A 71,074-nucleotide genomic window follows, 5' to 3' on the forward strand; every position below is an offset into this window, starting at 1 on the left:
TTTACAGAGTTTAAGATTTCAGCTGAAAACCCCCTAAGACAAATAATAGTCACAGTGACAGTTTGCTATCATATGGTACATATTGTCCATTAGAAGAGCAGGCATGGCATCAAGGATCCTAATAGCTTTGTTTCAGAACATAAGCTTGTGTGAACAAAAGGAAATAACCAGCCTTGCCTTTCCATGCCTGATTAGCTTTGGCAAATACTGCACATTGAAGATGATGATGAATTGATGCCATCAGCAGCCCTAAACCATCAGATAACTAGAGACAACCTTCTGGATAACTTGTTCTGTAGGTACAGAATTTGTTTTCTAAAACAATCATCTCCTTTACTTTTAGAAAGCACTTGTGTAGGATTCACATCTTGAAAATTAACTGTGCAAAGTATTTTTTCTTTGTGAATTGTTAAAAACCCAGCAATGCCACTTGGGCTCTGAACTCTTCAAGAACATGGGGAAAATATGTCTTTGTTTAAGTGAATCTTACTAAAACCCAGCCAGGCACACCAAGGACATTATAAACCAAATTAGTTTTGCACGGCTTGAACAAGGTTTTTCCATAAACAGAAAGGCTGAAAAGGTGATAACTGTGAAAGAGCTCCAAGTACAGGTACAAGTTCTCTAAGCATATCACTGAGACTTCTAGGTGAGGGCATACAAGTGTCCCCTGGCCTTGCCTCCTGCTTTCCTGGATCTCCTCTGCTGAGCAGGAGCTTGGACTGGGTGTCACCTCTCCCAGGACACTGCAGAAGGGTTGTCAGTGCTTCCCCACCGAGGATGTTTGCTGGAACTGGTGTTTGTCAGCACTCATTTCTTTTCAGAGATGAGACACAAAAGCTGGCAGCAACCACAGCTTTTGGGTGGCCTTTGGCACTTCCAGGTATGTTCAGGGAGATGTTGTGAGCCCCTCAGTTTTACCCAGGCACAGCTGCACTGTTGGTGCCTCAGCACTCCTGGCGTGCCTGAGAGCACCCTAATTTTCTCTGGAGGGATCAGAACACCATTTGCTTGTTATACAATTCACCAGGTCATCTCCAGCTAACCTAAGAGAGGTTAATTTTTGGATCCTTATCACCAAAGTAGAATCTGGGGTGCAGAATCAGTGAAGAAAGGGGGGAGTAGTGATTTCCACAGACCGACTATGTAATGGTCTGAAAAAACATGTGCTATTCACACATGTTCCATTACAACTTTGCAGTGGCATTCTTTCTCAGGGCAAAATTGTCCTGAAGATGGAAAAATTTCTATACCAGATGTGGGAAAACTGTCACTTGAAGACCACTTTGATTAAAAAGTTTTTTCAGAATTTCCAAACAATTATGGTCAGATGTTAACATTTCTTAAGGACATAAGACAGCACTAATAAGTTCCTGATCCAGAGAAGTGCACAGATCCTTGAACAGATAGGAATGACTCAGAAAAAATTATTGTACTATCACATATTTAAGCTTAACAGTAAATGAGAAGTGTTTGAAGAAATGTTTAATCATCATTAATGATATATTATCAAACTCAAAACTAACAGGTAAATGTAATGTAATTATAAGTAAATAAAAAAACATTCCAAAAACCATTGTCTACCCACCATCTGTTTCTACATTAGGAAAATGTAGGAATATTGAAAAATTGAGAGATACTAGAAAAATAGCAAACATCAGAGATTTCTGACACATATGTATGTTGACATCATAAGATGGAACATGTGTGACCACAGCCTTGCTAAGGGTGTGCTCACTGACAGTCTCAGCTCAGATTTCAGTAACAGACATGTACTCAAGGAAAATTGTCTGCCTCTCTATTCTTTTCATCACAGTGAGAAATGAAATGGTGAGAACAATGCCTGCTTAAAAACCCTTAAGAGTATCAATCAAAAATGCACATTTTCAGGTGAAGTTAAAGTCAAGCTTTCTCTGCAAAGATGTTTTCCTACAAAAATATTCCTTTGCAGTTTTTACCCTCTGTAGTTAAACTGCATGATTTAAAGACTAACCTAGCCAGGAGCTATGTAAAAGAGTCAAGAGGGTTCCATTATCATTTGCTTAACCTTTTTCTGTAGACCCCTTCTGTCAGGCTGCTGGTTTTCTGTAAGCCCCACACAACAGCTTTAAGAGACAAGGGATGTTCACCTTGCATTTCTGATTACTGACAGTAACTACTCCTGCTGTGGCTCCAGCTGCACCATTTGATTTAGCAATTTCTGGCAGCTTTGACAAATTAAAGAGCCACTGTGGCAAAGTGATTGTTGTGGGAGGCAAGCATGGCCCTTCCTTTCCCAGTGACTGCTTGGTACAGGAGCAGCTAGCAAACATTGTGCTGCTCTACAGCCCTTCATTTCCCTATATTTTTCATGTTTCAGCTCTTAGTATTTTGACTTTTTGTGTAAATTAGAGTCTTCTAAACTCTTGCCCTTCTTTTGTGTCACCCCACTCACCTATGTCCCTCTCTGGCACCTCCGTTCTCTACCAGCTGCTTAACATCCCTTTGCTTTCCAGACTGCTTTTCCTGTTCAATCTGTCTCCAGCAACCACCTCCCTCAAATGCATTAACTGAAGTAAACAAAGAACATTTGCTGTTCAGCATAGTGATAGGAGTTAATAAGCTGGGCTGTTACACATTTCATCTTCTTTATCTGGATATATTTTGGATGGAGGGAAAGTTTTATCAGATGTTTGTATGATGCCCAGCCCTGTGACATTGCTTTATGATTAGAAGCCCCGAAGTACTACTGCAAAAAAATTGATTATTAATGTTGCTTTTATTTGGTATTATAGAGAAATCCTTCCTTATAAGTATAAAGTTACACATAATCAAAATAAAACATCCAGATTTATTGAGGAATAATATGGATAAAAAACTGGAAAAAGTATGAACACTTACTACAATCTGTCTTAATGCGCTTCTTATTTTAGTATTATGGCAACAATTAAAAGGCAGGTTGAATTCTGGTTTTGTTTTGGGATTTTTTTAGATATTTGTTTGTTTACTTTGATTCTGGTACAATTCCCTAAATGAACTTTCAGGTAAGCAGTTCTTTTTTTAACCATTTGTAACAATGCTGGAGAGATACTGATTTTATGGAGGTCACAGAAGCAGAATGTGTGCCCTGTTCGTAAAGACGTGCATAATCTGCAAGATTACTTGCTCACCCAAGGAATATTTGCATGGATTCATTGGCCATTCTTTTCAGAAAAACATAAACTTTGTTTTTGTCTAGAGACTGGACAGACACATATTTAAACAGAAAAAAGCTGACAATATAGAGTAACAACCTTAAGATGCTCAATAGAGTTATTTGTATTTAGGAACATAGGGTTGCGGAAAACCTCTTGGGTTGTTTTTAAACAAGCCAAAGTCATAATCATATAATTCTTGATAAATAGACTCTGCTGAAATCAAAACATGCTGTTCTTTTTGAGTTAAATAGCTAACTCGGGGTGCAGAATGGGACAGCTGTTGACTGGAGAAAATAGATTAGATTAGAAATCGTGTTTGCATCCCAAGAGCTGCACAGAATTTAAGTCTTTATTTTCCATGTATTTAAGAACAATTTAGAATTTAGCTGCCTGCCAGAATGCTAGCTGTAGTGCCTACCATGATATGCAATTGCTAGTGGGGAAATATGGGGAAGCAAAAGAGGCTCAAAAAGTGTCTTGTTTTTTCCAAGCAGGAAAAAACCCAAAAAAGAGTACCTCCTTTTCTCCTAACTAGACCAGTCGATAGAGGGTTTGCAGCTGTCTGCATCTTCTGTGCTCATATCAAATACCATGTCCCATTTAAATGTGCTCTAGTGTAAAAGTTAAGGTAAAAGCCAACTTCTGGGAAGGACTATGGTCAGTGGCCAGATATGGTAATCCTTGATCCTTCAAGACATGTAAAATAAATGAACTCTTTCAAAACCTGTAAAATATTTAATCTTATGCTCCACTGTCCCACAGAACATACATATTTTTGTTAGCTAGCTTTTTCCTTCTTCTCTCTTCTATCTTTGATACTCATACCACACCCTTTTTGTTTTTTTCTTTTATTTATAGTTCTTTAGTTTGCTCATTTTTCATTTCATTGAAGATGCAGCAGACAAAGGGAAAAGAAAGCAAGAGAGTATTAAAACAAGAGGTCAACATGAATGTAGCAAGTGCCTAGAAATAATATTTGATGCAATCTGAAGAACAAGAAAGATAGATCTGTCCTAGAGCTATGTGAATAGGGTAAATACAAAAAGATATTAAACTGCCCTAGAGCTAGGTGCATAAGTTAAATGTAGTTATATGCAATTCTGTTACCTTTCACGCATTAATGAATTTTCTCCAGCTGTGCTTAAACTGCTTTATGCTTGTTCATAAAATTCATCTGCACGAATGTTCTTAAAGTGACTTTGAAAGCTGTGTGTGTTGTTGTTCACCAGAGAAGTACAGTTTAAATTCATTGGTGTGTATGAACCTGTTCTGGAAGCGTGTCCTGGCATTCTGGGCACAGAGACTGTCACAGGTTTCTCAGGCCTCTCCCACCCCATTTTCATTATAAAGGCAGCAAATGGTACATACAGTTTATCTATTTGGATGTATATCACATCCAAATAGATAAACTGTATGTCCACAAAGAAAATTCTAGATAAGTCTCCTTCTCATTTTTCTGACATATACCTCTCTGCATTATGGAACAGGTAAAAGTGTAGGATTCTGTGCTTATTTATGCTGGTAATAAATATTTGGGCCAGCTCCGTTGGGATAAACTGCACTGAATCCTTCCATGCAGTTCTGAAAGAAATTGCAAAGACATCTAAACACACAGAGCCATTTTGATTTTGTGTTATCAGGATAGGGTGAAGAATAAGAAAGTAGTGGAGTGGGATGCCCACTATGGTCTGTCTGTTCCTGCTGTGGGACAGCTGTGATACAAACATCACCCTATGCCTGTTTCTCTGGCTGAAGCTGTATCCCTCTGCAAATGGGGCATTTTCAAAAAGCACCCAAACTGTCAGGCACCGTAGGGGGTATTTCTTGAGACAAGGGAGTTGCCAGCACTGTAAATGGAGCAGGTGAACAAGGTAGGAAAAACGCCACCTCTGGTCCCCAGGCAGGCCACAGTGACTGTACCTGCTGTCCTTTGTCATACGAATACTTTGCATCTTCACATTGTTGTGATATCATTATTGAACGAACTACTTCAAAGAAGGAAACCTTTAGGGTGGCAGGAGAGGTGGGCAGAGGGAGCAGTGAGCACTTTGCTGGCCGTGAGCTGTTTAAAAGGTCAGTGGCTCCTGTCGCTGTGCTGGCTGGTTGCTAAGCTGCCGTGGATTTTTGTGCTCCTTTTCCTGGCAAAAGGGACCTTGTGATGAGGTACAAGGTTATGGTAGTGCCTTTTTAGTAACCTCACCCCCTCCTTTCTGCTTGCTGAGTGACTAAGGGAGGTGCTCTTAGGAGCACTTGCTTTCTTTCTAGGCTTCTCAAAAACAGCTGCTGAAATAACTGATAGGTTTTTTATCCTGCCAAATTAAACCTAATGTTTTAACTTGGGGGAACAGAGTCACTGTTTAGTGAGCTGCCAGGGCACATTGGGTAATTAAGGCTTTCTAAGGGATCAGCAGAATTTGTACCATCTTCACCTCACTTACATCTCCTTTGAACTCACAGCAAAACACATTTACTTAGTGCTTGGGTGAAAATTATCTAGCAAAGTATAGAGCTGTTTCATGAGATTATATTTTAACCCTGCTTTCCTTCAGCTGTCTCAAGCAGCAGGAACTTTCATGTACATCTGAGATATGTTATAATAACAGCCAATGCTGCCAGGCCTTACAGTGGAGCAAATATTCAAAAGTAGTCTTATCCTATACCAGAAAGGTTAAGAAAACAATGCAACATTGAGAGCAAACTGGCATTTAGGAAGGGGGAGGACATAATTGCTCAGATAAAGTATGCTTTCTTGCTGTTCAACTTCATTTGCAGAGTCCACAATCTGTACTATCCACCATACAGATAATTAGAAAACAGCACCAGGGTGTAAGCAAATGAAGTTTCCTACCCTCCGAATGAAATTGTCAGGTTGACATAAGTGCTTTTAGACATGTGCAGCAACAAGAAAGGTAATTATTTAACTTGCCTATTAGTTCAGTGGCTGTGAAAGGCACAGCACTCCTTGAAGCAAGTGGGGAGTCAAGGAGATGAAGTTTGCACTAATCTGCTATAGGGAGGCTGGGTGGCCTTTTCCTGTTGGCCAAATATATTTCCAAATAATATGGTTGTTTTCAGTTGCTTGTAACCTCATTAAATGTTTGCTGGCAGGGTTCTGGGAAAATAACAGCAAGTAACCATGTAACCAAACACCTAATCTATGTTTACTTAGCCTGACATGTCATCAAATTTTTCCCAAGTACGTTAATGTACAGCTAAAAATGTGAACTCAACCCTGAGCTGAAGCTTGCCTGGGAAGTTGGGCCAGAGATCTAGGCTGAGGCCATGGCACCCAGCTACCACTGTCAGTGCATTAAAATTAATTAGGGCTCTGGATGTGGAGATTGTTGATTCCTCTGAAAATTTTTGTATATATTTCTGCTTATTGAAGGGTTATTGTTACCCATTCTGGCATTCCTGGAAGTTCCTCCTCCACCCTAAATAATCAAAACTTGAAAAAGAAAACCAAACCAACCAAAAACCAAACAAAACCCACCAAAAAAAACCGCCAAACCCACAAAACCAAAAACAAAACAACCCCCCTTCTTTTCTGTAGAATGGGCAATGAAAGATACTGCTCAGACCCAAAATAAGAAGCTTCTCCTTGCCAAGACTCTGCAGAAGTGCTCAGTATCCCTCTGTGACGGATCATGTGCTTATGCAAACTCCACCTAACTATATTACTTGTGATTGCCAGGAAACTCTTGAGCTAAATGCCTTGAACTTTGTGAGTGCCCTGATAATTCATGGATTCTTATGGGCTATTCAATCTTCCAGGCATTTGAACATAACTTACTGAATGCAGTATATCTACCCCAAGGCCCTTAGTGTTAAATTCAAAATGTGGTGGCCACGTGGTACAAAGCAGTGGTACTGGCTCTGCTTGTTCAAGTGAATTTGGCAGGATAATTTGATGGTAGATTTCACTGACAAATCAGGATATAATCTATTTGTGCCAACGCTACCAAAGATTTTGTTTTGCAAGAGAGTCTTTTGATCCTCTTGTACAGTGCTGTTACAAGATATTATTTCCAGTCTAGTAGGAATTCAACTAAGCTTTCATCGTGTTGTGTTTTTTGTTTGTCATAACTGTTTTCTTCTATTTTGCTCACCTTTGAGTTTGGCAGTGTGTATATGTTTTCTTAAAATAATTCTGGTTTTGGTTTTTGAGCTGCAACTCTGGATATCTCAAGGAGGTCACTGATGAACACTTCTCAAAGGTTCAGATGTGGTGTTTAGGGCTAGTTCTAGAGTGTCTTGCTGTTTTGGGTCAGGAAGCTCTGGGCTTTGCAGAGTCAAGCCTTGAGCATCACCTGTCTGAGCAGCTTCAAGGACCGAGGATGCACACTGTTAACCATGTAACTGCTTTCTTGAATTGCCATTTTAAGTGGCTCTGTAGCCCTCTGACCTGCCATAAAAGGCTTCCTGGGAAGCCTGTGGTTCTTGTCAGTGGGAATCTTGCATACTTAGCATCTGTTGTAGCTAGGTGAGATAGAAGGTATTTGAGCTTTCTCTTCAAGCAAAACTGAAAGACATCCCTGACATTCTGCTTATGTCTTATAAGCCTTTGATCCATCCAGAGGCTAAGGGCTTGCTGGTGATGGCAAAAGCATGGACTGAAATTCAGCACTGACAACCAGCACTGCGTGTTCCTGCACTGAGAAAATCGAGGCACTCATCCCTCGGTCGAGCCCTGCCATTCAGTCACTGATGCAAAAGGACTGAGGGCTGTTGGTCCCCTTAGCAAAGCACATGACTCAGTTCCTCACCTAGGGTCCATCCAGTGGGTGTCATTGGGTCTCCTGCAGTGTCCTGCAGCACCCAGTGTGCATTTAGAGACCATTTTATGGCCTGGATGCAGGCACAGTTTTGATTTAAGTGGTTAGGAGAGGGGGACAGGCTAGCTCTGACCTTCTGTGAACTATTCATGCTCACAAAATTAAGTTGCTGTGTCCTGCTGATTACAGCTTTCATCTGGGGTTTAGCTTCTGAGAATACAGAGGTCATTTTATCATCAGATCTGCTCTGGTTGTGGAGTAAACATTTCCTTCTCGTACAAAGGTGAAAACTGTATTCTCTCAAACAAAACTTGCACTAAATTGTGTACATGGAAGAGTAGCTAGTTTGAGTAGAGATTGCAATTGAAAATACAGTTCAGGCCAGGGATGGCATGGGTAGGGGAGCCTGCTGGAGGTGAATGAGTGACGGGCAGCAGAAAAGTGACTTGCACACGTATGCAGTGACAGGCAGCGGGGAAGAGAGTATTGTGTGCTAGGATACAACTGCTGGACAAATCACCCAAATTATCATGAAAAACATGATACCAGACACTAGCTCAAATTCTGATGGCCCTCTTGGTTCCAACAAATTTTCATGAACTGCATGCGAAAGAAAGCGCTCCCTTTTCTGTGGCAGGGAGAGCTGTGGCAGGATGTCGTGCCCAGCCGTTCAGGTTACAGCGTGTGCAGTGCAGTGTGTCCTGACTGTGGCTGTTTCTCTCCCCAGATGGCCGCAGCCCCATGTGCCGAGCAGCCCCATGTGCCGAGCAGCCCCAGCCCGCGCCGGGCATGAGGGCCGGAGGCAGGCGCTGCCGCTGAGGCGAGGAGCGGAGCGACCGCCATGGCCTCGCGCCGCCGGGCCCGGCGCGCCGGCCCTCCCGACGGCGGCTGGGGATGGATGATTGTTGCTGGCTGCTTCCTCGTCACTATCTGCACCAGGGCCGTGACAAGGTAAAAGCACTGCTGCTTGTCTTGCTGGCCTCTTTGTGGCATTAGCTTTTTTTTTTTTTTTTTTCCCGCCTTGGGAAGAGGGTTTGTTATCTCCCCTATGTCCTGCAGCTGACAGGGTTATTCTGGTTAGGTACAGACTCTCTCCTGCTACATTTTCCAAGGCTTCCTGAAACCCCTAAGGCTGCGGGGGCAACCAAGGGATTATGAGCCCTCTGGCTTTAGTCTTGCCTCCTCTGACAGCTGCTCTAGCTTTCAGCACCCGCTCCTTGATTTCTTACAGAACCAAGGCCTGGGGCAGGTAGGGCTATTTCAGGCTGTGGTGGTTTCGCTGGGGAGGGTGGAATCATGTAGGGTCTCTTTGGGTTCACTGTGTCCCTCTGACCCCACAGCCGTGCTCATTTTTGTCAGTCCCAGTGAATTTGCGTGCCTCCTGAGTCAACGTGAAAATCGTGTAAATACCCCCTTCTCCTACTGCAAGCATTTCAGGTACTGTCCTGCCTCTGAGAAGGTCCAAGCCCTAGAGAAGACACCCCTCTCTGCACCCTTCTGGTATCCAAAATATGCAGAAAATATTTTCTCGAAATAGAAAGAACAGGACTAGACTGCTGCCTCGTATAAGCATAACGCAATCTGGGATGAGATTGCTTTCACAGTGACTTTGCACAGTGGCTTTCACAGTTGACTGGAGATAGAGGAGCCTGGTGTGTGTGAACATGGACAATTTAGCTATATTAAGCAGAGAGATATGCACCCTGGTAAGTGAGGAAAACTGAAAGAGTATCTTGTTGGACAGTCAGTATAATGTAAATACAGTGTTTCCTACCTAAAGTTCTTGTTTCTTTTAAAATAAAGCTCACAGATTTAAGGTCTTGGAGTCAACAGCACAGAAGGGGATAGAAACACTTATACAGTGTTAGTTAATACATACAAATGTACCAATTCCATAAGAATAGCAGAGATTTCCTAGTGGATTTAATTCCTTGTTTGTGTGTGCAATGTGTTACATGCAGAAAATCATCTAATGGCTGGCACACATCAGACTATATAGAAGAGTGAAGTATGTGCAAGAAAAAAAGCTGAAGAAAGTGGTCATTCATTCATTTGGGAAAGAGAGAGGGGGAAAACGCATCTCTTGTTGATACAGAAAAGAAAATAAATTATGCAGCCTTTTAATCTGTTCCTCTGCAGGGACATGTTGAACAGTAACACTTGTTCAACTCAAGTTGAGCAAAGTAACCTCTCCTGGAAGCACATTATTAAACTGCTGTAAGGTCTACAGGCTCCTGCTGTGTTTTGATTCTCTATTTGAGAGGAGTTCCTTTGCACTTTTCCATTCATGAACACGTAGCTGCAGGTGGGGTTTGCTCTGTAGGTATTACATTGATCTACCCTCACAGCTTGTGTGGGTGTGGGATAGCCAGCAACAAGGTCAGTGAAGAACTGTGAAGCCAGGGAAGCAACATCATCATATAGGCTATAAGTTGTTGGGCAGAATTAGCATTTCAATTTCCTTTTAGTTCAAAATACTATGAGTCATAAAAACTCTAGCAGCAGATACCCCAGCAAGAAGCATGTGATATTATAGTGTTCACAACCACAATTTTGATTTACCCGGGAGCTGGTGAGGGCCTTCAAGTGGATACTTTTTATACCTGAAGAGTGAGAACAGTGTTTTCTGTGAAACAAATATTCCATGTTTAACAGACTGGTGTTTATTTTTTCTGTCCTAGGTGCATCTCCATTTTTTTTGTGGAGTTCCAGGCATACTTTGGGCAGGATTATGCCAGAACTGCTTGGATCCACTCCATTGTCGACTGTGCTACGATGCTTTGTGGTGTGTATTACCCTTTTAAGAGTAATGCTGCTACTTTTGCATCAGCTCCATCTGTTTTTAGCATGCTTACAAGTTGGTGGATTTGGCTGGGAAAGAGTGATACTGTGGGATCTCTGGGGTATGGTATATCCAAGCTGCTTTCCCCAACACATGTCTTCATACTAAAGAAAAGAAGCAGAACTTTGTTTTGTGAAGTGATCTAGTTTTTCAGAAATGTACTTTTATTGAGGTCTATTGGGACACCTCATGTTTGAGAGCTATTAACTGAGCAATTGTTTCTTTTGCCTTTTGATTGGAGTTGTATTTGAGATGTAGCACAGGATGTACATCTTGCCTCCAGATCAAGTCACAACCATCCTCCTTTTATCAAAAGTGTATATTTACAAATAGTCTTCTCTCTTAAAAGAAAATTGGCTATTATTAAAAATCATGTGCATCAACGTAGCAGTTGTACTGAATTTCTCATGGGTTTGCTTTAAAGCTGTACAGCTTGGTGAAAATCCATGCCCTAGTCCTGTAGAAGAGGTTAATCCATAAGAATTGCTAGAAAGGCAGAGGGGCACAGCTAGAATGAGATGCAACAACTCACCTGTGACTGCCCAGTTATATGCTGGGGAAAAGAGAGAAATAAGGGTAACCTTGCCCTGGCATTGCAGGTAGTAGAAGGGGAGGGGGTTGGTGATGACTTCCCATGGTAGAAGCAGGGTGATCTGGAAGACATTGGTGTTGGGAGAAGTGCAGGAGAAGGGTAGCAGCCCTAGAGATTGTCCAAAAGTTGTGAGACCTCTCCTGTTTGGGTCTAACCCATAGCCCACAAGGCCAGGGAGTTGTGAGGAAGGACACCTAAAGTTACTGAGGGCTGAAGTGCAAATTCCAGCACTTTTAGCCTGTGGGGAAAAGTCTGAGTTTTGTTAGCATGGAGTAATGAACAGTGTGGGCTGTTCCTGTGGCCTGTCTTGACCCCTTGACACTGCAGATTAGCTGTGTTCCATAATGACTTTGAGCTACAGAAATAGCTGCTGAGAAAGCTACTATAAGTGTCAGGTTTATCCTGACTTTCAGGAGAATTACTTTTAGAAGTTTTTTTCTTTATATTTGGTGCTCATGCCATTGTGACAGGGTTATGTTGGAACACCACCCTTTAGCTGCACTACTATTTTCTCCTGCTTCCTCCTGCTTCCTTTTCTTTTATAACTGTTGCAGTGAACTGTGTGTGAGGACCTGCCATTAACTACCAGCTGTATTTGTTTCTTTGAAGCCCCGCTTGGGAGTTTAATCAGTAATCATGTATCCTGCCAAGTTGGTATCATGCTAGGAGGTCTGCTTGCATCTACTGGACTAATTCTGAGTTCATTTGCCACCAGTCTGGAACATCTCTACTTATCATTAGGAGTCCTCACAGGTACGATGCATTCAGCCCCTTTGTTGCTGCCAGAACACAAGACAGGAACACTAAAAATGATGGGTGATCTCTCCTCCCTGTCATATTGATACTGCACTGGTCAAATAGAGATACTCAGACCTGTTCCCATGATTGTAGACAAGAGGCTGTGCCAGTGAGAGCTTCAGCAGTGACTGATGTCATATCACACAAATACAGCACCCTGCAGAAGCAATTCTTACCTTCTATTAGAGAGAGGGCTGTTGATAAAGTTCTGGAATTATGGGAGGTCAGGAAGGACTGCTGTTGCTGTTGGTATACATGAAAAGGTTTCCCTGTTTTGTCTGGGATTTGGGAGGAGTTTGTTATAGCAGAAGTTCTAAATTGCCCTAATATATTTGCATATCTGGGAAAAAAGTTTAAATCAAAACATAAATGTAAGTAAGAGATAGAGGAGCTCTTGGTGCATACCAGGCACCTCAGCTGTATGCCTTTTGTCTGCATTACATTCCAGTTGAACAGCAAAAAAATTGCTGGTTGGTAGTCTTACTGTAGCAGCTCCTCCATTTTTGCTCAGGTATGGTGAAAACAAATCTTTGCTCAGTCCTATCTGCCTGTGTTTGTTGTGCACAGAGGAACTTGAGAGGGGCCTGTGGTCACACTGACATTCCTTCCTCATTAATACTGACCTGGTAGCCACGGTGATATAAGACCTTGTACTTGGTCCCCTGGAGTTTAGTAACGAGTTGGTGGAATTACTGCAGTTCACATGCTGCCAACAGCTTATTTGTTCAAAAAAAAAAAACAAAAAACAACAAAAAAAAAACCAAAAACCAAAAAAACCAAAAAAAACCTACCTTATTTTAGTGCATGCTGCTCCTGTATTGCAATGTTAATCTTTGACAAAATGTGTTCATAACAAATAAAAAGGCTTCTTGTAACTCGAGGGACTGTGCTACAAACCATGCTAATACCTCTGAGGCTTCCTTAGTGGGAGCTGCTGTGAATACCAAGGTGGAAAGGCAGTTATAACCTGTACATGGAGTAGTAAAGAACCAAGTTCATTACAAGCAGTGAACTTTTAGCCTGTGGGGACTGATTAACAGAGAGGTGAACTGTTGGTAGAGGCTAGATGTGGTGCCCCCAACCCAGAGAGCAGATGGGACCACAACAAGTGAATGTCTAAATCCATAGAAGCAGCAGGACTTGAAACCAAAGAGTGAAGCAGAGGTGAGATTGGGGAGTGTCAATAAGTAGCAGAGTTCCTTCTAAGAGGCATGAAAATGTTTTCAGCCCTAAGCTATCCACTTTTCACAGGACATTTGTTGGTTTTTTTGAGACCTATTTCCCCCTGCCAACTCACTGAAAAATAAATGGTGTGTATGCCTAATAAAGCATTATTTTCATAGTTCTTGAGTGATGATGTCTAGCTCAGGGCTGCTCTGCTGGCTCTGCTGCCTGTACAGGTCCAACCCCAGCTCTGTGCCCTGCTTGTCCCCTCACCTCCTGAGGAGTGCCAGACTGGGCACCCGCTGCCCAGAGTCCCTCTAATCCTCTTATTCCATCCTGGCAGGTTTAGTGCCTGCCCCACACAGTGTGGCCTTTGAGGAGGATGTGGCAAGCCGGTTATGGCACTGGGGACTGTTTTATCCTCTAGCAGCAAGTTCTGCCAAAGGCACTGGGGATTGTTTACCCTCAATGTAGGACATGCTCCAAAACCTTAGTCAGGAACTAATTTCTATTACTGATTCAGAAATACGTATTTTAGTGTTAGGGCAACCACTTGATGATTAAAACCTGCTCTCTGGTTCTGCAGCAGAGACCACAATCTTTTTCTCCATCCAAGAGATGAATCTTATTTGTTTACTCAACTGGATCTGGCTTTCTGAGGCTTTCCTCCCCTCTTTACTTGTAGACAGGGATTTAAAATGGTCAGGACTCCAAGCAGCTGTTGCAAGGAGTTTGTTTAGTGGACCAAGAGAGGTTTTTTGTAGAATGTTAGTAACAGAGACAGGCTCTTTTTACTGTGTTTCAGAGACCTGAAAATTAATGTTCAGGGTTGCAACAGACCCAAAAACAAAGTGGTGCCTCATCAGGACAGCATGTCCAGTGCCAGCATTGGTGCAGACCCTAGGGCAAGACCTCATCTTGTATGCAGGAGAGGCTGGCACACCAGTTCTCTCATGTTTATTGATCATCAATGTTCTTGTTATGAAGTGAACCCCATCACTTCTGTCTGAGTCTTATTATTGTGGATTAATGGTCATCAGGTTTGTCAAGTCAGTGACCCTGCCAGTGGAAGAAATACATCATCCTAGTTTCTCATCACACTCAGACTGGGCTGCGTGATACAGAATCAGAAAAAGCTTTCTATTCATTTGTACTAATGAAAATACATTATGTGGTTTGATTTAATATGTTCCATATGTCATGCTTAGTATTAAGCCATCTGTACTTTGCTTTCTCTTCTAGGACTTGGGTTTGCACTTTGTTATTCTCCAGCCATTGCAATGGTGGGCAAATACTTCAACAAAAGGAAAGCACTGGCATATGGAATAGCCATGTCAGGAAGTGGAATTGGTACCTTCATCCTGGCCCCTGTGGTCCAGCTCTTAATTGAGCAGTTTTCCTGGCGAGGAGCTTTGCTCATCCTGGGAGGTTTTGTTTTAAACCTCTGTGTCTGTGGTGCCTTGATGCGGCCTATTTCTCTTAAGGAGGATTGTAAAACTGCTTCCGAGTTGCCTGAACAGAATTATGTCCCTGAAACAGAGAAACAAGACTTAAAGCGAATGTCCATCTGTTCACCTTTAATCAAATTATGGCCTCATGAATGTTTATGCTACTGTTCATGGAAGGAATATGACTTCTTGCTGATGCCAGGCTTCATGGTGCTGGCGCTGTCAATTTTATTTATGGCATATGGCTGCAGCCCTCTTTTTGTCTACCTAGTGCCTTATGCTTTGAGTGTTGGAGTGAGTCATCACCAGGCTGCCTTCCTCATGTCCATACTTGGTGTCATAGACATCGTTGGTAATATCACCTTTGGATGGCTCACAGACAGAAGGTAAGGGCTTCTGGCTGATCAAGTGTAAGCTTTAGCTGGTGGGAGGCTGGATACAAGCAAGGTATAACACATATAAAAGTTAACATTATGTACTCTTTCTGTAGCATGTGTAACTTAAAAAACCCAATAACACACTCTAACTTTCAGGAATGCTTACTGTTTAATCTTTTTATCTCTTGAATTTGTTCAATTCTGCTGGTTTAATACATTTTTCCTGAAAAAATGAAGTGTTTGTATGTTTGATAGTGGAAATGTAACCCCCTGCCTGAGATATGTTGAGCATGATTCTCCGTATCTATTTCCAAGGGGATTTCAGCCTTCTTCCTCTGCCTTTCCATCTCTTTTGTGCTGCTGGGGAGGCACAGAAGTTATGAAAGAGGGTCCAGGGTCTGGCCCAATATTGTTAGGCACATGCTAGGAAGGACTAACTGAAAATTCTTATACATTTTCCAGTATATAAGAACTCACCTTGCTTTGTGAACTCAGCTCACGCCAAACATCAGTGTACAGCATCTGTAGCATCAGTAGATACTGGCCAAATTAGCAAGGATTTGGACTCTAAAAGGATGCATTCTTTGCACTTACTCAGTTTGTGGGAAAAATCAATTACTGTCTTTGTGGAGCAGGAAGGAAGGGAATTGCCATCTCACTTAGCTCACAATAACTCACATTTAAGGGTTGACAGGAAAGTTGACTGCTAAGAGAGGTACACTGCCATATTTTATGCATAATACTGGGAGCACCTTGCTGAGCTGGGATGTAAAGCCCAATGAAATACTGCTTTGAGCACTGAAACTTCAAGGGACAGCAAAATCCTGGCAGCAGCATTCTGTCACTAGGATCATCCTGAAGAGCACTGCAGGCAGCAGAGTTGCTGCTGGCCTGATGTTTCTGCAGCTGTAGGTGGGCAACTTTCCCGACCTCGGCTCATCTGTTGAGTGAAGACTTGTGTAAGGCAATTGACTTAAATTTGACCTATAGAAAAGAGAGAGAGACTGAAGCACTGCATGCCAGGGCATAGAAGCTGAAATGCTGGTTTCAGTGATAATATTATTCTTTTCTGTTTTGAAATTTGCAGGTGCCTGAAGAAATATCGGTACTTTTGCTACCTCTTTGCTGTGGGAATGGATGGCCTCTCTTGTCTTTTCCTGCCAGTTCTCCAAAGCTTCCCCTTGCTTGTGCCTTTCTCATTTACCTTTGGCTACTTTGATGGAGCCTATGTAACGCTGATCCCTGTTGTGACAGCAGATGTAGTGGGAACTCCTTTGTTATCATCAGCACTGGGTGTTGTGTATTTTCTTCATGCCATACCATATCTAGTGAGCCCACCTGTGGCAGGTCAGTTTTGGCAAATGACTTTCTTATAACCTTATCAGTACTTCAGACTTACCTATTTCTGTGATGTAAAAGGGGAGGAAGGATAGCAAACGCATAGTAAATGTGAAGGCAGCCTCTGGGTAAAGGAATAACACACCTGGACATTCATAAGTCTTTAGATCTCCCATCCTGGTCTTGGTGGGAAAATTTCTACATATAGAGTGAGATGAAATTTAAAAAACAAACCAGTATGAAATGGGCTTCTAAGAGCTGTTACATCACCATTTCACGTAGTTTAGAAACTGTGCAAGTAGAAGGAGTACAAGATTTCACTGTGAAATGACATGATTTTGTAAAATCTAAATCTCGCTAAAGAGAGTTCCATTCCAAGGTGTTTTTTGTGGGTTTTTTTTTTTTTTGTTTGTTTTTTTTTTTTTTTTTGTTTAGTCTCTACATTTCTTTGAACAGGTGGGTGAGTGTTTGGTCATAAACTCATACCTGTAATATCTAACCATCATTTTTCCCATCTGTACCATTACAGTGAAACAAGGATGAGAGCTGTACCCTTATTATTCTTGAGAAAGCACTTGACACAGTTTTTAATACTGTGGAAGGACTGAGATCTTTTTCAAACAACCAAGTATATATATCTTGCATATTTTGTCTGATGTTTACATCAATTCCCAATTAATCACTGCTCATGAAGCTTTTAATTTAATTTTCCATAGCAAAAATTATTGCCAAATAGAATTGTTTTGAGTGAAGCATGAGCCTGGCCACAGTTTAATAAATGTTTCTGCATTAAGATCTTAGAGCTCTCTAAACCTTCTAAAGACTGCCAGTTAAATCCAGGCAGTTGGATGATGTTTATTTAGTAGTGTGGTGATGACTGCTCTGCCTTTTCTTGTGGATTTGACCTCCAAACAAAAGTATATAAAGGTATTATTTGCCTGCTGAGAATAAATCCCTCTCTGCCCCAGGATGTAAAAGTACAGTGATGGTGATGTAAATCTGTATTTTCTGATTGTATTTATATATGATAACTCCAGAAGTTTATAACTGGGTAACAGGATTTGTAAATTATCCATGAGAATACTGGTGGACCTCTAAATTTTTTTTTCCCCTACAGGTTGGCTTGTGGACACAACTGGCAGCTATACTGCATCATTTCTCCTGTGTGGATTTTCTATGATATTTAGTTCAGCACTATTGTGCTTTGCAAGACTAGCAAAGAAAATCAAAAGAACACATTTGCCATCCCTCACTGGTAACACAGCCTTGAAACAGCACATCTGGACAAATGGAGCAATAGCTTATTCTGTCACAGCAGAATTAGACCAAAGGGATGTTGAATTTTTGGCTGTGGATACAAACAGCTTCAGCAACAGGTGACAGGGGCTGTTGAGATTCAGTAGGGCACAGCCTGAGACAGACGTGGCTCAGTGGTGTTACACTGTTGGAGATACTTCCCCTGAGAAACAAGACCTCTCTCTATTAGATTGTTCTGTCGTGTTTTAGTTGGCTTAAATCTACATACAGCAACAGTAATGCCAAGTTAATGCAGTAATAGAAGAAAGCTAGACTGAAAATAGAGTTTGTAGATACAAGTGTTCACAGATTTTTTGAAATGCAATGTTGTCTCCACAGGGATCAGTCACCAAAATTGAACAATAACATTTACATTTAAAAATATTATTAATAACACAAGCTTTTTCATTTTGTGGTTTAGTATGTTTCAATGGACTAATTACACACACCATGAAAAAAACTCTGCATTTATCAGTCTGCATGAAACTCTTTGCAAATGAGTGTTTCAAATCCCAAAGTCATCTGTTTGTTTTGCTTTTTTGTTTTTGTTTGTTTGGTTGGTTGGTTTTTGTTTTATTTTGGGTTTTTTTGGTTTTGGTTTTTTTTTTTTTTTAGAAAATTTGGCAGGAAACTGATTTATTGAAGTTACCTCTGGAGCAGCTTTAATTTTTACAACGTGCCTGAATTTTGTACATACATTGCAATTTAATTTCAAATATGGTTTTAGACCTGCTTTCCTACACAATCTATATCAAATTTTACTTTTTGTCTTTTTTCTTCTGGATACCTTTAAAACTTGAACTTCTAAACACTGACATTCTGGGTATGATCTTTCAGCTGATCCTTGTCTTAGAGGGTGGAATATGTGCTGTGGTGGCTCTACTTATCTGAAGAGGAGTAAATTTGTGCCATGGGACCAGGCATGCTGATAGACAAATGTGCTTTAACTGCATTCGTTGGAAGAAGCCCAAAGGCAGTCCAAGAGACCTGAGAGGCTCCTGTGTAAAATCAGCACCTATTAGAGAACTTTAGAGTTCGTGCAACCAGATGGCTGAGAAATTGCTCACCCCACAGGCTGATTGTGGAGAGGATGTTGGCAGAATTGTTTCTGTGTATTGCAGTGGCAAGTCTGTCTCTTTTCAGACCCAGAAGCTGCGTCTTCAGGTGGTGCAAATTGCTCATTTGTACCATGTGAAGAGCTGTCAGGTCACTTCTCCTTGATGGCCAGAACACAAGAGCTGTGACTTGCTGACACTTTCCTGCTGCTTGTGTGAGGAATATACTCCAGTTGGCTGCTTCACAGGTGCTAGGGAGTGAATGTAGCTCGGAGTAACTTACTGATGTGATGGTCTAATAAATACTGTGATTTTCTACATTTCCAGAGTGAAAACACTGTCAGCAATGGAAAACTTCACATTCCACAATACAAACAGTTTCGGTGTTTTAATGCTGTATCAAGCTGTATTCTGTTCATTAACAAATTGATCAGAGTCCAAGTAATTTTCACTTACACTGAACTAGCAGTTCCGTTAGTCTGCAGTGTGTTCAGTGGCTGCTCATGGTGTCCTTTTCCACCCTGTGCCTTGGAAGTGAAAGCAACATAGACTGATCTTCATCAATTTGATTTAGACCAAGGGTACAGCCATAGGAGTATAATGTATTTATATATATACATACACACATATATATATATGAATAGCATGTGTATCAAGTAGTTTTATTATCCAAGTGTATTTCAAATATAACATATTAAAATTGTTTGTGTTTAAATGAAGCCTTTCTTGCTGTCCTGCTTCAGGAATGTAGTCAGAGCCAGTAGCATGCTCTATGTGCACAGACCATAGAATAAGCAAGAGCAGTGCAAAATCTTCTTAAAGCCAATGATATAACTTTTCCTCAGCTCAGCATGAAAATTGAGTCTTGGTTCCCAATTTAGTTTTTAACATATATTCGTAAAAAAAGCCAAAAATTATCCATGGGTGTTTCTTAATGAGTTAGGAAAGATATACATATTTGGAAAAAAATTTAATTAGTTTTATTAATTAGTACTGATGAAGACAATGGTTTAGATCTTAATACAATATTTTAATATTTTAAAAAGTAGAGAATAGTGTGGTCAACCAAAAATATAATTTTTTAAACAAGTTATAAATTACCACTGTAAATAAATTTACAAAAATTTAATTACTTTGTTTGCCACATCACAACATGTTACCTGTTGTTCATGTCAGAACTGCATATTGTAAAAGCCTGTTGGAATAATGCTATATGCATTTTTATCATAGCAAATTATACTGTGTAATACATGATTAGTATTTTTTTATTATTTCAACTTTTTTTTTCATAGGCTTTTCCCTTTATGGTTTTTAAGCAGTACTTATTGTTTTAAATATCTTATTTAGCAGCAAACATTCAACTGGTTTTATCCACAGACCTTTTGTAGAAAATGGTAAAATTCTTTCAGGACTTTCCAATACTGTTTCTGCTCTGACTTAAGTCAATGGAGAAAAGCTTATATACTGCAATAAAGACTTCTGTGTATAGAGCACACTGTGAAATATCAGCCCTGTCATGAATGCTCCCACTAAGAAACAGAAGGAAAGAAGCAAAGCAGGAGATGACCTGCAAGTGGAAGAAATGGGAATACAATCCAGGCTGGTGAAGCCTCAGGCCAAACTTCTAGCTCCTGCTCCACAGAACCCAGGCTGAACAGATCACCTTCATCCTGCCATGTGAAATATTTCAGGCAGCACATTATAGAAATCTCTGGCTCATAATAGTTTTAAAGAATGATTTATGGTATCAGCAATATTTTTTTTTCTGAGATCATAATATTCAGGCTGTCCTCCATGGAGGACATTTCCTGGCATGGCTTAGTATGAGAATAAGTCAAGATACCGAGCTAGCTGTGAATGATTTGCCAGATGAACACTGCATGTTTGAGGATTTAAGGGTCTTTTCCACCCTTAATGATCCTGTAATTCGATGTTCCCACCAGCCCTGATGGACACAGGCATTGATGGATATGAACTCAGCTGGAGCACTGCATGCTGAGCCTGTCCAGCTTCCCAGGACAGCGTGGTGGGATAACAGGGTTTGGGGTAACATCTGTCCAACACAGATTCTACCTCAGATGGATCCTACCTGGGATTATGCTCTGTTCTGTGCAGTGGATAGAAGTTCAGTGTAAGTAAGTGAAATTGCTTATAGCTGCTGAAGTTATCCCATGTGTCTCCATTCCATGAGGTTTGAAATGGTGAAATAATAATTATTTTGAAATTATTTATATTCTAGTGATAATCTGGAACATTTAATAAATTATACCTTGGAAAGTTGTGTGAAAACAGCATTGGAAAAGTCAAGTACCTTCTGCTGAAAAATAACCCTTTTTTCAGAGGAAGTATTCCTGAAACATTCCTGTCAGCTTGGATAATAATTTATCTCCTGAAAGATAAAGCCTGTGTTACTATATGGTGAATGTATTTTACATTGTCATACATTATTGCTTTGTAAAGTGTTACAAATTTATGTGAGAAGGAAGAGCTTGTTTAACTTAAACTGTAACATGACTTCATGGCCAGCATAGCAAAGTGCTTAGTTTGCCTCAATAAATAATATCTTCTTAGTGATTATTCTGGTATATTTCAGTAAAATTTTCTATATACTTTAGAGAAGGTTCTTGTGAGTCATAAATTTATACTTCCTGAAGGGTTGTTTTCACTCATTTTTTCCCTACACTGCTAGCATCAGCTTCAGTGATGTATTCATACTTGGGTGTGAATTAATTAACAGGTATGTTCATCCTCTGTGCAGTTCTAGTTTTGCCCAAACAACCCACATATTTCTCCAAAATGTGTGTGCTATTTTCTCTACCTCCCAAAGCTCCAACGCACCCTGCTCCCCATGTTAGCATGCCAGGCAATGCAGCAGCACCACCCTGTGGGAAATAACGTTTTTCCTCATTTATAAGACAGGCAAAGCCCAGAAGGCTGGATATCTGGGAGCATCCCCAGGCACCTGTGGTCCAGAGCAGTCCTGCAGAGTGCAAAGAAGGTGAGGCACAACAAATACACTTTTTGCATTACTGTGTCTCACAGTTTCTTCACTGTGCAGATCGAGCTGCTATGACTCTTCATAAAAATGCAGGCTCACATATTTTTCCAAAATAATTTGCAGCTTATCTTTATTTCTTCAAGGTTCTTTTTTCAGGAGATGTGCTGGTGGCAGTGTAGAGGGGAGAATGGATGTGTCACCACCAAGAGGTGGCTTGCACCACCTCTTCCTCAAATTCTTCCCTGCTGTCCTCCACTCTCTATGTGCTCAGTGGAGTTTAGATAGCACTGATGCTGAGCTTAGAAGCCCTCAAGATTTACAAAGGCAGTGAGGTCATCTAACACACCTTTTTGTCCCCATAGCTGAGCACACCAACATCCTGTCACCAGTTCCTGACTTTGCCCCCACTGTTGTTCCAGCCAGCTTTCAGTAGTGGTCTGTCAGAACTGTTCCCAGTCCTGCCTGTTCTCCCTCTCCACCGCTCCTTCCCTACGTAGGGTTGCCTTTGTATGTAAGAGAGAAGCTGGCAGGTGGCTGGGAAAACTAGGGTGGATTTTACTCCAGCTGTTTCTTAGGAAGAGGTTGTTTGCAATTATGTACACCTGATTGCTTTTGCTCATGTTATGAAAAAATAGTTGTCTCAGAGTTCTCTCTGAAGGAGAGCTGAGAAGAAAGAGGTTTATTGTTTTTTTTTTTTTTTTTTTTGATCTGGCATTGGTGTTTTGCACTCCTTCATGGCTTGTCATCCTGTCTGTAGAGGGGTGCTGTTGTGGGTGCGGGAATGCTCCAGGATGGCTAGAAACTAAAGTGCACATCCTTCTTGATGGGCTCTGTTGCCAGTTTGCTGTTGCTATTTAGAATAGAATACTACAAAAGATACTGAAATTTAGTTGGACAGCTGCAGACTTTTGGCATTTCAGCACTTTCTTCCAACCATGTAGACCCTGTGGGCACCTGTGGAGGCCCAAAACCCTACCACTAAAGCAATAGCATGTGAACTTAGGAGGAGCAGAAACAAGCTAGGAGAAACACCCCTCTAAAGTTAGGGTGAGAAAAGCTTCCCCCCGCCCCGGGCCTCTGCAGGCACATGTTAATGTTCTGAGTTTCATTGGTTCTCCCAGTTCCGCCCCATTCAGCCCCTGGTCACCATATGTGTACATCCCCTAGAATCTTCTCCCCTTTCTCAATCCCTATTGGCCCCGGTTTGCTGCAGTGTTCTGCCCCTGTTATCCCATTGGACCTTCTTGGGAGCAAAAAACAGCCTTTGGATCTCCAAAGAAAGACCTGTCCTTTGCCTTTCTTCGTTAGCTTTTTTGCAAGTGTGCTCCAGGCCCCAAAAGCACAGGTTGCTCTCTGGGACTTGTTGAAGTGCTGCTTCAGGCAGCCACCCCTTTTTCCACATGCCCGTTATTTCCCCTGCCCTGCTCTGTGGCACTCACCCAACTGTGCTCTGGTTGTGCTCTCCCCTCCATGTCCAGTTCAGGTAATTTCTTGTGTGTATTTGCTGTCCCTGGCTTTTTTGACTAGCATGGCCACAACCATCTCTTGGGCATCTCAAAGAGTGTCCTTCCTTCCTCTCCAGATGTTTGCTGTTGTGTAATCTACTAACATGAAGGCTGGTCATCAGAGAGATACCCAGAAGCAACAGTTCACAGATTCAACAGACTTTAATAGCTCACAACAATAATACACGTTTTGTAAGCTTTCCAGTGGACTAGCTAAACAGAGTTTATTTTTCATAATTAAACAGCATACAAAGTAGTAAACTGAACAAGCCTTCAACAGAAGTTTCTTCTACAAAAGATACTTTTGAAATACTTAAAAAAGCTTCCAAAATTCTATTTGTGTGTAAACATGCCCTTCAAGTATACAGACAAAATACAACAATATGATTCTCTTATCTTTTTCTAAGCAGAAGGTAATAACTGATTTCAGCATAGAAGTTCTACAGACCATCGCTTAAATACAACATTTATACCAAGTTAGATTACCTATAAATATATATTATATAGCTATCCAAGCATGCGCTCTGTTAGTGAATGAACAAATCAACGATCGTTGTCTGCAGTTTCTATAGTATGAGTGTAAAGTGATGCCATCTGTATTCCATTTGGTCATAATGTCTACCTTCAAAAGAAAAACAAAAAACAAAAAAAGTTTTGAGAGTGTTGAAACCTCCTCGGTTTGGGGTACACAATTTTTTGGTACACAGGATTTTTGTGAGCTTTAGCTTGAGATGGAAAGTTGTAGCTCAGCTAATGCATTGAGATATTCTTCATTGTTGGGATCCAAAGCAATGGCTTTCTCATAGCATTCAATTGCTTCTTGTTTCTTACCATTTAGGTTATGAACGAGTCCAAGTGTACCAATATTGGTGGCATCTCCTAAACCGCTCTCAATTTTCTGTTTCAATAATGTCTCCACAGCTTCACTGCACTTTTTTCTTGAATAGGAATTTGTTTCAATTTTCAGACATTCTATGTAATATTTAATGGCTTTTGATTCTGACTTCATGTGAAACTGCTGAAAATGGGCATAATTGAAGTAGATATCTTGTTTTTCATCACAGTCTACATCATTTCTCTGAAGCACTTTCTGAAATATCTCTTCTGCTTCTTCATACCTCTTGCCTATTGCATATGTGATTGCTAGGTCTCTATAGGCATTAAAAAATACTGGCTTTTTGTCAATCGCTGTTTTAAAATGAAAAATGGCAAGCTGCACAAGATTCGCCATTTCCTCTTGAGGTGAGTGTCTTGTCCTTTTCAATTGAAGTGCCTTGAATTTGTAGCAGAGTCCTAGTTGGTGATGCAGAACGACAGACTTTGGCGTCAGTGCTAGGGCCTTCTTCAAAATCTCCACTGCCTTGTTCACTTCTCCTTTCTTTCTGTAAAAATTAGCAGCATGTCGCAGGAAAACAGGAAAGTCAGGGGTTTTCTGCAGTCCTTCTTCAATGTACCTCTCCCCTTCATTACCTCGACATAATCGCTGAAGTTCTAATGCAAATAATGCTGCTATAGTAGTGTCTTTTGGATTCAGTTCCACTGCCTGCTTCAGGGCGTCGAGGCATGGCCTTACCTCTCCACCATACCTCTGAGCGTCACCTTCCAAGCGATACATTGCTGTTGCATAGCCAGTGTTAAAATCTGGGTTATCAGGCTCACTCTTCATAGCTTTCTCAAAGCAATTCTTTGCCCTCTCAAAGTAATTCCTCCCAAAACGCAGTAATGCCCATCCTTGCTCAGCGTAGATCTCTGGAAGCTGAATCTTCCCATCAGCAGTACTTGAAAGCTTTTTGCAGCTGTTTTCCACTTTGCTTACATAAGTTTGAGCTTCTTCATATCTCTGCATGTGGTAATAGATCCAGGCATAGTTCCCCCAGGTAGTAAGACTTCTCCTGGCAATTTCATCTGGATGACGTTTTTGAATAGCTTCTTCAGCTTTTTTGAGGTTTTCCAGGGCTTCCTCATTTGAATTCTTTAGGTGATTTACATAGGAGAGCATATTATAATCTCTAATCTCATATCCTACCAAAAATTTGATATGATCAAGTATGGTTTCCTCTAGGGCCTCAAGACTTACATGCTTCTTCAGCAAAGCCCATGTAAAATGACATTCTAACTGCAACAGGGAAGTCTTCAAGGAATCCTTGGAAACGGTACTAGAAGAAATCAGAGAAAAAGTTGTTTATACCCCATTTACTTTTTGCTAATCTTGTTTTTAAACCAGGCATGATGTACTTTAAAGGCAGGCAATACCTCACTTGGTGCCAAAGCTGTAGGGAGCCCTAGGTCCAAAGTGCTGAATAGTGATTTTAGTAATTCTTCTTGCCAGTGTATGATGGCACCTCTTACACAGAAACAGATGCTGCTGTGGATGTTAAAATGGAAGGCTGGTCTCTGTAGTAAAGGTGGCACACCCTTGGGCTTCAGGAACATATTTCCTGTGCTGGGAACAATTGCTGAAGCCTACCCAAAAGATGTAATCACGTAAGATTCCCTTAAACTATAAATAATGTGATTTAGTCCGTTTCCTAAACCTTTGTACATGTAATGGTTTGTATTATGAATTTAATTTTGAATTTCCTGCATTTTTAAATCCTTGTACAATCATAGCACTATTCTTATGTAATGGTTATACTGATTATATGGTTAATATATCCAGGAATTGGGTCCCATATCTCACCAGCCTCTCCAGTTGCTGGCACTTGGATGTACAGCCCATGAGGATGCAACCCCATTCCACTTGCTGGTGCAAAGCACACACTCACTCACTAACCCAGTGGCTCCTCAGATGCTGGTTCTGAATGTCTAGTGGCTGATTAGGGAGCTTCTCTCTCTCCCCAGGTGCCTCATCCCTAGACACACACATTCACACACCCTTATTAACCAGACCCTATGACATTCTACTGGTCCTTAATACTCCTGTATCCCTGGTGTGGTTTAAGCCCAGCTGGCAGCCAAGCATGATGCTGCTGCTCACTCATCTCCTCCTGTCCCCCACTAGTGGAACAGGGAGGTGAATCAAAAGTAAAAATTGTAGCTTAAGATCAGAATTTAATAATTTTTAATAACTGAAACAAAATAAAATATAGTGATCGTAAATATTAATAATTATGATAAAAGGAAAAAATACAACTCAAAGAAAAATAAGTGGTGCACAGTACAATCACTCACTACCTGCTGCTTGATGCCAGACTCTGTCCCTGCACCCCAATCAGCCCCCTTCCAAGTGACTCCCTCAGTTTATATACTGGGCATGATGTTCTCTGGTGTGGAATACCCCTTTGGCCAGTTCAGATCACATGCCCCAGGTGTGCCCTCTCCAGCTTTTTTGTGCACCTCCTCACTGGCAAAGTATGAGACACAATAAAGTCCTTGAGTAGGATAAACACAACTACAAACAAATTGTGAGCGTGTTATACACATAATTGGCATAATGAAATCAAAACACTGTACCAACTATTGAGAAGAAATTAACTGTATACCAGATGAAATCAGGACAATCCCTCTCCATCATTCAACAGCTTTTTGTTCCCAAATGGGGCCTGGGAGCCACCAGGGCAGGGTGTTATTTGGGTTTCACCTGCTGCCATTCCTACCTGTGTACCTGTGTGGGTGCACAGACTGGCCTTTGTCACACAATCAAGGGGACATTTTTACAACACAGAGATTACATTTTAGTCCACACTGTGCTTTCCCTTAATTAAAGAAGGATTGACACACAATTCTATTACTGAGGCTTCTCACTCAAATCTTCCTTTCTGAGAAACACTTCCTTGCTGTCCCTCCTGTAACTCCTAATAGGTCTAACAGCCTGTGGCACACAGCATGTGATGCTGCTCAACTGCACAATCTAATCTTTTGGGTAAAAAAAGGACTGAGTGGAAAGACTGCAAAATTATGAGGAAGCAAATCAAAGAGGAATCACAAACACAGGTTTGAGAGACAGATTATACCTCTTTGGCTGCACCTGCTGCAGTCTGATTTCTTCCCCACACTGCATGCACAAAATTTTTCTGACTTTCTGTTCTACTCACAGAGACTGAACCTCATTAGAGAAGCAATAACATGACAACATTCAAGAGCATCCTTATTTTATTTTGATTCTTCTCTAAATATTCTGTAAAATATTTTCTGTTGTTTAGATGCTCAGAGTCCCTCACTGCTTACATTTATGTAAATAATAAGCATTCTTTTCCTGTGGCATTGAGGAAAAAAAACATCTTTCAGCGACTGAATTGCTTTCTTACCTCATGGTTTTTCTGCTCTGCTCACTTGTCTTCAGGCAGCCCCAAAGCCAAAGGAGTGCTGCCCACTGCTGTTATGCCTCCCGTTATATTTGGTCCCGCCCTCATGTGACCTGTGATGAAATCACTGGGAAAATGAAAGTGAAACTTCCCGTTTCTTTGGGTTTGCCAGAATAGTCAGTCTGCAGCTGAGGAATCGAAACTGAGTCACTAAGCTGCTATGCTTCAGTCTGGCTCTGTGCCATGTATTACTTTGTGTTGTGGAGAATGTGGCAACAGCTCCTTATGCTCCCAGCGTTTACTATATTCAAAAGCAGAGACATCCATGATAAAGAGAATATTTCAGGCTAGCGGGGGCTGTCCTGGTTATCATGCACAGGCTAGGGAAGGGTCATTTGCCCCTCGTGCCTCTGCTGATGCATCTTTGCACAATTCTGTGCCATGCTGTAGGCTCCTGTTCTATTGGTGTTATGTCACCCACGTAACACACAGACACACACACACACAGACACACACAAACAACCCTCGTCTCCCCTCTCTGCACCCCTTCATCCTGTGCCACCACAGCACGAGGTCTCTGCTGCTGTACCAGGCCTGTGTTTTTCTGTCCTACGCCATTGTCTAAGAGTACGAGGTATCCCATCTACAGGAAATGTTTGCTGCTGCTCTCTACATAAACCCATGACTATCCTTACACAAATCACATTAGATAGAGGCAGTCAGTTTGAGAAACTGCTGTCACAGGTGTGCCAAGCAAAACAAAGCTGAAGACAGGTCAGCACAAGGTCAAACTGAGCAGACCTGGCAAGCCTTGGTCCCCAGGCCATGCAAAGCCAGTGCAAAGCTTACAGCCTGTGCTGACAAGAGCAATGTCTGCTACAGGCTACACACATGGCAGCAGACCTGGGAATGGCCTGGGGACTGGAGCAACTATGGACGACTCATTGATGCTTAGTTTAAAAAAATTAAAAATGCAGACCTGGCTCTGTAAACTTGACTTTGGGAGTAACAAAGTGAACCAAGAAATAGATTGTAACATAAATAAATGGCACTATATATAGTAAATTCAGATGTAACCTGAAGCTGCAGACCAGGGAAGAAAAAGGTCTACACATAAGTGTCTTACCAAACTTATAAAAATGACTCAACCTAGATCTGGTGAGAGAAAGGAGAAACCACAAGCCTCAGCATGATGGCAAAGATGTAAGTACCTGGTAACTGTTCTTTTCCCTTCTTTTCTTCTTCCCTTCTTTTCTCTCCTTTCACTCTTCTACCCTTTCCCTCCTTAAAAAAAAAAAAAACAAACCAAAAAACAAACAAACAAACAAAAACCCCCAAAAAACCCAAACAAAACAAAACAAAGAGAACCCAACAACAAACCAGTCTTACATATTAGAACTTCTGGTTTCTACAAGAATTTGAAGAGCCTTAGTAACACACAAACACACACACCCTCCCCCCTGCCCCCCTTGTGTCTTATTTAAGTGTCTTTTTGTGTGCTTGTGTGTGTGTGTGGAGGAACTGTTGGAGCTGATGTTTCAGAGCTCAAGATAAAGGTTAGTACAGCTACTACTCTGAGTAGCATTCAAGATTCTAGCAACCAGATATTTGATAGGTGATGAAAAGATGCAGTAGATTGAGAAGGAAAAGGATTAGGGTATCTACACAAATCCATGAATTTTATGGAAAATAAAGGTTGTAGGTAATTACAGAAAAAAAATAAAGTATTTGAAAGGTTACTGCAATGCCAAAACCAAATGTGGAGACAAATTATTTACTATGCTACTAAATATCTATGCGTTTCTTATCTCTGCTTCTGTCCCAGGCATGTTTTCCTTGAAACTAATTTTCAAGTTACATTTCAATTTCCTTCAAATGTACACAGCTTGGTACATGTGGGAAAATGCAGGCATCTTCCTTCTGAAATGCAGAAATTTGCCCTAGTTTCTTTATTTTTTACTAATTTAGTTGCATCTACATGGTATGGTTTGACACAAAAGCCTATTAAATAAAGTACATGCAGGAAAGTGCTTAAACTAGAACAAGTAAGAGAACAGTTATGCAAAGCCTTTCTGCAGCCATCTCTGTAACTTGCTGGGCACTGCACAGGAAAATTCAGAAATCTTTCTACAGCTCTGCTGCTTTCACTTCAGAGCAAGCTGTAGCTGGGCTGACTGCTCTCAGGAAGAGCTGCACTGCATAGCAGCAAATGCAGAACCTCCTTGGAAAACATGTCCGGAAATGGGCTGGGAACAACAAATGCATTCATATTTAATAAAAAGTCTTTGGTTACTAGCGTGATCTGTACACACAGAAGAATAAGAAATGTCTTCAAACATATCTACACATTTTATGAGAGAAAATTCAAATCTGGATATCTCCTTGGAGGTGAAATGGATACATGCTGACAAAGAATTCCCCCTGGAAGCATTAGGTCAGCCAAACAATTGCCTGAAATGCAGTTTCCCTTTTTAAAAATAATGTAAATTAACTATACAGTAGTAAATTACAGGGTCCTGTCGGAACCCAGAATGTCCCTCGGACACTGTTGGATGTTCTGGGCCCAGGTCAGAAACATTTGAGACCCCAGCATGCAGCTGGAAACCCCTGTGGCTTTGAATCTGATCCATGGAACAATTTACCAACCTTGCAGGAAGAACAAGAAATCACAAAAGTTTAGATATTATAGTAGAGGTAGTCACAAAGTGAAGGGAAGGATTTTTGAGTGCTGTACGGGGGGGATTTAGGCCTTGTACAGAGGGGTCTGAGTTTTGTGCATGGGGGTCAGAAGTTCTAAGATGAAGAGATTTGGGCGTGCCCTGTCCTCCTTCTTTCTCCTTCCTAACCTCCATGTTCTTGGTGATGTTGGCACTCACAGGTTTAGAGTAGAAAGTCACTGTTCAATATAGGTGATAGGCATTGGGGAAAAACTATAAACATTTAAGAGTAATGTGTGATATAAAAGATGGCACCAGCCCCCTTGGGAAGAGAGTGAGAGTGTGTGTGTGTGTGTGTGTGCCTTTGTCTGACCTGCTGAATGGACCGCAGCAGTTCAGGAAGAAATCTTTTAGAAAACATACAATTAACTACCTTGAGACCGGACGACTGAAGACTACTGAGTCTTTCTTTGAAGGCACGGGTTGGAGGAGAGACTTTTCCATCTTTCGGGGTCACCCCAATCTGGGGGTGAGCCCTGGAGGGTCCCTTTACCTATCCTATTTTATACTGGTTCCCATTTAGCCTAGGTTAGCATATAATTACTATGTTTGACAGCAGCAATTGTGGCATTTTATAATTTGGGTCTTCCCTTGGCAGGGAAGAGTAACCTGTAATTAATTTGACAAAAATCTCAAGTGAATCACTGGGCAGTAATTCTCCCACCCAAGTTATTTAAAATCAAACAGTTTTAAGAAATAGCATCCAGGAATGCAAAGGATCATATAGTATCTCTGTATCTAGTGACATAGCCACATATCAAAACACGGGGATGCTATGAAAACTTCTATGATTTTTCAATTAAAATCTTAATGCTTTCTAAATGAACAGAAACATTTCTGTTCTTGACACCCTCTTGCTCTAGCACTGCGTATTTAGTATCAGTTTTCTATATTATTCTATGGATATTACTCCACAGTAATGGGCAGAGTTTTATTTTAAAGGATCAAATTTGGTCCAAGTCTTTGCAAGCCCGGTCACGCATCCCCTGACCACAGAGAGGCTTCTCTGGGAGATTACAGCTGTGCAATGCAGTGCCTGCAAATCAGTTACCGCAGAGCATGAAAATGACACAGGACTGCAGGAAGCTGTGATGGTAACACTATATGCAACTGAAGCCTGTTTGTATAAGGTAGGATATGTTTAGACAATGCTCGAGGATGACGGATGGATGATGTGTGTGTAAGAGCAGCAGTGGCTGCTGTAGGGCGCTTTGGAAGCACGGGCGGTGCCGAGGCGCAGGTGTCCGGCACCGGAGGCAGCCGGGGATGCTCGCTCCGGCCACGGGGAGCGCCGGGCGGGCGAGGCGGCACCGCCTCGCTGCTGTTGCCGCTTTGTGCACGGAGCCCGCTGCGGAACACAACGCGGACCGTGGCAGGGCGGCGCTGCGCGGGCTCCGGAGGCTCCGGAGGCGGAGCAGATGCAGAATACGAGGAGGGCAGGGAAGCAAATTGGCGGGCGCGGTTCTGTAGGCTGCAAGGCTTCTAGAAATGGAGCCCGGTGGGCGGGAGGATTCACACAGTATTGCTGCGAAAACGCTGAATCACGCCGGGCCGGGCGTCCAAGGCCGCGCCGCGGCGGCACCGCCGATAGGGCCGCGCCGTGTGGGCCGAGCCCGGCCCGGCAGCGCCGCCCCCGCCGCTCCCTCCGCGCTGCGACCCGCGGGGCACGCCCGGCCCGGCCCGGCCCGGCCCCGCGCCGCTCCCGCCCTTGTCACCGGGGGTGGCACATAAGCCTCGACCGGGCCCCTTCGCAGCCGTTGTAGCGCCGGGTTCTGCTTGGCCGCCGTGTCCCGGCTCCTTCTCGTAGGGCGAGGATGCGGGGCCTGGTGCTCGCTGCTTTCCTGCTGCAGAGCATCGCCGGCTCGGGCGCGTTCGTCGCAGGGAGGAGGAATGTGGACCCCGAAACGAACATGAACATCGTGAGTGTTGCGGCCGCGGGGAGGAGTGCCCGAGCCTCGCGTGCGGCGCGGCCGCGGGCTGCAGCGGGCCAGGGGAGGCTGGGCGGGCTGGGCAGCCGCGCTGAGAGAGCCCCGGCGGCCTCAGGCACCTGCCAGCGGCCAGCCCGCTGCTGCGGCCGCTCACACCCAAGGCTTACACGTCCTCCTTCTCTGCTCCTACTTCCAGGTCCTCTTGGTCCGCTGTTGCCTATATTTGTTCTTTCTCTCACATTTTTTCTGACGCAGACCCGTGGATTTTTGCTAGCGGCTCTTTGCGACGGTCTTTCATAACCGCTATAAAAGCGGATGCTCGTGAAGCACGGTGAAGTTCCGAGCACCATGCTCCTATGTTCTTACCCACGATTGCTTTTCTCCCCATTTGGGATTTACTCTCTTAACTTTGTTCTCCTTCTGCTGCAGTAGCTAACTCCTGAAATATTTCCTGTTCGTAGCCAGTATGAGTTTTGCTCTTTCCTCTGCCCCATCTAAACTGTGCCAGTCTTTCACATGTGTGAGAAGATGCTTCAAGATAGAAATGCTTAAGGTGTATAAGAATAGAAGTGCTTGGATCATGTAAATACAGTTTAAAGGACTGAAAATAATAATTCAGTCTAAGGCTAACAACATTGGAATAGCACTTTGCCTTAAAATCATTTTGGAATGTTAATGTCACTGTGAATAATTAAAGACATATTTAAAAGAAATAGCATGCTTAATTAAATTCTTCTCCTCTTCCTTGCCCGACAGTCTAAGAGAAGAACTTTGACCATGTCTTGCATTTCTTAGATTTTCTCAAGGCATGGTTGGTGTCATAAAACCAATGACATAGCAAGTTCACTGCCCAAGTGGAGCTGCATCAAAATAAAATAACATAAAGGCCAAGACATAAGAGATAACAAATTAAACCTAGTAATGAAATCATAGCATTTAACGGGTGTGAGGTTTTTTTATTATTCTTTTCCTGTTTGCTTTGACAGCAAAGTCACTTAAAAGCTCTGCACTGGGTATGAGGTTTGAGGAGAAAGGTAAGAAATGGCACATCCTTCTCTATATGCTGCAGTGATGCCAGTGACTCTCTTCTGTCTTCACTTGTATGTTATTTGTTTTCTTGAGAGCAGACAGTTTCAATTCTTATCTGACAAATCTGGATCTTGGTGTTTTGCCCTATTACCATAATCTCCTTTTCAACACTTCATCTTCTTTCTCGCTGTAAGCACCATGTGGCTGGGACAGTCCAGGGAATCCTTGCAGATTCCTAGGATTCAGTCTGGCTGGTTCCTGAGTCTGTACTGGGATGTCTTATTAAGAAAATCTGCCTGATAGACAGATGCCATATTACTACCATACCCTTTAATTCCACATTCCAGTCTTTAGAAGAAACCCAGGGTACTTTGCATGTGTTAGTGGACTGAGGAGCCTGGCAGTCTGGTTCCAAGATGGTTTATTTTCTCTCCTCAGAGTGAAATTATTACCTTCAGAGGATACCCTAGTGAGGAATATGAAGTGACAACAGAAGATGGATATATTCTTTCCATTAACAGAATACCTTATGGAAGAAAAGGCCATGAAGGAAGTGAAGGTAAGATTTATGTCTGTTTGGAAAAAGAAAAAATGAAAATGCTGTCTTTGCATTATAAAACTTTTATTCCTGTAATAATCCAGAAGAAGATAAAGGACTACTGTGGTTTAAGATCATGGAGGAGATGCAGGTAAGGAGGTGGGGGACAGAGAGACTAGTGGTAATGTAAGCTCAAAATTACAAGGCAGCAATATGGGCAAAGGCTTTTGTGAGGACTGAATGATAGAATGCTTTAAAAATGAGACAGATGTGAAAAGAGAGACACATACCTTTTGGCTTGCTATCCTCATAAACTGCGTATGGAATTAACAGTGTATGTGCAGTGGCTGAATTTGTTATCAGTCTTGCCACCATCCCTTATAGATGTTCCTACAGACATTCATATAACAGCAGCCCACTTGCACAGAAGTTACATGTTCTAAGGATTGCCTCAGAATACTTTGGACTGGAAAAATCCTAGGATTACAGGTAAAAACATGAAGCTCCCAAAAGAAATTTATGATTGTCCTATAGCCTTGGGTGTGAACGAGACCTGTGGAAAAACCCTCTCCCCTGTCAAAGGCCAACAGCCTTCCTGAGCTTATCTGTTGGTTTTGTATGAGTTAGGATGTTTGCACTGTTTGTTGTCTTTCACAAGGAGTGTGTAAAGATCAGTACATGGACAAGCCCCATCAAAACTGGCAGGTGTCTTTGTATTTAATTTCAGAGAAAGCCACAGGAAAAAGGCTGTCTTTGTACCCGCTGATTTTGTTGAATCCTTCATTGATGACATAAGTAAACAGAAGTTTCCTGACTTCTGGGAATTTTCCACATACCCCCTTGACACGCCCTCGACCCCAAGTTCATGTTTTGCAGAGTGCTTTAATTTGAGAAAACAAGGATTACTGACCACATTTGTGGAAGTATGAGCTTCTGGGAGAATGAAGATTTCAAAGTTCATGTTGATCTTAAGTTTTTATAGACTTGGTATCTTTTCTCAGACAGATACCAATGATGTGTTTCTGCTGACTTAGCGTATATACGCCACATTTTTCTTTTGCAATACCTGCATAATGTGAATAGAATTCCTTGGAATTATGTACCACGTGATGTTTTGGAACAAACCCCACCATTCTTCAGGAAAAAAAAAAAAAAGAGAAATGTACAGAGAACCTAAAAGCAAAACATCAAGGATTTTTTGTTTTACTAGTAAAAACCCTAAAACAACTGCATAGCATGGGTAGGAAGGGTGTAGAAGTAAATCTGTCTTCAGCTTCTTGGGTCTGTAGCAAAGAGAACAAAATGTTCTATGCAGAGAGGCTAGTTTGAGGACCCACCTTTTTAATTTCCCCTCTGCAGTTTTAGGATCATAGGTGATAGAAAGTCATTATCCAAGTCAGTTTGTCATATGATTGTGCAGTTCACATGGAGATCTGGTGACTACTTGGTAAAGTGAAAAAGGAACTGGCAGATATTGGAGGTTAGTATGAGAACAGAATTAAAGCATGAAGGCAGTTAAACGGTTTTCCCCTTCCAATGTTATCAGACAAGCAATAGCAGTTTGAAAGAGCCTGTTCTTCAAAACTTTAGAAGTTGGTTGATCTGAGTTTAGTAAAAGAGAAGAAGATGTCAATGGGAAGTGGAATATTATTGAAAACAAATTCAATGTAAGGCTTGACAATCCTGTTTATAAGACAATAAATTATTAGTGCAGCAGAGTAAACAGTTATGTTGAACTGTACTGTCACCAGTGCCAGTTGGGCACACTTGCTCTGCTTGCCTGGACAGTATGCCATGTGGGTTTTTTAACAAAGTGGGAAAAGAAGGCACTCAAAAATTCCTTGCCACAATCCAAAAAAGGGGAGTATTGTTAATTTGGAATATGAAACTTGCAGCAAACATTTATGGACATGACCTCTGATGGACAGTATAGGTGACTGGAAGTTATGATTTATCTGTTTCTGCTGAAAGATCCAAGTCTAAGTTACCAATGGAGGAAGTACTGTGTGAGTCTGTATCATGGCAGAGTAATGTGTCAGAGAGTAATGTGTCCTGAGTAATCTCTGGCATTGAGCTGGTTGTCATGTTACCTGTTTTCAGTTTTCAGAGCAGAATTAAAAGCCAAAACACCTGTGCTACTGTGAGAACCAGAGATAGGTCTTTGTGGTTTTTGAAGGCCTTTTTTCTCCTAAGGGATTAGATGTTAATTGATTTTCTTTGTGTAGAAGCAGGAACCTTCAGTTTTTAAATCTGTATTCCACATAAAGATGCCATTTCCCTTTTCAGGATGGGGAAGTCAAGAGAGTCTTCCTAAATTCTCCCTGGATCTTAACTGTGGTTCTTACAACTAGTTAATTAAAGGGAGAAAGTCCTCTGAAACACAAATTCCTTTACTGGCTACTGAACTGCTCTTCAGGTTGTGCCAGAGCTTTGGTGGTGGAAGGGTGTTGCACAGAGATAATATCAGTACCAGTTGCAGAGATTTCCACAGCTCAGCACAGTAGTTGGGCACTGCTTTGACTGGAAAACAAAGAGCTCAGTAGCACATATGTGGGAATGCCTTCCCCACGTGTGGGAGCAGGGAAAAGTTCTTAAGTATTAAAACTGCCACTGTGTTTGGGCCACTTTTCTGAGTCTGTGAGCTTGAAACAGTTGTAAGGGCTACCTGTATTATTCTTATGGCTTCTGTTTTTCTCATTTTTATATATTAAACACTTGTCTGTTTTGAGGTTCAAGTTATGAAACTAAGAAGTTGCTAGTTTAAAACTCTTAATGAGAAAAAGTAGCTTTTGGTGAAAAAGCATGTGATTTCATGGCACTGTGACCATTGTACAAATTGCTGTTCTTAGTAGATAAAGTCAAGTAGATTAAATACTCAAGTGCAAACCTAAAAGAGACTTTCAATAGCTCACTTGAATTATTCTTAGGTATGCAATGCTTAACGAACAGGAATCTCTCATAAGCACTTCCTTTTTCAGGTCCAAGACCTGCAGTGTTTCTGCAGCATGGTTTGCTTGCAGATGCCAGCAACTGGATCACAAACTTGGATTACAACAGCCTTGGCTTTATGCTGGCAGATGCTGGCTATGATGTATGGCTGGGAAACAGCAGAGGGAACACCTGGTCCAGGAAACACACACACTTCACAGTGAAGCAGGAAGAATTCTGGGTTTTCAGGTATCCTTGTCTTGCTATCCAGTCACATTGTGAGCTGGCAGGATATTTTTTTCTGGTTACATGTGTTGTCACACATGCAGGGACAGTGGAGTTTTGAGGTTGGTTTGGTGTGCTGAAACTCGTAGGTGGTCAGTAGAAAACTGAAAACTCGATCATCACAGTTCTGTTTCATCCAAAAGAAGCTTTTCTTTATGTCCACAGAATGGATCTGTGCAGGAAAGCTCTGTGCAGCTGTTCCTCACTGCTTTCTTACACAACTGACTTTCTGTCTTTGCTTTGTAGCTTTGATGAAATGGCTAAGTATGACATTCCAGCCTCAGTGGACTTTATTTTGAAGAAAACTGGCCAGGAACAAGTATTTTACATTGGCCATTCACAGGGCACCACAATGGGTATGTGGAGAGATGCATTTATTAGGATATATTGTGTTTGAAATAGTATCAAGTTCCACATAGGTGTTTTAGTGATTAAAAACTAGGGCCCTTAAAAACTACTCCTTTTGGTTTTTAGTGGCTTTCTGGAATATTAGTCAGCGTGAAAATGAAAAGGCATCATCTTTCAGTGTTTATTTAAAAGTAGAAAGGTGTTAGACTGATAAATTGAAGTCACAGGTAGCTGGCAGTACAGATTCTATTAAAAAATTTGATGAATTAATGCATAATAAAATTAGACTCATCAGACACAGAGAATAAAGATTCCCATTTCCAGAATATTTTGCATGTAAGGCCTACCTCATGTGCTTTAGACCTTCTTGTAGAAAGAGATAGGCATGTTGGGTTAGTAAGCATCAGATTGCTTTCTGGAAGAAAGCAAGTCCTCTGAATTACTATGTTTAATTCAGGCTTTGTATTAACTAGGTTAATTTACATTATTTAATCTAATCCTAGATACTGCAATATAGTTAAACTATTAATCTAAAAATACTTTTGCACACTTTCTCATAGATTTTTGTAGAATTTCTACCGGATAAAATTCTTCTCTAACTTGTGTCACTGAGGTTTGTTAATTGTTCTTATATTATTCACAGCTTTTGTTGCTTTTTCAACTTTGCCACAGCTGGCTAAGAAAATCAAAATGTTCTTTGCCTTGGCACCAGTAGCTACGGTCAAGTTTGCCACTAGCCCTCTGGTAAAATTGGGATTGTTTCCTGACATGCTGCTCAAGGTTTGTATTTGAGTGTAAATGTTTCAAGCCAAATGAGGTATGCCCCTTTCTATCTGAAAATAGCATAGGAAAGAATGTTAATAGCTGTGGATTAGAGAGTAACATATAAGGATTCTGGGTCAGTTTTTCCATAATGATGCTATTGAAGTCGACAGTGTCTTCTGTAGCTTTATTACTGTCTAGTGAGACAATTTGCATCAGTTTAAAGTAGTATTTTACAATTACAGCTTATTAGGTGGAATAAAATTGTTTTTCCATTTACAGGTTTCTAGAATTTAAGCTAGGAAAATAATATGATTAACTAGTCACTATTTTTTAGAAGAGTTGTATAATATCTTTATACAGAATACAGTCCATGAATTGTCCATGAACTTTAACAGATCTGTTTCACAATCAACCATTTAGTATTGGAAGAGGATCCTTTAGAGGGTGATTAAGAGCAACAGCTTTATTTAGATGCTGTGAATCATCCTCTGGAGGAGTTACCTCTTCCCCATTAACATCAAGGGGAATGAGGCAGGCTGCAGTGAGTGCCTGAAGTCAGGCATTGTGAACACCCTGCTGTGTGTCATTTTTAACTATCACTTTTCTGTCCACCACCCATGGAGATTCCCACACAGAGTTGTTTGTTCTGTTACATAAACCTCCTCCTGATCTAGCTTGTACTGATTTAAAGTCTGTCTGTAGTAGTAGTTCCTTGCTCTAAAGGCAGTTAACATCAAAGCAACACTAATCATTGCGATCTCCTATTCCTTGCATGATGGTCTTTATCTAATGAGACTAGCAGCTGATCAGTGCCTTGTGCAGATGTTCATGTTGTGCTGAGGAACTTCATTCTCACGGTGACTTGCAAAAAACTGCAGTGCAGGGAGAACCTGACAGTGACAAACCCATGGGTCAGTCATATCTTTAAAGAACTGTGTCACTTTTAAGGAAGTTTTTAGTGGGACACTTTAAAATCCTTGAACAATTTAAAAATACCCATCAACAGGAAGAGGTCACCACATCTTGTGCAACTTGTTGTTCTCTCATGGTTTGAAGAGAGGAAGTTGCAAGTACAAAGCCATTTAAAATTAGCAGGCAGAGCTTAACATACTTTAGCCTTAAACAATCTGATGACAAAAAGATGTACAGTAGAACTATAAATTATTGAATTTAAAATTTATTTGAATTTGAGGTTAGGTTTAAAATTCTTGCAAGATTTTCCTAGCTCCCATGTACTCTTTGTGGGGTTAATGTACTGCACCATTTGTAGCAGAAGCACTAACCATGACAATGCTGATAAGGAGATCAATGATTTTCATATGACACACTGTCACCAGTGCAAATGCAAATAATTACCTCAAGAGTGTTGTAGTATAAAAACTGAAAATAGGTCATTCTGTGCAATTACATGCTTATGTTTTTGTTGTTTTGTAGGACATGTTTGGAAAGAAACAATTCCTTCCTCAGAATTTCTTGCTGAAGTGGCTTGCTACCCATGTTTGCACACACAGAATACTTGATGACCTTTGTGGCAACCTATTCTTTCTTCTATGCGGTTTTAATGAGAGAAACTTGAATATGGTGTGTTCTAGTGACTTTCTTTAATAGTTAAGTTATTGTGAACTCTAACACAGTATTGACTGAATATATAAAAAATGCTTAAGGGATACCATTATTAGGTTTAAAATTCAGCTTGAGAGTTCTGTTTGTTCAATGCAATTAATCCCCAAAATATTTTAACTTCTTATCTCATCTGTATGTCTGACTTAGTTAACTTTTGTTTATGACAGTTTTAAGTGGAATGGAATAGTTTGTTAGTTGTTCAGGAAGCAACAATGGGTAGAGCTGATGCCCTGTGAGGAGGAGTTAACCATGTTAATGATCTTGTTGCAGAGCCGAGTGGATGTGTATTCAACACACTGTCCTGCGGGAACATCTGTACAAAACATGATCCACTGGAGCCAGGTAGGGTTTCCAGAATCTAAAGTGCCCATGACTCTGGTTTGTTTGTAGAATATTGATGTGTCTGATATTTAAGTGAAATAAAATGCCAAAATATATGTGCAGCGTAGCTCAAGTGAAATTTGGAACTGCCAAAAGTTAGAATGGCAGCTGTTCACTGCAGCTGCTTTCGTGATAAGGATTTATGGTGGTTCACCCCTCTTCGCTATTTCTTTGAAAATATTGTAACTGGAAGTACCTCAGCCAAGAAAAAGATACAGCAGAATAACTTCCCTCAGAGAGATGCTGTAAGGAGTATTTGTTTCCCTTTTATCAAACCCTGTTTTGATTACAGGTTGTATTTTTAGCCTGTGAAAAGCAGCAGATTTTCTGTTCTATTCTGTTTGGCTTCATTTTATATTTTGTTAGTGTATTTTGATGTTTGTCTCAATGCAGTTTCATGCCTGTGATGCTGTTGTGCCTGAAGCTTGGTCAGCAGGCTGACAAGTAAGACATTTCCTGTGGAATCAGTGGTCAGTGCTACTTGTGATCTCGTAGCTGGATTTGGTCACGTAATCAGAGGCAATGTGTTCTACTGTACACAGCTGTTCAAGGGTTGGCTCCGAAAGAAATGTGTGAAGATTTTTTTTTCCCAGATCCCTGTTATATAAACTTCTGTTTCTGAAAAAACAGTAGATGGTAAATTATGCAGAATAGGCTTGCTAAGAAAGCTCCCTGCTTTATTCATACAAATTTAGATATCAAGGTAAATATTTCAGAAGGAAAGCCACATCCTGGCTTTGGATACATTAAGCTGTTTTCCATAATCTTTTTACCATTGCTATGAGAGAGTCTGAAATCTTAAGGGACAAATGGTATTGAATGTTAATGTTTTCCATTCCTGTGACACTGGGCAAAGCAGTCATACTTGTCCTTGTTAATATTTGGCATTCTACTGTTTCTTGTGTAGGTTGCCAGTTCTCCAGATGACTACACTTTTTTTCTTCTGGTAGTAGTGTTGCATTCTTTGTATGTGTATTTTTTATTTCTAGGCTGTGAGGACTGGCGAACTCAAAGCTTATGACTGGGGAAGCAAAGCTGCAAATATGGCTCACTATAACCAGGTAGACATCTTTTACATCTATAATTCTAGAGTCACAGAAAATAGTCCTTGGGCACTTCTCTGGGTGCTGTATTTATGCTGCATGCTAAAGAGTTGTTGGTGTTATCCAATAACCAGCTGGGACTGTAGAGCTCAGAGGTGTGTCAGTGTGGGGCTCACGTTTGGATATGAAGCTGTAGTGGCAAACACTTTCTTGAGAGAATTCTAGATCATGAGATCCCCCTGCACTTCTCATCATAAGGCACATGTCTATTGTTTATCTTTAGTCTGTTTAGTCTCCATGCATTTTTGTTTCTAAATTGTTGTGTACAATGCCAAAAATATTTTGCCCCTTGTCTCTTAGTGACTGCAAAATACTGCAGTATCATACTTTCAGAGTAGCAGTCACTTCTGGCCTTAGATTAGTGTTGAAATACCTTGAATGGGATGCATTCTCTGAGGTCCTGCTACTCTGCTGTCTTTGTAAACTCCTCAAACCACATCTTTACTGCTTCATGTGCTATAATATTGCAGGACTCTTGCAGTTAACATTTTTGGTTGAGCCAGGACTCCATCTCTAGCTCTCCAAGAGAGAGAATGAATATCTGACACATTCTTACAGTTGCTAGTATGTTACATTGGCCATGTAGGATCGTACCAAAGATTTTCTTTTTTCTAATGCTTTGTTTTCACTTTCCCTCTCCTCAGTCTACTCCCCCTTTCTACAAAATAAAAGAGATGACTGTACCAACTGCAGTGTGGACTGGTGGACAGGACTGGCTGGCAGACCCAAAGGATGTTGCTATGCTGCTCACTCAGATCACCAGTTTGGTTTACCACAAAAACATTCCAGAGTGGGAACATTTGGATTTTATCTGGGGCCTTGATGCACCTTACCGCATGTATAATGAAATAATTAACATGATTAGGAAGTTATCTCTAAACTGACATGGGTCTTGGTTCACCAGGAATTTGTCCATTTTTGGAAAATACACTTTTCTGGCAAAAATGCTACATTTCTTAGGCTGATGCATTTTTAAAATGCCAGCAATGACTACTAAATTGGATTAATATTTAGTTGTTTTTTCTCAGTATTTTCTCTCTCTTCACAGTATTTTGCTTATTTTGCACAAAGTGGCATGGTACTCAAAACACAGCAGTAGGATCTAGCACAAATACAGTATGTCATGTGCACATAAATTTAGTCACCTGTCTGAAAGACAAATAAGACAAGTTATTCCATTCAGCACCTCAGGTGCTTGACACTTACAGCAAGTGTTTCACTGTGCATAAACCGCAGCCATTTCTCAGTATGTGGCCATTTCTAAGTACTGTTGAGAAGTACTTCTTGTACTGCAGTGACCTATTTGGTGCTGGCACTTTACAAAGCACTTAGTGACTTCTTGCTGTGGTATTATTTTAGCCAGTCACATAAAATCAGATTACTTCTCTTTTCAATATTGCCCAGAAGAACTGTGGTGAAGCCAGAGAAACCACTGTCAGTTAAAATCTCCAATTTTGGGACTGATTCATTGCTGCATTTTCTTGCTTTGATGGTATCCCTGAAACCTTTAGTGTTTCACATACCAGCTGTGGATAGAGGTCGCAATTCGCCCTGGCAGATTCCTGGAAGAACAGTGATGTTCAAACAAAACCATTTTCAGTTAACTTTGTCAATAGGTTGTGGCTCTCAAGGAGAGTGATGTAACATGCTTGTGTTTTGCACTGACCACTAACTAGAAATCAAGCTCCCCCAGTCTGTTGCTGGTGAGAGAAGAGCATTAATTCTACAGCTTGAGCAATTTAATTTCTGTGGACTTTTCCCCTTAATTCTCTGCTGTATTGAAGATCTGTTTACTTCTTAACCACTTACAGGGTGCTCCCACCATTGTTTTCAGGATCTAAATAACAGCCTGGAGAAGCCTGACAGTATTACAGCAGCTCGATTTGTCTGCTTCAAACTGGGGCTAAGACCCCATTTAATGGGGAAGAGAATTCACATCTGCCTCGGGGGGCTGACTTTGGAGCTCTTTCCACTGACTGTGCAGAGGACTTTGGTTTCTCTGAGATGCATCAAAGTTCTGTGCCAAATGAACAATCTCCAGAGTCAGTTGCCTCAGTCCAGTTGATAATTTCTGTGCCATAGTTTGATTCAACTCGGATTTCTTCAGTAATCCCAACAGGATAAAGAGCCTTTCTACACGTCATAGGAAATAATGCATTTTAAATTGAGGCAAACTTATTTTGTAAAAAAAAAAAATTAAAAATAAATAAAAAAAATGCAGAAATAGACACAGGTCGTAAATTAGGACTTGTTTGTTTGGGTATTTTTTTTTTAATTCCTAATTCAGACTCAGGGAATTCTCAGGTGGTGTTTAGGGACAAAGTGGTTCATTGGTTTATGAGACTTTGGGCTTTTGTAAAGCACAGCCAGATGTGCTTTAGGAAACCTTCTGTAGGAATCCAGGGTGGCTAATTTAACAGTTGTGAGGGTATGTGGTATGGCAAGAGCCATGTGCATCATGTTTATTAATCTTGAGCTATTTCAATAAACATGAGACTGGCTTGGAGTTTGGAGTAATGTGGTGTTTCTCTTCCTGTTTCATAAATGCATGGGAATGTTTGGGACAGAATTCAGGAAGCCAAGTCTATTTTTCACAACTATTAATCCATAGAACAAGTACAGAAAAAAAGTAAAATAGCTAAGTGAACTTCCATTTTACTTTTTCCCTGCAAAAAAGCTTTTCCCAAGATTAAAAGGCCATTCTTTCTTAGGTGTACTTCTCTGAGATTTTTAAGTAAGGTAATAATTGTAAATAATTACTCACAAGACGGAGTAATTTTCTAAGCCTTCAGGTGAGGCTTCTTTTAAACCACTGACGTGGTGGAAAGCTTCTTGTATCATATTCTTAAACCTTGGGTAATTGGATTGCTTAACAGACTCTGGTAATCTCATAAATGGCATTTAATCACATAGTAAGGCAGGGAGCTAATCTTTGCCACAGTACACATGAACCAGCTCTTGACCTTTGTCACCTTCAGTAAGAAATGTGCTCAGGCTGTACCTTTCTGTGTACTGAATTCTGAATACTGTAGCTGTGCAGTAGAGTGTATTAAATCTTATGTATTGCCACCTTTGTCTGCTGATGAACACTGTGTGCCTGGAAATAAAGCCAGAGTACTGGAAGCTTTACACAAAAGCCATTATGGAGCTTCTCTGCTTCACTGGAATAAGGATAGTTATGGAAATTGTGAGCTACTTTAGTTCTCCCTGACTCACTGGAGTTGTAGGCCCTCTGTGACACAAACTTGAAGAGGTGTCAATGGAAATAATTGTGTAAAATAAGACACCTTGAACATAGAGGACATGAGTGAGAAACTTGGTCTATGTAGAATCACCTGTGAGGACATTTTTCTAAGCAGATTTTAAATACTGAGTGCCTGTTCTATGGACCTCTGTGTTACAGGTATGTATGTATGTATGTGCTGTTGAAGGTTGGCTGAACACGAGCTTTGGACAGTATAAAAGTGCACTGGCTTAACAGAGGGCATGGGACACTTTCTGCTGGCTTGGTCTCAGCATTTAGTGACTGCTGGAAAGGCAGAAGAAAGTAATCCTTGTTCAGCTGATGGATCATCAGACTCACAGACCTGTGTGCAGCTGAAGACAATGCATGGTCCAGAGGAATGTGTGTTCTTCATCCTGAAATTCTCAGCATCCCTGTGGCGTCAGGGTTCAAGCTGCTTACCGGGGATGCGAGGAGGAGAGTTTTATCTCGCTTATTTTTATCCAGATCCTGCATTTGAATATGCAGATTAACAGAAGGGGACTGGAGGTTAGATTCGTAGAATCATTTAGGGTTGGAAAAGACCTCTAAGATGGAGTCCAGCGCCCTCCTTCCCTCCAAACCCACACCTAGAAAGCCTGTGACAGACCCGTACCTACCAACTTTCCGTGCTGCTGCAAAGCAGTGTGTAGTTGGTTATCCCTGGAGCTTTGAGCCGAGGAGCTTTTCCCGGTGCCGTTATCCTCCAGCTGGCGGCGGGGCCGCAGGTGGGCGCCGGGCGGCGCTGCCGCTCGTGGGGAGACCGCGCGGGGCCGCGGCTGCTCGGCGGGGCCGGGCGGGGCTCCTCGGCGGGGCCGGGCGGGGCTGCGGGCGGGGCCGGGCGGGGCCGCGGACGGGGCTGCGGGCGGGGCCGCCCCGCACCGGCTCGGCGGGCAGGTGAGTCCGGGTGTGAGCACCGCGTTGTGCCAGCATGGTAACAGCTTCCCTGAAAACGAGAGCACTGCCACTGCTTTCCGCTGCTCCTGGTGCCTGTCCTGCTTCCCTGGTGCTGGTCCTGAGCAAGTCTCCAGCCCTCTTCCCCAGCCCGCTTTTCCCGGTAGAGGGCTCACCGTGTTCTGGGATGTTGCTTTATCTCTGGTACAACAATAATGCTACCATACAGAGGGGGAGAAGAGGAGGATGGAAAAATAATTTTCCCCTCTAATGCTGCATTAGTTTCAGTATGTAGATTCTAGTTTTCTCTCCCGCTAACTTTCCCTCATTTTCCTCCTGCCCGCTGCAGTACTGTGCTGTTTACGTTCTAGCTCGTACCTAACAGTGCAGCCTGGGGTAGGTTCTTGCATCTTGTGCTCATGTGGAATCTATTTAAGACCCTTTGTGGGGCCTCATTCCAAACTATGTGCCCTTCAACCTAAACTCTGTCGCAGGAGTGAGTTTTTAAGAGATTCTTGCAACACATGGGAAAGTTTGGCAGCATTGTAAGTTGAGTGAGAAAAGCTGGGGTTGTGTTGCTGAAGGTACAGAAGGGGTTTATTCTGTCTTTTTTTTTTTTTTTTTTTGTGACATACCTTGTGCTGACAAGAAAACTGAAGTTAGCAGAGCAGAGATACGTGATAAATGCTGTTTGGTGGCTAAGTCAGACAGCTTGGGCTCGGGTTCTGGAGGATGAGGGTCTGTCCTCTGTGACGCGTGAGGATTGATTCTGCTCCCTGCGGGGAAGCCGTGCCGCCGGGCCGGGCGCGGAGCGGGCTCGGGGCGGCGCCAGCCTCCCAGGTAAGTGCTGCTCGCTTGCGCCTTGCTTGGGCTTTGTGTTGCAGGATATCCTAGAAATAGCACAGCAGAATTCCGTTATTTTTCCTTCAGGGACTTAAGAATATTTTTCTATTACCTAATCTGCAGGCAATCAATGCCTATTCTTTAAAATATAGCTTGTTGGCAGCAATGGCTCTAAAACTTATTGAGACTTCATGTATCTGTAGGGATTAGTCAGAGGAGTGTCTTTAAGGCAGCTGAGCAATTTATATCAATCTCCCTTTAGTGAGATTTGGAATACTTTGTAAAATAAACTAATTCCCTGTATAATTCTAATAAAAGAGAGAATCGCTTATCCCATCTGGGAGACTTAATTTCTGATTGTGACTGTATAAATCAACAGAAATCACATGAATATTCTTGGACCCAGGTGGTGATCATGTTGTAAATGCCTTATTATGAAATTGAATCAGCAGATTGAAACAAAGGTCTTGGATATAAATCCTCACCTGTTAGATTAGTGTTTTGTGCTGGCTTTTAATTTACAACAGTTTAAATGATTTAAATAAATTCATTCAACAAAACAGTCTCGTAACAGCAAGGAATCTGAATTCCAAAATATATGTGGAACAGGTAAAAGCCTGTCTCCAAGGACCTACTGATTGCCTGAATAATAGCACAGATAATGTTACTGCTTAAGTAAAATTCTTGAAGCCTAAGGAGAAACAGAATCTACTGAAAAGAAAACAGTTGAAACTGAAAGCAAACTGAAGTGTTACAAATTCATGCATATTCAGAAAAGGTCACTGCTAATTAATCATTCTTAGTTGTTCAGAAGAAAGGAAATACAGTCTCACATTTGCCCCATCAGATTTATTTTCTGATTAGCAAAGAAGTAAAATCATCTGAACAAGCTAATAAAGTCATCCAGGAAGTTGACCTCATTTCCAATATTAGAATAAATGTTTTACTGACAAAAGAGGTGAGTTCATAGGAAGCTTATGGCAAGCTTTGTTTCCCTAAATGTTCAAAGCTTTCTTTTTCTAAAAGCACAAAAGAAGTGTTGTCTTAGTGGTTAAATCAAAACTTCCATCATTTACCTCTAAAAGTTTTTAGCAAATTAGGAATGTTGGAGTCAAGCCTGTTGGCTTCTGCTTGTGTGCTTTCCTGTGTCAGAGGAAGATCCTTTAAAGGACATAGGACTAATGGGTGGATCTTTTAAGTGCATATGTTCATTTGATACATGGGTAAAGGAGGATTTTCATATCAACTTGCTAGTAGAGCTGTTGAGATATGGAGTGAATATTGTAATAATGTGGTAATACTGGTCACTAAGCATCTGGCTGGAAGCATAATGAGATTTAACCCTGTATTCTCTGCAGCTGGGGGATCTTATGTTCTTCAGAAGTGGCTGGCTCAGTTCTGCATTTAGTCATGTCAGGTGAATTTTGCCATGTCAGGTAGATACAGGTACGTAAAGGAGAACATGACCTCAAATGTCATGTTAGAGGGAGATAAGTCACAGTCACCACATCCAGACTAGAAGTGTATTGTAGGTCTCCTTAATGTTTTAACTAAGGCTATTTTATAACCGAGGGATCATTAAGGAAATGTGTGTTTGCACACAGCCATTACCCACCAGATATCCACAGGTCAGACCTGGAGTTTAGGTAGCAGTCACATTAAAAAAACCAAAAACCAATGGTAATTTTTATTGCCTTATCTATAAAGGCAAAAGGATAACAAAGGATGACACAAAGAAACAGTAACTTTTGAAGTGTCTGCACTAAGTGTAGTGGAAGATGTTCCAGCTCTTTCTCTGAATTCCAGCATTAGAGTTCTGCATTTCTGCTTGTTTTTCCTACTGTGCAAGTCTCTTGTAGAGCTCTGCTGATAACCTTGGCCTGCTAATTCTGTTCTGAGATTGTAATGCATTATATCACATTCTGTATGACAGGAAAGGGAAGTTCCCCTTTAACGATATTGCTGTGTATGAATTCCTGGGGGTGGAGTCACTGCTTGAGCAGGCTGCATAAAAGCCTGCAGGATTTCCAGCTGCCTCAGACTGCAATTGGCATGAATTGCAGCCTGCCACACCGAGTGCTGCTCAGCTCTCCGATGGAGGGACAGCAGGACAGGTTGTGCCTGCAGTCTCTTTGGGACTTCGTCACCGCAAAGGAGCCGTTGATCAAGTCACCGTTCTTTCCAGTGCTGTTTTCTTTTACAGCATACATGGCTTTCTGTCTTCCATATATTGCACTGGACTTTTTAAGCATTAGACTGCCAGACTTGAGAAAATACAAAATCCAGCCACAGAACTATCCAAGTCTTGGAATGATGGTGCCTTGCATTATTCAAAGTGTGTATCACCATGTTGTTTTCATCTTCCCGGTGACATTTCTACACTGGTACTGGAGACCCATGCATCTACCAGTGATAGCTCCAGAGCTGCCTGAAGTCCTGCTGCAAGTAGCAGTTTGTCTGCTGCTATTTGATTTTGAGTACTTCCTGTGGCATTTGCTTCATCACAAGGTGCCTTGGCTCTACAAGACCTTCCACAAGGTGCATCACAAGCACGTGTCGACGTTCGCCCTTACTACACAGTATTCCAGCATATGGGAGTTGCTCTCACTGGGATTTTTTGCTGCTATAAACCCACTGCTCCTGGGATGCCATCCTTTGACAGAAATGATTTTCTTCCTTGTAAACATTGGTTTGTCAGTGGAGGACCATTCTGGATATGACCTCCCATGGTCAACTCACCGACTTGTGCCTTTTGGATTGTACGGAGGAGCACCACATCATGATCTCCACCATCTGAAATTCAAATCAAACTATGCTCCTTACTTCACACACTGGGACAAACTCTTCGGGACATTCACGGAGTCACATTCTAATTAAGAATATTTACCTGTAGATGAACTCTTATTTTTTATAGACTAAACTGGGACACTATTTTTTTAAAGACATACAGAAGATTGTATATTTGAAGCTGCCTACAAAAGCAATAGCTATTTATAACAAATCCTCTTAATATATTTGTGTATTTGTGTGTGTACTTGGAGCTGCCTGTGTTAAGTGACTGCAAATGGAAAAGTGCATTTCTGTTGCTTAAATTTGAGTCTGAGTTTTAAGGGAAGCATTAAGAGACATTCTCTCTCCTTTCCTTCTTTCCTGCTTTCATAAAGCATGTATCGTGTTACTGTATGATGTTTTATACATACGCCAGAACGTTATCTTACTGTTGTAGGATGATTTATGATGTAAACAGAAAAGGTACACATCATGGATTTTGTGGAGTTTAATCTGCCAGAAAAAATTGTTGCGCAATGATTTTGCAAAATATTGCTGCCAAGTCAGGGTGGTTGGCTAACTGTTAAGTGATTTTTGATATTTATATTTTTTACCTTGATGTACTGTCTCTTTTTAATAGAGAATAAATATGTTCATTCTTTTAAAATAATATTATGTTTCATTTTATTAATTCCTCTGTTCATATTAGGAACAGGTATGGTTCCTTGCACATGGGTGTCATTTATTTGAATTATAAAATCACATAACTGTTTAGGTTGGAAAAGACCTCTAAGAAAGAGTCCAACCATTACCCTAACACTGCCAAGTCCACCACTACACCCTGTCCCCGAGTGCCACATTTACACGTCTTTTAAATACCTCCAGGGATGGTGAGTCAGCCACTTCACTGGGCAGTCTTATCCTGTGCTTGACAACCCCCAGTGAAGAACTTTTTCTTAATATACAATCTAAACCTGCCCTGCCCCAACTTGAGGCCATTTCCTCTTGTCTTTTCACTTGTTAACTGGGAAAAGAGACTGACATCCATTTTAATTTCAGAGTTGCAGAGTTTTGTAATATTATTTCAAAAGTGAGTAGTTTACTTTTACTCCAGAGTCATATGTTATTTTAAAATAGTTTTCAATTTTGTAGAAACATAATATTAAAGAATGCAGTTTAAAAAGTCAGTGAAATTTTGTTATTATATTTCTGAGATGCTTGAATAATTTTTACTAAGCAGCCCTTTAAATGGGAGCATTGGTCCTTCAGAATCATATCAATTAATTGTTACTTGCATGCAAAGTCCTGTCAAGGAATATAAACAGCGTTTCTACAAAGTAGATAGTTCTTTCAAGCAGATTTCAGGGGAATAGAATTGAACCTTTCAGGATCCTGAGACAGAACAAAATGGTTATGCATTGCTAGAACAGCTACATACAGAAGATCAAAATGTATCTCACAGAAGACACACTGAAAAAATTAGGCATGAAGAGATAAGCAAGCCTTTGATGTCTCATTCAGCAGAGATCCACACGGGTGTCTAATGTCCCCTACAAAACATTTTAATGCTTGTTATCATCCTATCCTGTATTACTAATAAACTTCCCAGGATGATGATGGAAAGAGAGAAAGCACAAATAATGTAGAAAGTGTGGAAAGAACACTTAAACATCATCATCCAAAAATGTCTTTGTCCTGATGTTATGTCTAGAGGGTTGTGTGACCTTACAGAGGCTGTTTGTCTAGCAGAAAAGAGAACCCTTAGTATTTCCAGCAATGTGAATTTATAAAGGGAGCAGCACTTTGAGACACTGCATCTTTTTGATAACAGGAAATAATGTTCATAGATGTCTTCATAAACAATACGAAATGCTGCAATCTGAGAGTACTCAAGTACTCTCTCTCTGCTCTCTGGATATCACAGAAGAGCAGCCCTTCCCTTCCTTGTTAAGAACACGAAGCATAGTGAGGGCAAAAAATTGAGGCTTAAAATAATACTGGAATCTGTCATTAATCTATTAAGCTGTGAGGAAGAATCCCCAGTCTTTCTGATGGTTGTAATCTTAGGTATTTTGGTATGTTCTAGAAAGAGAGGGAAATGTTCCTTCTTTTCTGCTGAATGCAGGAGGAAAAAAACATTTTCTGATTTCTTTGAGCTGTTTAGCCATTTTGAGATGTCCCAAAGTTATCTTTTCTGTTCTAGAAATCCCACTGAATTCAGCTTGGCGAATTCTGAGCATATGGCAAGGATAATTTGTGGTTTCAATGAGTTTTACCTTACACTATATTTTGTAACTGTACACTATAACAGTCATGTACTATTGGCGCTCTGAGTAAGCAAGGGTAAGGCTAACTGGTACTTGCATATATTGCTGTAGGAAACCTGTGAGCAAAACCCACAAGAAAGGTTGTAAGTAAACTCATGGGGATTATTCTGCTTTTCATATGAAGCTTAAGAGTTGATATAGTACTTTATATAGTACTAGAACTGGAGAATTCTAGCCAGCTGCAGGCAAAACTATGCTTGCTGTTAAGTCAAGTGAGATGATTGTTTGATTTGGCACTGACAGTGTAGCCCGACAGCTACTGAGGACGATCAAACTGGCAATGGAAGGAGGCAATCCTCAACATTTCCATCACCTTAGACACACACCAAGAATGTGTTTCCTCAACTATGGAATTTCCCCCAGATTATATCTGTACCTAATCTATAGCCAATCAGACCTGGATCCTCAGTTTAAAGGCTCATTATTGCAAGAACTTGGAATGCTCCAAAAAAAAAAAAAAAGTTTGTTAAATGAATATTTGACTAATACATGTCTGGAATGGCTTTTTTGAATCCCATACTAGAAATATCTGTATTTCATCCTCATGATGAAATAATCCTAGCATATATGTTCTCTATTTCTCCAATGCTTTAGAAGGTAACTTAGGTTCTAAACTCTGAGGGATTGAATCCATTTGCATGTTGTGTGTACTTGGAAATGCTTTCTGTAGCAGTTTACTTTAGTCTTAAGTTTAGTTGTGCATGTGAGAAAAAATCATGAGAACGAGACCCAAACAAATACATAACTTCAGGCCTTTGCAATTCAATGAAAACATGTTCTGGAGATAAAGCAAATAAGGGTTGTTTTTTTTTTCCTGTTTTCATTGAAAGCTCAGCATATACTGTGCCACTGAGCGTGAGAGAACAGTGAATTCTGTGTATTGATAGTGGTGAGATTTGAAAACAGGATTTTATAGATGTTACTTCCTATATTTGCATTTCCCCATGGTCTTTACCACAAATCTTTACCAGACAAAAAGAAGGGCATGACACTCTCTTGTAAGGGTTTATGTAAGAAAACCAAACCCAACTTTCTCTCTTCTGTTCCAAAATTCTCCTAGCTTCCTTCCTCTTTATAATGTGACATGCTGTTCCACACAGACTTCCTATCTAATCTGCTGAAAGCTGAACTGTGGTCATTTGTGAGTAAATAGAGGATGATTGCAGAGACCTTCAAAGCTATACAATGAATGATTTTGGTGCTGCTGTCGTCCACTTTATATCTTCAAAATTTAATAAAGCTCAAAGAAAGACGGTTTTATGCATTTCTCTGTTTTAACTCTTAGGCACACATTAAATATTGAACTCTTTACTGTTCTTGTGAATTGCAGGAGTTCCCAAATTCTCATTGGCAATTTAGTCCGATACTTCTCTTGAAATTTAGTCTGAGTCTTTCGAATGATCCCCAGTTTGGCAATTTTGAGATAAGAGCACAACACTGCAAAGGGACAGGCTTGTACTTGGTGGGTGTGTTTCCAGAGCTGCTGTAGAGTGGGCTCCTCATGTGCTTTGGAGTGAGCATATGATGCTTAGAGCTGTGCCGAGTCAGTGCTCAGTGCTGGAAAATGCTTCGTCCTCCCTCATGTTGATCAAGTGCAAGCACTTCACAGGAGAAAACCTACACAGTTCTGGTCTATAACTATGATTTCTTATGATTTTTTTTTTGTGATTTATTCTTATGAGAAATAATCTGTATCAATAATGGATTTAGTGACTTGGTTAATCTAGTGTGTTACCTGGATTAAATGAAAAACTACCATCTCTTTGGGTAATGCTATCTCTAAATTAATTTTGAAGCTATTTGTGATGACAGAACATTAATTGTCATCTGTTGCCTCTCAATATCATTGGAAGGAATTAATCACTCTGTTGTGGCTTTATCTTAGTGGCCTCAGCAGTCACTTCAGTTTCACTTATTCTTGCTTCCATGCACAAGTATTAAACTTCCTCTACTATATGCCAAAATCCATGCAGCCCTTTTTGAACTAGTAATGGATCTGTATCTGAAAAAATCATCTGTCTCGGACTCTCTGAAATTACAAAACCCCACTGGAATTATTCACAGATTTCCTTGGGGGAGAGTCTGACTGGAGTGTGAACCGAGCATCACATTTACATGTAAACCATGTCAAAGCCCTGGATTTGCATGCTCAAATATTGAGCAATGCTGCTCCTGCATTGCTCAGTGCAACCCAACCTGAAAGGTCTTTGTAGCACAGTCTGGAGCTGTGTTTGCAGCATGGTTTCCTTGTAAAAGCAACTGCCAAACAATTGTTTTCCAAAACTTAAATGTGTTTCTAATTTAAGGAAATTTGAAGTTGTTTACTGAAAAAAGTCCCATGCTCTCCCCAAACTAACCAGCATAAGCATTCCAGGCTTTAAAGGGAACAGAACCAATGCAGAGGGCCCTTCAGCTGTGGAAAGCGATGCTGAGTTTTTAATCCTTCTTTTCAAACTGTTTTCTACTCAAAGAGAAGATTTTAAAAGCTTACTAATCACCTTGTCTCCCAGTCTGGAATGGTTGCTGTGATCAAGGCTATAGGTGTGCACAGGGGGAGAAGAGAAAGGAGGGTGGGAAAGTGCTTTTATTTCTGTCCCTTGGTGCAGCGTGCAATGCTGTCAGGTATGGATGGAGTGTTGCACTGATATATCCTTCCCACCAGAGCACAGATGGTTTCAGCCCTTGGGTTCTTGCTGCTGGAATGGTTCAGACTCCAAATCCACACTCAGCCTTTCCTTATTGTTATCTCTTTCTTTCTGGAAATTCCCACAGCAGCAAAACACAGTGACCTGCAACAGGGAACTCCACCTTTGGTCAGCATAAATGCAAATATGTTTTTGTGTCACCAAACATAAGACTAAGTTAAAAAGATCTACAGGCACATGGACTGGAGTGCCTCTTCCATGCTCAGATTAGAGATAGCAGGCTTTACTTGTGGAAAATAAAAAAGGCAACAGTCCAAAGGGGATGGTTAGTAGGCCAGGCAGGGAGAAACATGACTGCTTTGGTTTCAGTCTATGGAGAGAGGCTTCAATTCTACAGATATGTGATTTAAAGGGATGGGAAAAGATGGGCTACTTGTACTTCCATATATTTTTATCTGTCCTCAGAACTATGCAGCAAACAATTCAGGGGATTAAGTAGTCCTAAATCTAGGATGAGCTACAGGAAAAACTGTTTTTAAGGTGAACAAGATGCACCCTCTTTATCAAAAGATATGAAAAAGCACTGCTAGATTTTTTTTGGGGGGGTCTGTTTACACACCTTTTCAGCCATTCACAGCAGCTGTGAAAAATTACACCCCTAACAAACAATACACATGTATAATTTCACAACTCCTTTAAGGGATTTATTTACAAAACTTACAGAACTAGTCTAAATAGCTGAGACAGTGGAATTTGTCAAGCTCTCTAGACAAATGAACTTGGGAAATGGAATTATTTAAAACTGTATCAGCAGCTCCCCTGACAGTTGCAACTCACAAAACCTGTAAGATCAGAAGTGTCCTTCTCAGTTGAGCTTACAGAAAAAGCAAATGCCCACCAGCTGCCTTCCTCTCTGTTTTTATCCTAGCAATCTCCACAGGTATTCTCCCTTCCTGGTAAAGCCAAAATACTTCTCCTGAGCAGCTGCTGACAACTTCCCCATGTCCTCTAAGGACACTGGCTGAGTCCTGCCAGCTTCTTTGCCAGGTTTGCCATGTTTTATCCCTTGGGCAGTCAGGTCATCACTCCCAGGTGCCTGCATCCCTTGAGAGTCCATAACACATTGCATGCACAAGTCCTGCTGCAGATGCAGGCTTATCCCTCACAGCCTGTCCTGAAAACTATGTCTGAGAGGCCAAGCTCTTGGTATGACCCTTTTCTTCTCCTGTTCAGCTCCAGGCAGGCTGGCTTCCATTTCAGGTGTTCACTCTCAGAGTCTTTCCCCATGGGGGCAGGAGGGGTCTCTCTTACCTCCTCACCTCTAGAGCTTCTTTGAGCCCAGCTCAGCGGAGTAGGGGAGAAGATTTTTCTGTCCTCTAGTCCAGGGAGGTCTTGGTTTGGTTCCCTGTGCTCACTGAAGTGACCTGAGCTCATGCTGGACTGTGGTGCTGGAGAAGCTCCAACACCCCCGTGGTCCGGTGGCTGGGTGTGGGTGGAGGGCCAGGGGCTTTGGTGAGGAAGCTGAGCAGACACGGGGGCTGTGGGAGGGGAGGGGGCTCTGGAGGGGCTGGGATGGTTGGGTCAGCAGGGCCATGCTGACCTAGAGCTGCAGGATGGAGCCTTTGAGGGTGTCAGGTTTTCTTGTCAGCGACAATTCCGGTGTGATCAGGTGTAACCCAAAGTTGGAGCCTCAGGGAAGTTAATAATGACTTATCAGCTTTGGCACTACTGTGGTGAGGAAAGCAAATGATTATGTAATTACTTGTTCTGTGGGTTTGATAGTTTCCAGTGTCCTTTCTCTGTTCCCATAGCCGTGGCTTGTCTAATGTTTCTTGTGACTCACCTATGGAGAATTGTTTTTCCAGTTCATGACATCTCCACTTCATATCATGTAGCAGGCCTCTTTCTTAGACCAGCAAGCTGAAGCAAAACCACTACCTTGGACCTTGCAACTGGCTGGTGGGTAACAAGTCTATGCAGCAGCACTTTTTTGGAAGTACCATGACAGAGAGTTTAATATTTTATTTCCTTTCTTGCAAATTCTGATGCTGTGCTCCTAACCGCCTCTTCCCACCCTGTTAAACCTGGGCTCCATGCCTGCTGCTCTGCATCCTTTTCTTTCTGAAGATTAATTGCATGGTTTAGCCAATATGCTGCGTGCTTTTATTTTTTTTTCCCTCTTTTTGTGACTCAGATTTGTATCTTGAGTAAATGAACCATTTTTCAGAAGAAGGAATGTCATTTCCCTCTGCACTTGGCACAGCTTGCAGAAGAGCACTGTTAAACTCTGAAAGCTATGGACAGATAACAAAAGAACAGAGCATGTAAAATGTGGAAAGGCACATGCACTCAGCCATAGCAGCACAACAAGCTGATTCTATGTTTCCTTTGCCTATTGAACTTCAGCTTACTGCTTGGCTGCTTTTCTTTTAGACCTCTTAATCATAGGGTAGTGGGATGAATTAGTGCTTATGTACTAGCATCAGTCCTGTTTCTACAAGTTACCCATCCTACTAGATCCTAATTTGCAGTTAGTACTAATTCAATTACTGTTATTTATTTATAATATTATTTTGAAACTGTGACCAAAATCTAGGTGCCAGCAGTTATATAAATAGAGGAAAAAAACACTCCCAAGAGGCTAAAGTCATAGTGTTTGCCTTCTGCATTCAGAAGTTACTTAGTCCTGATAGCTAGAGTGAAGTTCGAAACCAAGACTGAAGAAATCTACAATGTGTATTTTGTGGAAGCTGTATTAACTTCTTTGTTAGAAGAATTTAATCAAAAACTGTCTCATTACAGACATTTAAGTTTGACTTGGCAGTAACTGGTCCTTTCAGATACCTGAAAAGCTGATGTGTCTGTTATCTACAAAGCACTAATACTTAGACAAAACAATGGGGCTTTTAATTTTTTTTTATTTCCTAATGCTGTTATTACAAATCTTGATTATTTAATGTAGCTGTAGCACCTACTAAGCTTCTAACTGGCTGTGGCAAGGAGTGAGAGTTAGAAGTTTGTTTTGCTTCTTGCAATGTACGTGAAATCCACTGTTGTAAGAGATTTTTAATAATTGTGCTGTTACAGCTGTATGCTTAAGGTACTTCTGCCTTTTAAAGCAAAAATTCCAGACAACGACATAAGAAAAACAGCAGGATTCAAGTTTGGACTCAAGTCACACAAAGTTAGCTGGTGTCTGTCCAGCTACCTTTGACAGTGGCTCTCAGGGTACAACTGCATTTTCATTCTGCTTGAGTGGGAATTCCAGGAGGAGATTATCAGTAATGGATGTGTGGCACTTCTGGTGATTGTTCAGCAATATGTTTGGTGGTTGTCCAGCTCATGATAGTACACATATATCTCCATTTGATTTCCCTATGCAAACATATACATATAAACATTACTTTTATATAGATGTGAATTCCCCTTTGCTTTTTTCTTTTGGTATTTGCATATATAAAAAAATCTATGGCATATAAAGTGTGGTGTGATGTGGTGTAAGAAAGCTGGAGATGACATCACACCAGAGTCATGGCTGGTAGGTAGAGACAAACATCTGCAGAAAGGACCGTGAGGGAGCAGTGATGGGGAGACATGGGCATGCATGCTCTCTCAGCAGAAGCCTAAGGGTTCTCCCCCCAGGTAAAGAGTGCTGCCAGAGAACAAACAGCTGAAACTTGTGTGGTAGTGATAGTGTCGTTTTCCACTCAGTTTCAGAAGGAAACAAGTTACGCAACTGCAGCTTATGTCAGAGTCCTCCGGTAATGTGCTTGTTACACAACTCAGCACAATTGGACAGAGCAGGAGAGAGGTCCCAAGATATTAAGTGCTCTCAGGATTTGTGGAATTCACTGGCTGGGCAGAGGCAAGAGGTATTTGCACCATGTTGACTACCTATTTAGGGGAGGAAGTGACCCTGCTTCGCTCAGGGTGAAAGCAGCGTGCCAGCCCTGCACAAACATTAACTGCAGCCTGTACTGCCTGTTCCTCAGCTTAAGGCCAAGCTACAGGAGAGATGTTCTGGGGGGTCTGTGTGTGGGGTGAGCTCTGGGGACATGGGAAAGGAATGAGGATTTTGTGGGACGGTATAGTAAGCCTGGAGGTAGCTGGAGATACTGCTGCATCTAGGAGGACCTGGCAGAGGTTCAGTGGTTTTTGTGGTTTTAGTGTTTAACTCACTAAGTCAATAATGCACAGGAAACAAGGGTTTACAGCTCACAAGCAGTTTCTTTGATTTGAACCATGACCCTTATTTTCACTGAAAACAGTGAGGAAATCAAGAGCCACCTCATGACCCCAGTGAGCAGCTCTGCAGGAGAGACCTCATGATGAGCTCAACACACTTCTCCCCAGGAAGGTGACCTCCAGGGCTGTGACTCCTACTTGTGAAAAGAGAGAGCAGCTCTTGGTTAGTGCTGTAGGAGAGGCAGTGGTGGCAGACTCATCACAGGGAAAATTGAGTGGAAGGAAGCATGGAAGGAATAATCCTAGGAGGAGGCTGGCTTGAGAGCCCACATTACTACTGATAATTGTAGACAATGAAGCTCTCCCATAGAATGTCAGCAGTTTGAAGTAAAGGCACAGAAATCATGTGCTTTAACTGCATGGATGTATAACTTTCTGTGTTTTTAATAATCTCTTACCAAAAAAACCTGTTTCTGATACCATTATTTTATATCTTTCTCCTAGTGCAATAAATGATTTTTTAATTTTACTGGTTTAGATTGGTTTACGACACACGATGGCATGATGATAATGTAAACCTATATAAATTTTGGGAGTAGAGACATTAATTATCTAATTAAGTAATCTTTTGCAAGAAGGAAGGTATTCCACATTAACTGGATATGAAATCAATGTGAAGAATTTCCTTGGAAATTACAAATTACTTTTATTTGTCTTTGAAAATTACAAGCCCTCAACACCACATCCAGCTCAGCACTCCCAGTTCTGCATCCCCACCTGCAGAAAGCCTCATTGCACAGGGTTGTTCCAGTGCTTTCTCTATACTCCCTTTCCCCTTCTCCTGCTTCTACATCTCTTAGTAATTTTTCAGAGGGGGAACAAATTCTGTAGCATATCTTGAAACAAAAACTCCAGCTGTTTTTGTTTCTTCTTCTTTTTTTTTTTTTAATACTGTTTCTCTTTAGCATTTTGGTATCGTCTTGACCAAGCTGGCTAAAGCACTGTGTTACTGATTCCAGAAGTGTCTATTGGAGATTGGTTGGAACAAGCTGCACTGACTTTGTTTGAGCAATACTCTGAAAGCATTCCGTGCTGTCTGCAGGTATTGCATTGATCTGAGTCATGTCATCCTGGCTGATATAAGCGGTTTTGCATCTGGAGTGGAAGATTTTGGGGTTTCTCCCTCCTCATTTTGAGTAGGCCCTAATCCTTTCCGCCAGGTAGAAGCTTGATTTTGGCTTGCAGCATGTCAAGATGAAGTTTAAACCTCCATTTCAAGAAAAAGGAAGTGCTGATGAAGACTTCAGCAATGTTTCCCGTGAGCCAAAATTAACAACTGAATCTGAAAGGGTGGGGGAAAAAAAGGTTACTCAAAAACAGAAGGATCTAAAATGTTTTCTGGGGTTTTCTCAACTTTGTAATGCAAAAGGGGAATAACAATCTTTAAGGACAGAGAGAGCAGAATTTTTCTTGTGGCAAAGTGGGAGTTTCCTGTTCATGTGAAATCCTGGGTTAGACCTCAAGCAGCATTAAAAAGGTATAGAACAAAATCTGTGGAAATAACTACTGCAGAAACTGGCTGAGGTTAACTATCTCTGCCTTTGCAGCAAGGAGAATTGCTCTCTGTTGAATACTGATATATTTGTAGTGATAGTTCCCTTTCTCTTGGATGTTTTTCCTCCCCAGCCTTCTTTTTTTCCTGATGCCATGCCATTCTGCAATGCTAATTTTACCTCCATAAGCTTTCTGGTTCTTGGTCAACTTTACTCTCAGGCCTTCTTTTGAGGAAATGAAAATTGAGAAGAGTCAGAAGTGATGCTAGTTCACAACTCTTCTAATCACACACCAAGGAAAAAAGACCATGTCTGTCAAAGCCTTTCATCTCTCATGATTTTGCAAATCATATTGTTAGCCACTGTCTGTCTTTTAAAAAAAGGCTCACTCATTAATTTATACTTGTTAAAATTTTGGGATGGGTTATAACACTTGCACATGAGTTTATACTTTCTAAAATTTTTGGTTATAACATTTTGGAACTTTCTTTTTCTGGAAATAGAGATAATTGAAATATTTTCTTGGAGATAGGTGCAGTTCCAAACCAGTTCCAAACTTTAGTGTGCCTGCTAGGTGACTAGACTTCATTTGATTGAAAATGTTAATTACTGGTTCCCCAGGAAGCAATGAGCAACACAGATACTTAATCTTAGACATAGATCTGTGCAGAATATGTTCAACTGGTATTGCCTTCATCTGTTTTACTTTATAGGATGCAGGTTGGCCAAGGTGGAAAAGAAAGGATTCAGCTTTGAAGAAGGTTAAGCAATGCTAATGATGTGATGGTCCAGAATTGTAATGAAGAATGTGTGACTTGTGCAAACTAAGTGGTGCAGACAAAAGATTGAGAAGAAAGAAACTCACAAGTGTTTCAGCTAGCGATGGACCTTCTTTCTGACTAGACAGTAAAGCCGCAATTTACCACAAAATGTGCCTAGCATCCACTGTGACCTCTTTCTCTAATGTTTGCAGAAGTAGAGAACCAGTCTCCTTGCTCCTTTCCTGGTCAGTTGAGCTGAGGACTAAGCAATTAAAACTGCTCAATACTGGGATGTATCAGCTTAGTGACATACAAATAATCTGCAAGGAATTAGATAAACTACACTTGTCTAATATGAGAGTATAGATTAAATTACACTTATCTAAAGCTCATTCTGAAGTGAAAACAGAAAGTGAAAACAGAGACTTATTGTGATTTCATTGGGATGCAATGCTCTGGCACTTTATTTCAAGAGTTCTTGTTAAAATGTCTTTTTGGGGTTTGTTTTGATTTTTCTTTTTCCCCACCTCTCTACTTTTAATCTTATTCCATCCTGTGAGGTTTACCTTACTGTGTCCATATTGCTCCCAATGATGGGTTCCACAGACTCTCACTGCTCTGCCCTCACACTCTCATTCTCCCCCTTGGCTTGTGCTGTTTGTACCTCTAGCTGCTGAGCGCGCAGTTCAGGGCTGGGGCCAAGCGATGCTCCGGTGTCCCCAGGCACGGTGCTCCAGTGTCCCCAGGCACGGTGCTCCAGTGTCCCCAGGCAGGGTGCTCCGGTGTCCCCAGGCACGGTGCTCCAGTGTCCCCAGGCACGGTGCTCCGGTGTCCCCAGGCACGGTGCTCCAGTGTCCCCGAGCGTGGTGTTCCGGTGTCCCCAGGCAGGGTGCTCCAGTGTCCCCAGGCAGGGTGCTCCAGTGTCCCCAGGCAGGGTGCTCCGGTGTCCCCAGGCAGGGTGCTCCAGTGTCCCCAGGCAGGGTGCTCCGGTGTCCCCAGGCACGGTGCTCCAGTGTCCCCGAGCGCAGTGCTCCAGTGTCCCCAGGCACGGTGCTCCAGTGTCCCCAGGCACGGTGCTCTGGTGTCCCCAGGCACGGTGCTCCGGTGTCCCCAGGCAGGTGCTCTGGTGTCCCCAGGCAGGGTGCTCTGGTGTCCCCAGGCACGGTGCTCTGGTGTCCCCAGGCAGGGTGCTCTGGTGTCCCCAGGCACGGTGCTCCGGTGTCCCCAGGCTGCCTCCGCAGGGGCAGATCCTTGGCCTCACTCCCGCAGCAGGACGTGGGAAAGGTGCCCAGATGTGCAGAGCTGGCCAGAAACAGCTGCACACCGGTAACACTGAAATCAGAGCTTTCTGTGACGTTAGTGGCCTCGCTTGGAAAACCAGTCATGGAATCAAGACAAGCTGGATATTTTAAGTTCCATTTTTAAGAAGGAATGTTACATGAGCTATTTCTTGACATTTTAAATTCTTATATTAATTCAAAATTCTAAGTTTAATTTGAAAGCAAAATCAAAAGCATTTGATTTTGGAAAATGGAAACTAATCATATGTAATTGTTGCTTTTAAAATTCGATCTTTCACTCAAGCAGGAATAATAGAAATTTCCAAATAGTTTTTAGTAGTCCAAATATGCATCTTTCCAACAAAAATTTAGTTTTATTCTGAAGAAAGTTGCCTAGCTTCTATGTGATCATTTAATGCGTGACATCATTTCTGGAGGATATGTTCTTGTATTTCAGTTTTTAAAAAAGTGTGTTCCTTTCTTTCTTTACATTTCTTTACTCTGACTTACCTTTTGGTATTGTATAACAACTTGGAATGTGCACAAAACATCTATTTTTTTTTGTATATTATTATGCATACTTCATCTAAACCTTGTAAGCTCTTCCTAGCGGCACTACTAACAGTGTCTGTTATGGTTTATTGGATATTTTAATCCTTTAATTTATTCAAATGAATGATTTGATATCAGGAGGGAATGAAGAATGCAGTGGACTTTGAAGGTGCTGTGCAAAGTCTGTGCACTGAATTTACATAAAGCAGATGCTGACAATAATGACATTTCTGCCATTGGGAGCTCATTTTACTTGAGACACATTTTGACTTTGTGGATTATCTGTAAGCAAAATCTGTAAATGCAGCTTCTGTTTTCTAGCAGTGTGAGCAAGACTCTGCATCTCTCAACTCCTAAAAGCAGCTGGCAGTTCTGCAGCTGAATCATCCCTGGGTGTTTATTTTACAGGCATTCTGTGGTTTTTTTCACCCTAATTGCTATGGGTTATTTCATACCCCAGAATTATTTTGCCACATACAAAGCAATTTAATTCCTTCTTGCTCAAATGGCTTAAATCCTGTTCTGATTGCATGTCTTCTAACTTGACAGGAGTCATAACCATGGGTGCTAGATCCTATAGAAAATATCACATGTAATTCAGAATCGGGCTAATTATTAGTTCTTTACTGAAGAGGTCACTAAAACTTGTATCAATTTGGTCTACAAAGCTCTTTTGTTGGACTCTGTTCTTAGCTGAAGGCCAGTGTAATCCCTAATTGTGTATCCCACAAACAAGAATGAGACTGAGCAAAGAATCCCTCAGTAACATGCTGGGCAGGGCTCAGTTGAAGAGATGTAGGACTTCAGCCTGTTGGAAATGGGCTGAAGTGAAGGGTGGCCTGTATTTCAAAGGACTTAAAAGTCATGCAGAGTTCAGCAGTCTGGGACACTGCTTTCTGCAAAAAGCACAGTCAGAAACACAGCTGAGATTCCTAATGGTGCTCTGCAAGTTTAAGAAATGCTTTGAATGTGAGACTGAAGGACAACAGTGCGTTCTGGCATCATTGTGTTTTATTTTCTTTGCCAACAAAAATACCCTCACCCAAAAATAAAAGAAAGGGAAAAAAAATAAGAAAAGCAAGCTTCTGTGAAGGCAGATGGAGTGGTTTTCCTTAAAGAGGAAAGAGACAAAATCCTGGCCGGTTTTTTTGGTTGGGAAACCAATTGAACTATAGGGAATGTGGAGCTGAAGAAAATCATGAACAGGGAGAAGAACTGAGCACAATGCAGAGGAAAAGAGGCTGGAATAGCAGGGCTGTCAGATGTGATTTATGAGGGAGGAAGATGCTTTAAGGTGAGCTGCTGGATGCCCAGAGAGGCTGGGGAGGAGGCTTGTAAGAGTTGATTAGAATCACTTATTGCTAAATTGCCTAAGAAAAACTTGCCTTTATGACTCATTGTTGTTGACTGCAACAATGAGTAATTTTTGAGTGCTTATAGAAGCATTTTCTCACTTAGGGGTTAAAGATGCATTCCCTAACAACTCAGCCTAGTTAGAAACATTCCTGTTGTACATTCAAAACTTAAAGGAGGATACTAAAGTTGTAAAATAAAATAGATCATCACCATCATCTTATTTGTCCTCTCTGCTAAAAACTCTAAGTTCCTTGCCACCATAAAGCTCTGAATTATTGCTTCCTGGAGAAAATTTTGATAACTTTTTATCTTTGTATTATAAGAAATATGGCTTTTTATGGCTCCACACTAATGTATTGTTCCATAAATCATTGGAGGACAACAGTAGATCTCTGACTGAACCTGACACGAGGCCCAAGTGTGCCAGTATCTTCCCAAGAGAAGCAATAGAAGACTTCTGTAAGGTTTCCATTGTGCTCTGCTTTTGAGGTGAAATTAGAAATAATGACAAGGAAAAAACAGCATATTACTGATAATAACTATGAGATTACTCATTTCCTAAACATTGGTAGACACTGGCTAATAACAAACCTAGCAGCAGGACCAGGAAATTAACTGACTTTCTTGGGTCAGCTGGCATACAACATTCCTGCTGATATTCAAAAAGTGATATGAAATATAAATACCCAGATGTTTCTGTTGAAAAAGAAAAAAAAAAATCCACTGCTTGCACTCCTTACTCAGATTCTTTCCATCCTCACCCAAAGTCCAGCTCTCAACCCACTGTCTTTACATGTTGACTTTTAATACATACTTTATTTTTTAACAATTAGAACAGCATCTCAGTATCCATCTGTGAAAGTGGATTGCCTTCTTTATGGGCTTCTGAAAATCTAGGTCACTGTGTATTCAAATTCTAACTGATGTAATCACTTCTGGTGGCAGAAAATCTAATAGAGCAAAGCTATTGGTACTTGAATGTCAACTCAAATGCTTCCCATACTGACGCTTTTGATCTCATTCCTTCATGAGCAGTACAGATAATGAAGAAGTCTGTGACACAATGTCTTCATTGTACAAATGACTCTTGGCACTTTGTCTTTTTATTCTTGCACACAGATTAAGAGGTTGCTTGGCTTTCCAGCAGAGAGTGAACTGCATCTTGCCAAAGATACAGAGAAAGCAAAAGGATGGAGGAACAAATGTGTGTGTGTGGTGGAGGTCCCTTTGATTATGGCACTGTGAACATTCATGTGGTGTGTTCAGCCTGGTTAATGACACCTTCTGTTTCAGTTACTACAAACATTTGACTTCAGCTCAGGCCCTGAAACCCATCAGCTCTCTGAGGCTGGCACAAAGACAAGAGTTCCCTGAGGTCTATAAGTGCTATTTGAAACTAGCCCTGCTGTGAGAAGAGGGCTGGACTAGGTGAGCTCTACAATTTTCTGCCAGCCTCCAGAATGACATGGTTTCCTCTGTTTCCATAGGGGCCTGAGGCAGCCAGGCTAATGATGCTTGTGCCAGGCACTTCTGGTCCCTAGGGGAGAGAGGTGGCTTCTAAATTTTCTCCAGTTCTCTGCTGCCCTCCAGTATTTTTCACCCTTACCTGTGCTCAGCCTTCACAATTGGAAGAGGAGCGATGAACCCCAGCAGGGCTCTCTCCCAAGTGCAGAGCCTTTTTTGTTACTTTCTGCTAGCAGGGAGATGAAATTTTTTTAACCTTAGTTCTTCATGGAGTCACAAAACTGGCAGGGGGTGCTTCCCAAGAGGAGCCCTGCCCCCTTCTCCCCGTTCCATCGCAGTGTGATCCCATCGCAGTGGCATCACGCTTCCTTCTCTCTGCTGACGTACGTGAAGTGGGCTCTGCTGCTTCCCTTCCCTCAGCATCAGCTGTGATGTCTCTGACCCTTTGACCTTGCCCCAGTCTGTCAGCAGAGTGTGGGTAGGACAGTGAGCACAGTCATCTCGACAGGAAAGTGCTTCCTGGGAAACTGTTAATCACTTTCTGGGGTGGTTGTCATTATTTCCCTTTTTTATCACAAGCACTGGGGATCCAGACACCCACTCAGCCAGGAAGGGGCCCTCTTAGCAGCTGGGGTGTATCAATGTAGGGTTCTGCTCCAAGTCCCCAGCTGCCCAGGGAGCTTTGTCACAGCTTTGGCTGCTCCTGTGAGAAGGATGGGAGTGGAGCTCAGTGTTGGAAACACCAGGAGCATCCTCTTCAGGGGCACCAAGCTGGAAGTAGAGCAGCTGTGAAATTTGTGCTGTGCTGGGGAGGGATTCAGCATTCTCAGCCTGGATCAAATAGACTGTTGGTGTTTGTTTATTGTCAGAGTGTGCAGGAACTGTGCTGATGGATGAAGATCTCTGTTGTGGCTGGTACTGTGTAAACATGTGGTACCTACAAACATCATTCTTCTCACACCCCCTCCTATACAGTCTATGCACTGGCTGTAACAGGAAGGCCAAGCAGTTGGAAGTAGGTAGGGAAGCAGTTTTTTAACTGTGTACCATGGAAAAAGGGTTGTGTGTCCTTGGAAAAGGACAACAAAATGCTTTTTGCTCCTGTTTAGTGGATCCTCCTTGCAAGCATGAGTTTTTGCAAGAGGTGCCTTCCTGAGAAGAACAGTGGTGATGAAGAGACTGAATGGTGCTAATCCTTCTGTGTAGATGGACAGGCAGAAATCAAGAAGGCCTTGAAAGGTAGGATTAAAAATTCAGTTTTGTGTGGGGGCCAACAAGGAGAGGATGTGATGGAGAAAAGATGAGCATTGATCTTGTCAGCTGCTTTCTAGGTGAACTGGAGCAAGACAAGACCGTGCTTGATAGCTCCTCTTGAAAGGGTGTTGCAATACTCAACATGATGAGAATGTGGATAGGATTTTTGGCTGGCTCTTTGGGGCAGGAAATGTCATAGAAACAACTGCTGTGATTTATCTGTGGGCTGCACCTGAAGACTCAAAGAGAAGCCAGTCTCCAAGTCTCTTCCCTTGGTTTTGAGAAGGAAAAAAGCTTAGTTTCAAGCGAGGAGACTGGAGGATAAAAGGAATTAAAAGCTGTATTGAATATGCAAATATGGTAATATTCTTTTTGCTTGCTTGGGAACCCTTTGGAACAGACATCTGAACTTCACTATTCTTTTCATGATAGCTCCTTCACTGTTTATGAACCTAAATCAGCCATTTGGTGAGCTACTTATTGAAGCTACTTCTTTTTGCTGTCAAAAGCAGACATCCAATAATTAATGTTGTACTTCTAGTTAGCATTAAAGAAGCTGCAAGTTTGTAGTGTTGAAGAAAAAATTTCTGTAACATCTAATGCTATATGACTGGTGATCTGGAGTGTTTACATGGGGTTAGTGGGGGAAGTGGTTGCTAGCTCTGGAAAGAACAGGGGGAAAATACAGGTTTGATTCAGATTAAAAGTTAAGAATGTCTGGATAAAAGTAAGTGGTTAGATTGGAGCTCTTATTTTACAGGAGTTTTTATAACTCTTTGTTAAATAGTCATGCCCATGGTCTGCACTGCAGTTCATTGGCACACTAGCATGGCACATTCCTAGCTGGTTTTATTGGGAGCTCGCCTTTTAAGTAATTTCCCTCTTCCATTGTACGTTACTCCCTTTTCAGTTGTATGTACATTAGATTTCAGATTGCCAAAAAACCTCTGTTATCTAAATTGTTGTAAAATTTTGAGAACAGATAAGAACTCTTAGAGGTAGAGGATAGAAACTGGTTATCAGGGTGTGCCTTGTACATGAGGGAAAAGGAACGAGGGACGAAAGGAATGGATACCAACAGTTGGATATGTTGAAAATAGACTGTGGTTAAAATACTGATTTGTAGGAATATAGAAAATGTCAAGAACTTGACATGTAGGTGGATTAAGCAGGCTAATTTTGTAACAAGCATTTCATGTTTTTCCACTGAGAATAAGGTCAAAAGCAGAGGGAAGAGCTAAACAGATCACAAAGTATAAGACAGTTTAGAGAAAACAGTGGAAATCACAAGATGAAGAAAGTGAGTTCTGGACTACACTGGAGCATCTGCTTTCCAGTAATGAACAAAACCAAGGTTAAATATACTTCTGTGAGCCCCCAAAATTCTGAAAAAGGATGTGTAGTGTTTGTTTGAGTACTGAGTTTCCACTTGCAAGTCTAAAGCAGGTGGGTTTTAATGTTTAGTTTTATCACATTTTGTTTCTCTGTGTTTGATCTGAACAAATATAGTGAGTGAAAGTGATCAGAGTGTTAAGTGGTACCATTGACTATTTATAGTTTATCAGATACCAATCAAGGCTAAGATGAATCAGTGCTGAATGATGCAATGACTGTCTTCTTGTCTTGCTCAGTTTTCCTTCAGCAAGGGTTTGTCTCCATCAGAAACACTGCTGAGAGGATGATAGCTTCCCACAGACAAACATACTCTTACAGGAAATTGTTTGTTCTGCAGGAAACTTGGAGGGAAATCTCTTGAGTTAAGCAGACTCTCTGCATCTCCTGTATTGGAATACCCAACATCATCTTTACCACACACAACACAAGTGAAAACATCAGTCTTTGATTTTTATTTAGAGGCAATTGCTGTGATTTTATAAAACATTTAAATTGTTTTTCAGGTCAAGAACCTAAGTGTTATATTTTTAAGAAATTTGTTTTGGTCAAAGCATAAAAGTAGGTCTTGTAGCCCTGGAAGTTTTTTCACTTTCATATTGGATTTTTAAGTGTGATTGTTTGTTTGCCAGATGCATTAGAGACTTCTAGAGTTTTGAGAGATGAAATATAACCAGAGGCCTGTGCAGCTGGGATGTTTACACTAGAGTTTGTAAATTTTCCCACATGAGAAAATCCCTTGTAAGCCCACGAGAAAGTCTGGCAATTGAAGTATGTGGTGCTGTCATAGACATATCCACTGGTGAAGTAGCAGCACGTGTGAGTTGTAGTGGTGTGAAGCCAAAAACATCTGCTCAGCCACAGGTGAGCTGAAATTTTACTTCCCCTCATCTGGTACACAGATGCCAGGCAGGCAGCTAATCCCTCCTGTTCCTGCCAGAGGAGGTGGCTCCTGTCTGGATGACGTGTGGGTGAGCCCAGCGACAATTCAAGGAAGGACGATGACACGAGGCAGTCAGATAAGGCAGCACGTTTGCTCCTTTCCTGTGCTGGAGACCAGGGCTCGTCAGAGCAGTGACGTGAGCACGCTCAGCAGTCCCATGGGTGAGTCTCTTGCCTGCCATTTCCAAGTTGCTGGTAAGGAGGGAGGGAGGGACAGATCCCCTCCCAGTGACTGGGGGATCTGGTTTCCTTTTTAACTTTCTGAGTCTAAACCTATTTCACAGCTGAAAATTTTGTACTGATCAGAATTAGACCCAGAGTGTAGATTTTTTGTTTAATGATGATGAAGTCCCATTAAGTGCAAAGCACATAACAGTGGTCGAATTCTGATCCAATCAGATATTTGGGTTTGTTTCTCAAGTAGAATGATGCACAGAAACACAAGAAGTACCTCACAGTGCTAAAGGTTAACATTAAAGTATAAAAAACCCAAAGTATATCTTTAGACATGTTTAACACTGATACCTGAACACTCCATGCAAACCAGATTGTTAGTAAAGCCATTTGCTACAGAGATTGGTAAATCTACCAATAGAGACTCTAACCTTTATCAGCTCAGCAACCACAAGGAACAATGGAACTTTGCATTACCTGTTTTTACTGTAATCTGAATGGGAGATATTACTGAGCCAAACTATCAGAGTATTTTTTTCAGTTTGACTTCAGAGTGAGCTTGACTATAGAGAGGGTGCTCTGTCTGGTTGGTTTCCTCTGATAACAGTGCAGCCTCTTTACTGTGAAAGGAGAAAATCTATTCTATAGGAAAATATGAGCATAAACACATGAAACCTCATGTGGGAAGTTTGGCAGGTATAGCTCATAAAACTACATCTAAATAGTTTCTTCTTCCTTGGTTTTACCTTGACTCGAGTATTTACTGACCGTGCTGCTTTTATGTTATATTTCCTGCTAGGGGTTTCAGTGCGTGAGTTGTAGGAACTCTTTTTTGAGAAAAAATTCCCAGTAGTTCATTTGCATCAAAAAATTCTTCTGGGCTGCACTTGAAGATACAGTATGCTGTACAAAACAGTGAGAAATTGCTATTTCAGAAGCAGAATTTCACAACCTGGTGCTCCTCTCTGTTAAGCACAATTCTACACCTTTTCTATTTGCCCTTTGGCATCAGAGTGCCTTGAGAAGCACAGTATGGGAAATGAGCTGCCTTGGATACAAAAGTCTTGTAATAAAGCTTAATTTTATCTTTATTTTAGTGTTATCTTTTAGTGTTAATAGGTTCTGAGTTTATGGTTTAATAGGTTCCTCTAGTGTTAATAGGCAATTCTTGGGAATTGCCTATTATATATCCTCATAGCATTTTTTATTATATTTTTATTTTTTTATTATATTATATTATATTATATTATATTATATTATATTATATTATATTTATATTATTTTTATTATAATTGCCTATTATATATCCTCATAGCAAAATTGCTTTTGCTATGAGGACAGTGTTGGGTGTGAGATCTGTGACCACTTTCAGTGTGTGGGGATTTAATGGTCCAGTCTCAGGCAAGGAGCCAAAAAGGCCTTAGCTCCTGTGTACACCATTAATGTAGACAGCTCTTGGAGAGCTCCTGGTAGTTCAGAGAACCTGAGATCTCAAGATCACTGCAGTTCCTCAGAACATGAGCTGCAAAGGGCCTGAGCTTTAATCCTGATTTACATATACTTTAACCCTGATTTACATATACTTTAATTCTGATACATAAGCTGTTAAATTTTCTTTTTGTCCAGCATTATATTGCTATGTACTTGTCTGAAAATAAAGTCTCTGCCTAAGACAGAGAGGGGTGTACCTTGAAATAGTGACCAGTAATTGGTATGGCTCAATACCTTTCTGCTCTTAGGCCTCTGGGCAACCTGTGCCATTGTTTCATCACCCTCACTGTAAAAAGGTTGTCATTGTATCTAGCATAAAACTACCCTCTGTTAGTTTAAAACCATTACCCCTTGTCCTGTCACCACATGCCCCTGTGAAACGTCCCTCTCCAGCTCTCTTGAAACCCTTTTAGGTACTGGAAGGTGCTCTAAGGTCCCCCACCAAGAACTCTGTCTTCTCCAGGGTGAGCAGCCTGACCTTTCTCAGCCTTTCTTCATAGCAGAGGTGCTCCAGCCCCCTGAGCACCTTTGTGACCCTCCTCTGGATTTGCTCCAAAGGTCCATGTCCTCCTTATGCTGGGAGCCCAGGGCTGGACACAGTGCTCCAAGTGGGGGCTCATGAGAGCAGAGCAGAGAGGCAGGGGAGAACCCTCAGCCTGCTGCTCTGCTGCTCTTGA

The 71,074-nt window shown here is 41.4% G+C and overlaps 4 protein-coding genes across 4 annotated transcripts; 3 read left to right on the forward strand and 1 right to left on the reverse strand.

Annotated features, from left to right (window-relative positions):
• The first annotated feature begins 8,684 nt into the window (after positions 1–8,684).
• Positions 8,685–19,580, forward strand: SLC16A12 (solute carrier family 16 member 12). Its single transcript, XM_053949771.1, has 6 exons — positions 8,685–8,902; positions 10,633–10,736; positions 11,995–12,138; positions 14,590–15,181; positions 16,260–16,519; positions 17,628–19,580. Exons 1-6 carry the CDS (start codon positions 8,793–8,795, stop codon positions 17,888–17,890), a joined length of 1,473 nt encoding a protein of 490 aa, XP_053805746.1. The 5' UTR covers positions 8,685–8,792; the 3' UTR covers positions 17,891–19,580.
• Positions 19,581–23,507: 3,927 nt separating this feature from the next.
• On the reverse strand, positions 23,508–27,679 carry LOC128791439 (interferon-induced protein with tetratricopeptide repeats 5-like). Its single transcript, XM_053949104.1, has 2 exons — positions 27,612–27,679; positions 23,508–25,520 (listed from the first exon to the last, which is right to left on the reverse strand). Exons 1-2 carry the CDS (start codon positions 27,614–27,616, stop codon positions 24,086–24,088), a joined length of 1,440 nt encoding a protein of 479 aa, XP_053805079.1. The 5' UTR covers positions 27,617–27,679; the 3' UTR covers positions 23,508–24,085.
• A 4,290-nt stretch (positions 27,680–31,969) lies between these two features.
• Positions 31,970–43,759, forward strand: LIPA (lipase A, lysosomal acid type). The gene is made up of 9 exons (XM_053949146.1): positions 31,970–32,244; positions 33,721–33,841; positions 36,799–36,997; positions 37,280–37,389; positions 38,025–38,161; positions 39,581–39,727; positions 40,040–40,111; positions 41,140–41,211; positions 41,898–43,759. Exons 1-9 carry the CDS (start codon positions 32,140–32,142, stop codon positions 42,135–42,137), a joined length of 1,203 nt encoding a protein of 400 aa, XP_053805121.1. The 5' UTR covers positions 31,970–32,139; the 3' UTR covers positions 42,138–43,759.
• Positions 43,760–48,203: 4,444 nt separating this feature from the next.
• On the forward strand, positions 48,204–49,669 carry CH25H (cholesterol 25-hydroxylase). Its single transcript, XM_053949260.1, has one exon. The coding sequence runs from the start codon at positions 48,221–48,223 to the stop codon at positions 49,127–49,129; it is 909 nt and encodes a 302-aa protein (XP_053805235.1). The 5' UTR covers positions 48,204–48,220; the 3' UTR covers positions 49,130–49,669.
• The last annotated feature ends 21,405 nt before the right edge of the window (positions 49,670–71,074 follow it).

The sequence above is a fragment of the Vidua chalybeata genome, chromosome 8 (genome assembly GCF_026979565.1).
Source record: "Vidua chalybeata isolate OUT-0048 chromosome 8, bVidCha1 merged haplotype, whole genome shotgun sequence".
NCBI lineage: Eukaryota > Metazoa > Chordata > Aves > Passeriformes > Viduidae > Vidua > Vidua chalybeata.

Excerpts from the sequence above, each read along its gene's own strand:
- SLC16A12 (XM_053949771.1), top strand. The coding sequence starts at position 8,793 with ATGGCCTCGCGCCGCCGGGCCCGGCGCGCCGGCCCTCCCGACGGCGGC. Across the intron at positions 10,737-11,994 it reads CTGTGCTACGATGCTTTGTG|CCCCGCTTGGGAGTTTAATC; the intron begins GTGTGTATTACC and ends GTTTCTTTGAAG. Across the intron at positions 12,139-14,589 it reads ATCATTAGGAGTCCTCACAG|GACTTGGGTTTGCACTTTGT; the intron begins GTACGATGCATT and ends TTTCTCTTCTAG.
- LIPA (XM_053949146.1), top strand. The coding sequence starts at position 32,140 with ATGCGGGGCCTGGTGCTCGCTGCTTTCCTGCTGCAGAGCATCGCCGGC. Across the intron at positions 38,162-39,580 it reads TTCCTGACATGCTGCTCAAG|GACATGTTTGGAAAGAAACA; the intron begins GTTTGTATTTGA and ends GTTGTTTTGTAG. Across the intron at positions 40,112-41,139 it reads ACATGATCCACTGGAGCCAG|GCTGTGAGGACTGGCGAACT; the intron begins GTAGGGTTTCCA and ends TTTTATTTCTAG.
- CH25H (XM_053949260.1), top strand. The coding sequence starts at position 48,221 with ATGAATTCCTGGGGGTGGAGTCACTGCTTGAGCAGGCTGCATAAAAGC.